This window comes from Carassius auratus, chromosome 41 (assembly GCF_003368295.1).
Source record: "Carassius auratus strain Wakin chromosome 41, ASM336829v1, whole genome shotgun sequence".
In the NCBI taxonomy this organism is placed as follows: domain Eukaryota; kingdom Metazoa; phylum Chordata; class Actinopteri; order Cypriniformes; family Cyprinidae; genus Carassius; species Carassius auratus.
The window spans coordinates 18,265,559-18,337,647 of record NC_039283.1 but is presented as its reverse complement, the minus strand read 5'-3'; the positions used below and the strand labels follow the sequence as shown (position 1 = coordinate 18,337,647).

At 36.6% G+C, this 72,089-nt stretch overlaps 3 protein-coding genes, 2 long non-coding RNA genes and 1 pseudogene across 8 annotated transcripts; 4 read left to right on the top strand and 2 right to left on the bottom strand.

Annotated features, from left to right (window-relative positions):
- The first annotated feature begins 36,217 nt into the window (after positions 1 to 36,217).
- On the top strand, positions 36,218 to 40,957 carry LOC113059586 (soluble guanylate cyclase gcy-31-like; annotated as a pseudogene).
- A 756-nt stretch (positions 40,958 to 41,713) lies between these two features.
- On the top strand, positions 41,714 to 44,066 carry LOC113059163 (uncharacterized). The gene is made up of 3 exons (XR_003278069.1): positions 41,714 to 41,855; positions 42,218 to 42,283; positions 43,156 to 44,066. It is a non-coding gene; the product is annotated as an uncharacterized LOC113059163 (long non-coding RNA).
- Positions 44,067 to 50,382: 6,316 nt separating this feature from the next.
- LOC113059160 (tumor necrosis factor, alpha-induced protein 8-like protein 2 B) lies at positions 50,383 to 56,774 on the top strand. Its single transcript, XM_026227447.1, has 3 exons — positions 50,383 to 50,595; positions 54,656 to 54,975; positions 55,545 to 56,774. The coding sequence occupies exons 2-3, from the start codon at positions 54,658 to 54,660 to the stop codon at positions 55,785 to 55,787; spliced, it is 561 nt and encodes a 186-aa protein (XP_026083232.1). The 5' UTR covers positions 50,383 to 50,595; positions 54,656 to 54,657; the 3' UTR covers positions 55,788 to 56,774.
- Positions 56,775 to 57,057: 283 nt separating this feature from the next.
- LOC113059159 (lysM and putative peptidoglycan-binding domain-containing protein 1-like) lies at positions 57,058 to 60,115 on the bottom strand. 3 transcript variants are annotated; one of them, XM_026227445.1, is made up of 4 exons: positions 60,044 to 60,115; positions 59,465 to 59,714; positions 59,045 to 59,349; positions 57,058 to 57,726 (listed from the first exon to the last, which is right to left on the bottom strand). In XM_026227445.1, exons 2-4 carry the CDS (start codon positions 59,642 to 59,644, stop codon positions 57,579 to 57,581), a joined length of 633 nt encoding a protein of 210 aa, XP_026083230.1. In that variant the 5' UTR covers positions 59,645 to 59,714; positions 60,044 to 60,115; the 3' UTR covers positions 57,058 to 57,578. The 3 variants fall into 3 exon arrangements, with proteins under 3 accessions (XP_026083230.1, XP_026083228.1, XP_026083231.1); XM_026227443.1 differs by lacking the exon at positions 60,044 to 60,115 and having other exon boundaries at positions 59,465 to 60,029; XM_026227446.1 differs by lacking the exons at positions 57,058 to 57,726; positions 60,044 to 60,115 and adding an exon at positions 57,739 to 58,215 and having other exon boundaries at positions 59,465 to 60,034.
- LOC113059161 (uncharacterized) lies at positions 59,480 to 61,746 on the top strand. Of its 2 annotated transcripts, XR_003278068.1 has the most exons (5): positions 59,480 to 59,605; positions 60,632 to 60,797; positions 60,882 to 60,971; positions 61,395 to 61,514; positions 61,614 to 61,746. It is a non-coding gene; the product is annotated as an uncharacterized LOC113059161 (long non-coding RNA). The 2 variants fall into 2 exon arrangements; XR_003278067.1 differs by lacking the exon at positions 59,480 to 59,605 and having other exon boundaries at positions 60,406 to 60,797.
- A 1,220-nt stretch (positions 61,747 to 62,966) lies between these two features.
- Positions 62,967 to 71,583, bottom strand: LOC113059158 (tropomodulin-4). The gene is made up of 10 exons (XM_026227442.1): positions 71,442 to 71,583; positions 67,851 to 68,013; positions 67,072 to 67,228; positions 66,653 to 66,775; positions 64,992 to 65,084; positions 64,717 to 64,847; positions 64,417 to 64,524; positions 63,699 to 63,842; positions 63,468 to 63,612; positions 62,967 to 63,340 (listed from the first exon to the last, which is right to left on the bottom strand). Exons 2-10 carry the CDS (start codon positions 67,956 to 67,958, stop codon positions 63,318 to 63,320), a joined length of 1,032 nt encoding a protein of 343 aa, XP_026083227.1. The 5' UTR covers positions 67,959 to 68,013; positions 71,442 to 71,583; the 3' UTR covers positions 62,967 to 63,317.
- Positions 71,584 to 72,089: the final 506 nt, after the last annotated feature.

Sequence of the window (72,089 nt, the reverse complement as noted above, 5' to 3'; positions counted from 1 at the left end):
GAATAATAATATTAGTTGATGCATAATGTGCCAACATCAAGGTTTTGAGATATAAATGCTTTGATGCAGTAGTTTATTACACATTTAAGGTTTATTACATCAAACTGATGAATTTATACAAAATGCCAATTATAATACACCCTAATTTAAATAACCAAAGCAGTGATGAAAGAAAGAAAGTGAGTGAGAGCGAGAACAAGAGAGAGTTATTTAGGATGAACTGGTTCACTAGAATTATTACATTATTTCAACGCTATGTATGAGAAAGTGTGAGAGTGAAAGCTATAGTGAGAGAAAGAGAGAGTGGGATAAACCGATTCACTAGAATCAGTAAGACAAAGACTTTCCAGTGCTACATACAGTATGAGTGAGAAATAATAATTTAGGATACACCTGAATAACTAGAAAGAACCAGTCTTTCTAATGCTGAATGAGAGAGAGAGAGAGAGTCATTTTGAATGAACTGAGTCACTACAATGAACAAGAATTTCAAATGCTGTGAGAGGGTCATTTAGGATGAATGCTTTACAAGAATGAATGCGACTTGCTACAAATGAGGGAGAAAAAGCTGTTTCGATGAACATTTCACTAGACTGATTTATCAGATTTAGTATCGCTATTAAACAACAACGAGCCAAATGTATTTACTGTACTAACCAAATATTTCATGATATAACTCCGGTCGCTCCAAGGAACAGTCAGCTTGAGGCATGAACTAGTTAAATTCTGAAGCAAAACCAACTGCTTTAATACTAGTTAACTGCCAGATACATACAATTAGGTGCTCTGCATAGGGTTAGCTGAGTTAGACTGTTCCAAAATAATGTTCTTAAACAGGACATTTTGCTTCCCTTGTGACCCCTAAAAGCAAATATAGAATAAATATTTGACGTCAGGACAGACAGCTATGAGTTTGTCTAAAAGTGAGACCAGCAGTAACAGCATCTCTAAATTTAAAAACTGCAACTTCTCAGCAACGAAACAAGCCTTAAAGCCGCTCCTTGAGCTTTTCATGCATTTTTAATACAGCTAAACAAAAACGGCTTAAATTACCTTCGAAAAAATGCAGTCCTCAATCCCAGCATGCCCTAGTCCATCTATTTGTAAACCTGCTGAGGGGTAAAACATTCAACGTATGGTTTATGTCAGGGCCTTAATATGGAACTGAAGTTCCTCAATTCCTCATTCCAGATTGACGACTTCATGTATAATGAACAAGGTATTGTGTGATCTTATAAATAACTCATAACCATAACGTTGACATTCACCCCAGTCCCGTGGGGAAGTATGGATCGGACGTTCAGCTTTGTGCAAATGTTGACTCACGGAGGTTCTTTATGGGGGTGGAAATGTTGCTTTGTTGATTTTGAATTCTGCTGGAAGAGTGCCTGGACTTTTTCTCTGTGGTGGCCTGCTTCCTCTCCTCCTTTCAGAAAGAGGCTGGCAGACAGGCATGCTCGACACTTCAGAGAAATTCTTTCATTTGGAGGCAGTTTGTAGCTGGCAGTTGGGCTGTCAGTTGGGGATCGGTGACCTTGCTGAACGGGTTTGTCCGGCGAGAAGGAGGGACAATGTATCCTGGCTTCTGCTGCGACCTGTCAGATTGTTATCAATGCAATTGAGCAATGGACTGCAGGGAAACGGGCCTGAATAACCCAGGAGGGGCCGAGATGGGCCTGTTGGGGGAGGGATGGGGTCTGCAGGTGATCATACCAGGCTGTGCACTGTTTTGTTGACTTTCTGGCTGTCAGCCACTGTAATGAAGTTAAATGAGCAAAACATGTCCACAGAGAAAGAGAGAGAGGGAAAGGATGATCACTAGGTCCGAACAAAAAGGAAGTGGACAACAGTGAGATGGAGGCGAATGCAGTCAATCAATACCCCTTGTACTCTCTCTCTCTCTGGCCTCTCTGTGCTCTTCTGCGTGTCATTTCTGTGAAAAGAAAAGTCACCTTTAGATGCTTAATGGGATATTTTAACAATAGTGATTTGCAGTGCAGACAAAGACTCATTTTGTTGTGCAGTTATGTGACTTCAACCAGAAAATGTAGTCAGCCATTATAAGAAAGGTTGTAGAAGCCATTAAAACAATTGCTCTCGACAATAACCTTAACATAAAGACCATATCATTTCGCTTTTTTAAGCTCGCAATTTTGAACGTTGAATAATTGGATACCTGCAGACTCCAACAACACTTTAAAAGCAGTGTGTGATGGGAAGAACTGTACAAATTATTCAAAATGGCATTAAATTATCATCTGTTTTAAGGTGTCATTATTTAGTGATTCAAGAGTGAACGTTTCGGAGCTGAAGAGTTTCAACCAAATGGATGTGAAGTGATCTTGAGAAGCTTTAATTGTGACATGTGGGTTGTGAATACAGAGTCATTTGTGGCAAAACTGAACAGAGAGCATTCAATTACTGTCCATCACCAGTCTACAGTTGGAGTGAATGAATCAGAGAAGGGCTTCAATGACTCATAACAGAAAACAACCTTAACTTTGTGACTGACACAAAAGTATCTCTTTGATCATTATGGTCCCAGAGGTTACTGGCCAATTATTGGACAGGACAAACAGCTTGCTGGCATTCGCCCATAACTACACCTTCATCCTCCGTCTCTTTCTTGGTGGTAAGTGAAATTGACAGCTGCAAGAAGGATGCGGCAGGAGGCTACAGGTTTTTGCGAACTGATTGGCATTATTCCTCCCTCTCTCTCGCTCTGTCTGCATCACACACACCTCAACTTTGCGCTTCCGTCAGTTCTGCCTTAGATCTATGAGACGTCTGGGATCAGCTCATTTAGTTTTGATGAATCAGGATTTCATGGTTCCTGGGGAAATACAAGACTTTTATTATGATTTCCTGAAGCCCTATGAAGTTCACATATCATAAATATAAAGAAACTGGCACCTGAAACTGAACCTGAAACACACAAAAAAATAAAAAAAAAGTTATTTATCTTGATAATGGAAGTCTCAGTCACAAAGTAAATACAGTTTTTCTCAGTCACTTTGGTACATTTCTCAGATCAGAATTGAAATTCTCAAAACTACCTGTTCAATTCTCACATCATTGTGTCACTTGTGCACATCAAAAAAGCAGTTTCTCATTTCTTTGAATAAGTTGCAAATGCTTTGGTACATCCATGCAAATGATTATGTACAATTCTCTGTTGTTTCCTACATTATCAGTTGCTAATGTCATGTTGCTCAAAATGTATTAAATAGTTTTCTGTGCAATAGTCTTACCCCCCAAAACATCGGGTCTTTAGTTCATCATATAAGTCATTTTTTTCACATTATTATTAGACTTTTTGTCAATTTGGCATGAATTGTGCAAGTGAATATTTACTGATGAACAGAATATAGATGATAAACCAATGATAAACCATTTCTCTGAAATAGCTCAAAGGTTCATCTCATGAATCTTCAGTTGGAAAGCTTATACTGTATAGACAGAGGACAACACAAGAGTTACACATTCTGACAATGGATTTATTTTCATCTTTGTGCCCATATTTCTTTTTCCTTTTTTATATCACAATGACACTGTAAATTGTAAAAAAAAAAAAAAAATTTTTTTTTTTTGGCCAGACCACTAGTAAAAGTGTAACTGGGAATTCAATCCAGTCTCTTTCAGTCAATACCCCACATACAGTAATGTGTAAATGTGTACTTTTGAAATGATTATATGGCATACATAAGCATATGGCATACTGTTCAATACAGTAACTGTCATCCAAAATGTTGCCATAGTTTACATCAGAATATCCCTCCAGAGTAAACTGTTATATTGACAACATGACTAAACAATTTATCCGTACACAATGACACAACGACTTGTCATTCTGATGGCACTGACATGTTCATTGACACAGATATTTACTTTTGAGAGATGAACTAAGGATTTTGAGTAAGAGAGTGGCTTTTGCAGGTTATCCATGGTGTTTTGCTATTTGTACGAGTTGTTTTGAGAAATGCACTTACTGTTTTGCAAATTGTGAGTTTGATTCGAGAAATGTACCAAAGCGACTAAGAAAAACTGTAATTGTAAATGCTTAATCAATTAAATATATTATAATGTTAAAGCATACATAACATGGATAAAAGGAAAAAAGAAAGAAGGAAAGAAAGAAAGAAAGAAAGAAGGAAAGAAAGAAAGAAAGAAAGAAAGAAAGAAAGAAAGAAGTCCCATTCACAAAGTTATTTGTTTTAAATAGAATAAAATATATTATAATTAAACAAAATTGCTGAATTAATAAATAAACAAGATAGATAGATAGATAGATAGATAGACAGATAGATAGATAGATAGATAGATAGATAGATCTCCATCTTTTGTTGATAGATAGATAGATAGATAGATAGATAGATAGATAGATAGATAGATAGATAGATAGATAGATAGATAGATAGATAGATAGATAGATAGATAGATAGATAGATAGATAGATAGATAGATAGATAGATAGATAGATAGACATCTTTTGTTGGCAGGAGTTAGTGTTCTCCTCATGGGTCTCTTTGATGCTGGACCCCTTTTGGCAGATGGATCTATCCCGCCTGGCACGATCGTTGCCGTATCTTATCCTTCTCTTTCCATCCAAGTATTTTTTTCAGATGAAAGGGTTTTTGGCGACAGAAGGGGTGAACAGCAGAGGGAAGTGTGAAGTAGCTTCACCCTCTCTTTAATGAGGCAGAGAAAAAAAACTGTGCTTCTCAAATCAGATTCGTTCCTCCTATGTGATGAGAATAAGGCCTGCCCCGGCTGATAACGAAACAAAAAATGAAGCTGCTGGCTGTGGAAGAGGAGCTATGAGCTCAGGTGGAGATGAAGAGTTCTGGAATAGCACAGGCTTGATTATGCACCTTAGAACAAATAACCCTCTCTCTGACTCTCGTCTGACTTCTCTTGCGCTGCACAAATTTTATCTGATCTCTTTTATCTTTCTTGTTAAATTTTAAAACATAGAAAGTAAGTTGTCAACTGAGCATTTTAATTTGCTAGATCCATTTGGTAGTCCACCCTAAATTCTGTCATCATTTACTCCCTCATGGCATAAAATATTTTTAACCAAACAGTTTCAGGTCCAGTATGGATGAAAAATACAATGAAAGTTACCAACATTCTTCAAAACATCTTATTTTGTCTTCTACAGAAGAAAGAAAGTCAGTTGAATAAGGACAAGCAAATGATAACGGAATTTTCAATTTGGGTGGAGTGTCAATTTAAGCAACATCAGATCCCCTTTTATGCAGGTCTATAAGTAGTATCAATTAATGTATGATTCGCACAAAATTTGCAAAAAAATAAATAAAGTTCCACAAAAGTCACAACATTAAATGGACAGTTCAACAAATACTTGAAATTTTGTCATCATTCACTGACACCGTGCTGTCCATTTAATGGTTAGTCAGTGGTAACCAAAACTGTTTGACTATAAAATCTCTTATTTTGTGTACTGCTGAGGGGGAAATGGAATGACATGACGTTGAGTAAATGATGACTGAATTTTAATTTGTGGTTGAGCTATCCCTTTAAACTTTATATTTCTGCTAGCAAAACACAGTATTTCCCACTCAAATGATTCTATAATTACTCCGCTACAGCTCCACTCATCTCTCCAACTACTTTTTTGCACCGTTCACATACTACAGTCTGTTATTATGTATGCTGATGCATCCGCAACACAGTATATTCTGCATGCATTGTATGCTATTAAAATGTTTACATAGTATAAATGCCTGGTGCAGTAAAATATACCTATATATGTATGTATATATATATATATATATATATATATATATATATATATATATATATATATATATATATATATATATATATACTAAATTAACCCTAAATTTAAGTCTATGAAATGTCTGAAAGCAACCAGTGCACAGAGAGGCAAACATTTCTAATAAAACACAGCACTCTGTCTGCACAATTGGGTTTCAATTTATAAAACATCAGAGTATTTTCTACGGGTGGTGAACATCTGTTCTCTCAGAGCAAAGGATTCAAAAGGTGCTTTGATGGGAATAATCTATGATTTACTGTCCATTCCCGGCAATTAGGCATCAGAGGGAATAAAGCGGCATTCTCATTAGCTTCATGAGCTGCAGCAGAAGCGATTAAAGGTTGTGTGGAGCTCTCTATAACCTCCTCGTTATTGAACAGTACGTGCTTTTCACTTCATCAGCCTTACTAGACGCTAAGTGAATATGTGAAGACAAAAGTGCAGTGCAAATCATGTCTAAAATGCTCAGTGCAGACCCTGCAAGATGTTTTGGTGCTACCGGTGGTTCAGAGCAAATACAGTGGTTGTTTGAACTGTGAGCTAAACATGCCTAAATATCCATGAGTGCTGTTTGCAAGAAAGCTCTTTGCCTCCTCTAATGAAATGCAAGCAAACACAGGTGTACAGGAGTAAACGGGGAGTCCTCGCAACATTAGCCCTGGGTCAAATACCATTGAATTTCAATGAATCATAAGTGTGTCTGAAGAAAAATGCAGACTGAAGCAGATAAAACCCTGACACAAAAACCATATATATATATATATATATATATATATATTTATTTATTTATAAAGCCCAAATATGCCATCAATTAGTGAAAGAGACAACAAGAAACAGAAAGCATGTATTGCAACACTGATCGTAGAGTATTTCACCTCTTGGCAACACCATAACAACAAGACTAACAAACTTGCACCCTAATTTAAATTTTCCCACAAAGAGAGATAATGCAGGTGTCAGACAGGCAGTGAAAAGGGCAAAGCCAATTATTATGTTGTCCTTGTAGTGTACCTAAGTAGCACATGCGATGCCAATAATAGATTTGGTTTAGGTTTGAGGTAAACCGTCTGATATGCTTGGCCGTTATCGCATTCCTGATCAGTGACACAGTTAAGTTGTGAACTCATGTTCAATTCATTCCCTGAAGTCACAAAAACCAATTCCAAGATAAATTTTCCAAGAAAAAAAGTTTTTTTATTCACTGTAAGTAAATTTAGGGTGAGATTGGGACTTCTTATAAAGAACTTCTAAACAATTCAAGCACAATAGAGGTAGAAAATAATAGTGCTACCATGCCAAATTTCAATTACTTTAAAAAGTGCCTGACATAAGTCGTGCTGAACACTGGGTGTTTTTCACTTCTCAAACGTGTGCTACCCATTATGCCCAAGACTCTGAATACTGGTGCTTACTTTTGACAAGTTCAGCTCACTAACAGTGTAAGGCTAAATCAAAGGGAAGATGTAGAATGGTCAATACACAATAATTTTAATTGGCTTATAAATTATCTAGAGGAGCCCTCACCAGAGACTAAAATCCCACTGGAAAGAGGTCTACAAAAGAACTATCTGTTAGCATTCACATTCACTTCAGACATGAGCTGAAAAGTAGGCCTAATCATAAAACTGACACTGAGTGAGGAGTAAATTACTGTGCTTTCTGTTACTGTGGAATGTAATGGTTATTTTTCTTATTTTCTTACATATACAAGCTATTATATACTATAATATGCAGTGCAAAGTATCCAAAATCCAAAAAAATATTTTGCCACCACATGTGCAGTATGTGTGTGGGGGGGGGGTGACATATCAGGACACAACTTTGTATGATGACATGGGTATGGCACAGGTATTACAAGGAGAGGGTGACTTATGAGGCCATAACCCATGTCCCCATTTTTCAACACGCTTATACACCATACAGAAATAGTTTTTTTTTTTTTTTTGAGAAAGTAAAAACGCACAAAATTTTATTGTGAGGGTTAGGGTTATGTGTAGGAATGGTGTAGGGTCATTGAATACAGTTTGTACAGTATAAAAACCATTACGCCTATGGGATGTCCCCCCTTCTCACAAAAACAAACATGTGTGTGTGTGTGTATGTGTGTGTGTGTATTATAAAAATTTGTCATGCTTAACCAAAAAGATTTTGCTCAAACCAGGCATATTCTGGCTTACGCAACATGAGAAATCATGACAGCGATGGATTCTGTCTGATGGAAGCTGGCTCTGTATTGATGGCAAGTCAACATTTCTGTTCTCAGGTGGTTACAGTTAGTGCTCCATATTGATCTCAGTTCATCTTTAAGATTCAGAGGAGCAGCTGGGCTAACAGCAGCATGGTGACAGGTGTGTAGCGAAAGGTCAGTGAGGAGTCTCCTACCTGAGGGAAGCTGGAAAGGTTGGTAATGCTTTGCTCCATCAAATATTAATCTCAGTATTGCTTTCCCATTGGATTCAACCCCATCAAACAAACAGAGCAGCTTTCGATTATGAATCCAATCATAATGGAGAAAAAAAAAAGAGAACTCCAGGATGGATTTAAGAGTCCTTTATGGCACTTTCGATTTGATGTTCAGCTGGGGCTTGAAGAGTCACAGCAAAATAAATTACAATTTCAAAGTAGTGTTTATCTCCAAAGTTACAAAATTAAAATGTTTGTTGATAAAGGTTTTATTTTATTATTTTGTCAATGACAACGTTCCTGAATTCTGCCTGTTGGACCATTCTTAAATAAAGCACTGTATTTGGATCCGAACATCTCTGACTCTCTATTCGTAACACATAAATGTATTATTTATGAGATATGACTTACATATACACAAACAACGAAGCAATAACAGCACAGGTGAACTTTTAAGTAATGTGCTCAGCACTGAATTGAAAACCTCAAGCAATCTTCCTATGAAAGAGTACATGTGTCCAAGTTACAGCTGAAGTGTTTTTCCATTTGTTGCCATTTGGGACAACGCGATTTGTTTGACACATAACACATCACGTAGCCTGAGCCACTGACCTCCTCATGCAAGACCCCCATCCCCCCACACCCCCCTTCATCCACTTTGCTGCTTGTTAAAGGTCAGAGTTATAAAGGCCCAGGCTTGGTGCCCTTACTATTCAGCAAGAGCAGAGGCACCTATCGTCTCAATAACTCACTTAGGACTCTTGGAAAGGTTACAACCAAACTCTAAGGAAGAAAAAGGAGGCAGACTCCACGCTCTCACTGAGAGAATCAAAGAATTGCTCACTGTAATGTCACTTGCCTTAATAACAAACCTTTGCTCCATTTGCCACATTCTCTAAATATATTCATTCCACACAAACCTGATTTATGTTGTTTACATGATAGAGAACGAGGCTTACTGTGTCAGCATTACTAACGGCTTTCTAACACCCCTTGTGTCAGAATTTGCTTACTTCCCTATGCAAAGTAGTGATGTTCACAGTGGAAATCTGTAATTTCTAATGAAAATGTTTTTTAACAATAATGAAAATGAAAAATTATAACGAAAGGGATAGTCCACTTGAAATTCTAGTTCTTTCATAACTTATTCACCCTTATGTTGCTCCAAACCTACAAAATATAGATATATTTTGTTTAATAAAGTAAGTTGTACAGGTTTGAAAAATATGAGGGTAAATTATGAAAGAATTTACTCCTCTCAATTAATATATAAAAAATGGCAATAATAGTTATATAATGCTTTATGATTAGAATTTAAATCAAATACAGTATTCTCATTTACAAAATATAATACTAAGAGTGGTAATATGGTCATGGAGGACAACTTATTTTCACGGTGAAAACATTTTTGCTTGTATAAAATCCCTCTCATCTGACATATGCTACACTTGCATATGAAGCTGACAGTGAACCTTTCAAAACCTATAATCATCAACCATATATTATAAAGCTATAACCAATAAATAGGAAATGTGCCACATAAGCATAAAAAAACCTACATATTGATGCTCTGCTGAAATGACGCTGCTCCAACAGCCATTAAAGCTGAAAGCTGAGCATCCCTGCCATATACAAGATTCAGAAATAGAGAATGATACAAATAAAACCCTACACTACAGTTTAATATGGCAATTTGCAGAGCTCTCTCAGCCAAAGTAAGCTGTGAGGAACCCGGGCTCGTTGTGTTTATAAAATATCATATAACAATATGCTGCTCAGAGTGGATATGGTACAGTCGGATTTCCACTCACACTTGAATTTTTCTCTTCTGGCTAAGCGGGGAAACAGCCAAGTACAACATGCTTAACAAATGTTGTTGTAAAATATCTAATTTCATCCTGGAAAAAGCTGCATAAACAAAAATGAGGACTAACATCCCTTTTATGGAACCTAAAGTGTATATTCCAGGTTAGAGACCCCAGTGGAATCAATGTATAGAAGAATAATGTAGGAACTAGACTTTCTTTAAACTATACTTTAAAATATGCTATTAAGGCTTCTGGAGTCATTTTTGTGAGAGAATTTTACTTCCACATCTGAAAACAAAGGAAGTGACAGGAGTGCGGTCCAAAGGAAAGCAATGGATCGAACGACAGTCCGGACAATGAGGAAATGTTCAGTGTTTATTTACAGTTATGACGGACCACAGATACAATCATGAGCCTGCTATGCGGCCAAGAGAGCAGGGACAGGCCAGGATTCGACAGAACAACGGTCAAAGGAGTCAAATTGATTTGTGTGAGGAGAACCAGGCAGGTGTCTTGGTGAGAGACCATTATTAGCTAACGATATGTAATCAGGCAATAGCAAAGCTAGTATTGGTTGTCTATGAGCACACGACTCCCTCTCGTGACACATTATGACGCAATGTTAGAGAACTGTCAAGGAAACCGTTACTTTTTCTTCTAAATTTTCATTTTTTTTTTACCTGCAGTATGCACTTTAAAGGACTTTTTCTCTGAAAAAAAAATCCCACTTATAGCCATCCTTGAACTAAGATGTCCGCCTGTCTCCTTCCCTCTCCTCTGCACACTGAAGACAGACAGCTGAACAATGCATATCCAGTCAAATATAACCTTAGAATAAATGCAACACCAATTCAGGACTTTCTTATAACATGAGCTGAGGGAACGGGAGAAGCCCTATTCCATCCCTTCACACTTTCTCCAGCACTAAATAATGGATTGTGGGTAGGTAAATGTTGGCAAATCCTACATTATTCCAGGAGACAGACAGAGAGGTCACTGCACATGCCCCTCGGGGTTTAAATTGGAGACCGAATTTTCGGGATGCGCTCTACCCTGTTCATCCACCTCACTCTCTTCCTCCTTTATGCCTGTGCAAACCAGGAGACATCAATATAATCAATATATGGATTTACAGATAATGCACTTCTGATGAGGATCATTTTGGTATTAAACGTTCAGTCCTGTATAGAAAACATGCAATCTGTCCAACATACAATGTGAGCAAGTATAAGAGCATTCATACGTAGAGGTCATGTGAAGGACATTCACAGTCTCTGTCTTAGACAGCACACCCAGAGACCTGTCTAATGCAAACTGCACACAATCCGACTGGCTGACTGCTACACACCTTTTCCAGTCAGGTTGTTGTCAGTTCACTGAGAAATAACAACTGACATACAAAAAAAAAAAAAAAGAGAGAGAGAGAGAGAGAGAGAAAGAAAGAAAGAAAGAAAGAAAGAAAGAAAGAAAGAAAGAAAGAAAGAAAGAAAGAAAGAAAGAAAGAAAGAAAAAGAAATAGAACAAAGAAAAGACAAATATTTGAAAGATACATACCCATCAATTTGCATGTCAATCAAATAGCCCATGAGAACAGTTCCTGGCAAGATTAAATTGCAATGTGCAACATATTTCTGCATTCTAAAAGAGGCTTTATAGTTTCAGGTTCAGGTCTTAATAAAATAGTTTCATTAGTCAACATTAAAATTAAAAGTAACATAATAATAAAAAAAAACACACAAACTAAAATACATTTTAACTTTTTTAATCACTCAAAAAAAAAAAAAAGTCAAATAAATAAATAAAAACAACGTCAAATTAATATTAGCTTAAATTAGAAAATACCAATAGATAGCAATAACACTACTATTCTGAGTAAATGTAACACTGTAAGTCTAACAGTGGTAGAATAAAAACTAATCTGAAAAGACACGCTGAAAATTAAATACTGCACAAAATAAAATAAAAAACTAGCAACTACAATAAGCTTGAACCATGGTAGGAATCGTGAGTTTGAATTTAAATTGAAATGTCCACTCCTCACAGGTAGTTGAACTGGATTTTGAATGAGAATGACAAGAAGGTTCATATACTGAACTATAATTCAAAGATATTCAAGACAGGAGAAGCATTCTTCAAAATAAAGCATTCTTCCGCACCAGTTAATAAAAGATTGTTAACAAGAAAATTAAAAGGACTTTGTCAGTTCAGTACTGAATGGCACACAGCCCTGTGTACTACAATGCATAGTCTAGGCCTAGGGAATGGGCTGTTTTCATATTTACAATATGCCTCATCAGCTAGGATATACAGCATTCAGAGATGGCCAATGAAAGTTAAACTAGGGGAGATAACTGCTCAAGGACGTCCAATGACAGAGCTTAAAAAGAAGGCTTTAATACACAAACACATGCTCAGAAACAAGCGTTTTCACATGATAAAGCCTATCTAAAAGAAGTCTATGTAGGAGCAAAGGGAAGGACTCTCAGGCAGACCCCTGAGATAATATGTGGGATGCAGACGGTCATTTGCAGCATGCTGGAGCTCAGATGGCAGAGCTTCTGAGCTCCCGCAGGAGACACACATGGTATATTAATGTAGCCTACCAGTTAAGACTGAAAAAAATTCACTGTGTTTACTACAGAATCAAAGTCTTTACAGTTTAACCTGGTGAGAGATGTGTGGTTACACTGAGGCGAGGAAATGATAGAATAAGAGCTACAGAAAAACAAACTGAAAGACCATTTATAATGCACTTATGTCTCTAGATACCAGTGTGAGTGAAAGATATGGAATGTGCATTAAAGGATTTTTCACCCAAAAATGAAAAGACTGTCATCATTCAGTCAAGCTCATTGTTCTTTTCTCCGTAGAATATAATATATTTTATGTTATTACACAACTATGTGGGCTATTTAATTCTGACTGGTCAGTCGTGACATTCTGAGGTTTGTTATCCCTCGATAACAAGCGGTAAAAGCTAATAACACAGGCTCATCCGGGTAACTGAAGTTGGAGCTATACTGCCAGGAACAGTTTTTTCTTGGTGGAAGCTTTGTGTTTGATAAACTATTCAAATATTAAAACTATTTAATTATGTCATTTAATTATTTACGCCATGTCCCTCTGACCTCTACTACTATGCTCTCTATTCCAGTTGGTCTCTGGAACTGCCAGTCTGCAGTTAACAAAGCAGACTTCATTTCTTCTATTGCTACTCATTCCGGTCTCAACCTCATGGCACTGACAGAGACTTGGATCAAACCTGAAGATACTGCCACCCCTGCAGCCCTCTCCACTAATTTCACTTGTTCCCACACTCCTCGCACCACTGGGAGGGGTGGAGGTACGGGTCTCCTTATATCCAAAGAATGGAAATTTGATCTTCAGCCATCACCTACAGGTACTGGTTCATTTGAATCACATGCCATTACTGTAACCCACCCTGTTAAAATCCACTTTGTGGTCATTTATCGTCCCCCAGGTCAACTGGGAAACTTCTTGGAGGAGTTGGATGTGCTGCTATCAAACTTTCCTGAAGATGGTACTTCTCTGGTACTGCTTGGTGACTTCAACATCCACCTAGATAAACCCCAGGCTGCTGACTTCAAAACTCTGCTCACCTCATTTGATCTCAAGCTAGTGTCTACTACAGCAACTCACAAATCAGGCAACCAACTGGACCTCATCTACACGCGCTGTTGCTCTGTGGACACCTCTTCAGTTGCTCCACTGCACACCTCTGATCACTTCCTCATTACTGCTAACCTAGCACTTACTCCTGAAGTGGCACACACTCCAACGCAGGTCACCTTTCGACGGAACCTACGCTCACTCTCTCCATCTCGCCTATCTGCTGTGGTTTCATCCTCTCTTCCACCACTCTCTCAGTTTTCTGCTCTGGACACGAACAGTGCTACGGACACTCTTTGCTCCACTTTAACATCTTGCTTGGACAACTTTTGCCCACTGTTGTCTAGACCAGCACGCACTGCCCCATCTGCCCCCTGGCTGTCTGAGGTTCTCCGTGAACATCGCTCTAAACTAAGGGCTGCAGAGAGGAAATGGCAGAAATCAAAAAACTCTACGGACCTCAGTGTGTATCAATCTCTCCTCTCTTCCTTCTCTGCAAATGTCTTCACAGCTAAAACATCCTACGACCACAACAAAATTAACAGCTGCAGTGATGCTCGGACACTCTTCAAGACTTTCTCTTCTCTTCTTAATCCGCCGCCTCCGCCTCCTCCATCGACTCTTACAGCGGACGACTTTGCAGCTTTCTTCACAAATAAGACAAGATCCATCAGTGACCGATTCTTCACACCGCAGACCGAGGACAACGTCACAATGAGGGATGCACACACTTTATCCTCCTTCTCCCCACTCTCAGAGATGGATGTCTCCAAAATTCTCCTGTCCAATCATCCTACTACTTGTTCACTTGATCCAATCCCCACTCACCTCCTTCAAGCGATCTCTTCTTCAGTCATACCTTCACTTACTCACATTATCAACTCCTCTCTTCACTCTGGAACATTTCCCTTAGCATTCAAGCAGGCTCGGGTAAGCCCACTGCTCAAGAAACCATCTCTAAATCCAGCGCTTCTTGAAAACTACAGACCGGTATCCCTTCTTCCATTCATTGCAAAGACACTTGAGCGAGCTGTGTTCAACCAGCTTTCTATGTTCCTTGGACAGAACAACCTCCTGGACAGCAACCAATCTGGCTTCAAAAGTGGCCACTCAACTGAGACTGCTCTGCTCTCGGTTACTGAAGCCCTGCGACTAGCAAGAGCAGCTTCAAAATCCTCGGTACTCATCTTGCTGGACCTGTCTGCTGCTTTTGACACTGTTAATCACCAGATTCTCTTGTCCACCCTCAGAAAGATGGGCATCTCTGGAACTGCTCTCCTGTGGGTTAAGTCCTACCTCTCTGACAGATCCTTCAGTGTGTCTTGGAGGGGTGATGTTTCAAAGTCACACCACCTTGCTACTGGGGTTCCTCAAGGCTCAGTACTTGGACCACTTCTCTTCTCCATCTACATGACATCTTTAGGATCTGTCATTCAGAAGCATGGCTTTTCTTATCACTGCTATGCTGATGACACCCAACTCTACTTCTCATTCCAGCCAGATGACCCGACGGTAGCTGCTCGCATTTCAGCCTGTCTGAGTGACATTTCTAGCTGGATGAATGACCATCACCTTCAGCTTAACCTTACAAAGACTGAACTCCTGGTGATTCCAGCTAACCCATTGATTCATCACAACTTCTCTATACAGCTGGGCTCGTCAACCATAACTCCTTCGAGGACAGCCAGAAACCTAGGTGTTGTGATGGATCATCAATTAAGCTTCACTGACCACATTGCTACAACGACCCGGTCCTGCAGGTTTGCCTTATACAACATTAGGAAGATTAGACCCTTCCTGTCAGAGCAAGCAACCCAACTTCTTGTCCAAGCTCTTGTTCTCTCCAGACTGGACTATTGTAATGCTCTCCTGGCGGGCCTTCCTACATGTACTGTCAAGCCTCTGCAAATGATCCAGAATGCAGCAGCGAGGGTTGTCTTCAATGAGCCAAAAAAAGCTCATGTTACTCCTCTCCTCATCAGGTTACACTGGCTACCAGTAGCCGCTCGCATCAAATTCAAGGTACTGATGCTTGCCTACAAGACGACCACTGGCACGGCACCAACTTACCTAAACTCACTGGTTAAATCCTATGTGCCCTCCAGAAGTTTGCGCTCTGCAAGTGAACAACGCCTTGTGGTGCCATCCCAAAGAAATTCAAAATCACTCTCACGGACCTTTTCCTGGACTGTGCCCAGCTGGTGGAATGACCTCCCAATCCCAATTCGTACAGCTGAGTCTTTACTAATTTTCAAGAAACGTCTGAAGACTCATCTTTTTCGCCTGCACTTAACCTACTAACACCAGTACTTTTCATTTTCTTGTCTTTGTTCATTTAATTAAAAAAAAAAAAAAAAAAAAAAAAAAAAATCCTGGCTATGCGTTCTATACTAGACTAACTGAGACTTGTCATGGCACTTGTATACTGTTGTTGTTCTGCTGTTGACCTGACTGCTTCTATTGTTCTCATTTGTAAGTCGCTTTGGATAAAAGCGTCTGCTAAATGATTAAATGTAAATGTAAATGTAAATCCTGGTGTCACAAACTCACTCTCTCGTTTCAAACAAACGCAGCTGCTGCCATTTTGCTAAGGTTGTGTTGTATGCTGTAATGGATTAGAAGATAACTAACAAACAGGTAACATTTTTGTCTTAAATCTTTTATAGCCATAATTATTTATGTGGTGAAATGTCGTATAACTGCACCATATGCCATATCTAGTTTGAACTTGCCACTTCCAACCTGCAACTGCTGTGTTCACTGAAGCTTTGCATTCAAACATTTCAACTCAAATCAATATTTCATGTCTAATTATTTACGTATGTGGCAAGTAGCCGTAATAAGCGTGATAATGTACATCCAGCCGGTTGTAATTGCTGGATAACCCCCTTCAGATACAATATCTCCCTGTCAGAGCGTTATTTTGCAATAACAACAGGCTGGATGTACATTTCCCCTTACTTATGCACTTTGGAAGTATTTTTCATTGTAAATTTATGTTAACTAATGTAGTTAACTAATATTAACAAATGGAACCTTATTGTAAAGCATTACCAAATGGATTTCTTACTTATTTTTAAATTCTTAAATAAAGATGGATTTAGATGCAAAATAACTTTTTATTTTTTAAAAAAACTCAAAATTAGAAGAGGTTAGAGGAATTATGGTTAAATCAAGAAAAAATATCATATACCTTTGCATCAGTATTTTGACCAAGCCCACAGAGCCATCATGAAATTTCCCTATCCAACACAACACAATGCTCACATGAGTGAAGTACATGATGACTGTATTTTAATTTGTTTGTATTTTTATCTTTCCCTATATAAAATGAGACCAATTGACACAGCTTCATTATCTCCACTGTTAAAACAGAAATGTAAGTGGATTTCACAGGAATTTGAATGAACAAAAAATAAAACAACTAAGCTTTTTTGGCTACTGGTTAGACCTGTGTGTCGCTGCAAGCATTGATATCTTTTTTTCTGAATTATTCAGAGCCTTGGAAATTTTATTTGTGTGGTCGAGGTGAACATTGTTTTTTCTTCATATTGTGTAAATAATGTTAGTGTCGAAAGGTTTTGTACATATCCAACATTCCCTGTGATTAAAATGCCATCAAGGGAAATGTTTTTTATGTGTGCTTATGTGTGTGTGTTTTGTTCTTTAAGATGGATCGGCCCCAAGCATTAAATAATGTCAAAACAGTCTTGTGTAATAAGCCCCATATCGGCAGATGAAATATTTAATATGTTTCCCCTTTGGGCAGCTCATCTTTAATAAAAGAACACGGTTTTGTATCTGTATTTACATAAAGACAAAGAGAGAATATCTAATCTGTATCAGAATAACAGTAAAGCAGTACTTAATTATTCCTCTCACATTGTAAGACTGCTTTTTGAACGATTACTAGCTATGATTACAATTCAATTGGAACTTATTACTGGTGAGTAATAATATTGAAATCTTGAGCAAAAACTTGATAGTGGAAAATGAGAAAAATATATTATGCCTGACATTTGTGATTCGTATATCTGCAATGGTATAGGAATTACAATGTATGATAATGCTGGCTGGCTCATTTAACTTCTCAGAAATGTTTCTTTCATTAAGCTGTGAATGAAATTGTGATTTAGAAGGTTGACATTTATGCACTATCAAAGCCTAATTATAATACAGAAACACACTCTAGTACATAGGCCTAAGTATTTATATAATATATAATTGTAAATGTATTTGTACACATACATTTACACTCATCTGCATTAAAAGCACCTGCCTCAAACTGTGTAGGTCCCTCTCGTTCTGCCAAAACAGCTCTGATGCATGGAGGCATGGGCTCAATATGGCACCAAGACATTAGCAGCAGATCCTTTAAGCCTCCGAGGATAGGATTTGTTGCTCCAACACATCCCATAGATGCTCAGTTAGATTGACATCTGGGGAATTTGGAGGCCAAGGAAACACCTTGAACTCTTTGTCATGTTCCTCAAAGCATTTGGATTATACCACTGAAAGAGGTCATTACCAAATCTGCCATGGGGGAACACCATTTCCATGAAGGGGTGTACTGTATAAAATAAAATAACTATATATAAAATAAATAAAACCATGCAAATAAAAAGCCATCAGACTTTTGATTTTCTTTCCCCTCGATCGTTATCCCTGAGGTGATTACCACGGATTAATGACATATTAGCAAAAATTTCAGTTGCAGCAGATCAATTTACAGCACGTTTAACGTGTGCGTAGGTAATTTTTTAGGTTTTAAGCTTAGGATATTGTTTTGGTTAATATTGACCTGGAATTGACCAGCAGAGGAGGCTAGAGAAGTACCACCATCAAAAAGCCCATCGACCTGTGCATAAAGAGGACATCCATAAGCAGTCAGATCAGCCGTACTCTAAGTGTCGAAAAGTATCAAGAGGAATTAATCCAGTATGGATTCACATGCATCACTGTCAACAACATCTTCAATGTGTAGTGTGCACTAAGGTGCTTGCACATGAAAGCCTTAAGCCTAAAGCCTGTATAAAATGCTACAACACTTGAAAACCAAGCACCCCTCTCTTGTTGCTAAACCAGTAAAAAAATAAATTCCAGCAAAAGGAGCGAGTTGCAAGGCCCAAAGAAAGTCCTTACTAAACAAAAACAATCCCCGGCAAAGCACAACAGGAATCATTTGAGATGGCATATTTAATGGCACAGGCAAAAAAGCCACACATGATCGGGGAAACCGTTATGAAACTTGCTGCCATAGCTATAAGTTGGGCTATGCATTGGGAAAAACTGGCCCGTGAGCTAGCATCACTGCTGCTGTCTAATGGGACTATTGTCTGATGCATCTCTGACATGGCCAAGGATATAAAGTGTCGGCTGGTGGACAGAGTGAACAAGGGAAATACGCTTTACAGTTAGATGAATCCACAGATGTATCAAACTCTGCCCAGCTGCTTGTATTCATCAGAAACACTTTTGATGGAAAACTTAAAAAAGACATTCTGTTTTGCACCCTGCTGGAGGGAATTTGGGACTTTTTCACAAAACTTGACAACAAACTAAAAGAACAGGGACTGTCTTGGGGCGAGTGCATCAGTGTGTGTAAAGATGGTGCTGGAGCGATGCTGGGAGAAAAGAAAGGTCTTAAAGCAAGAGTCTTACAAGTGGCAACTCACTTAAAATTCATGCAAAACACTTGACCCAGAACTTAATTGTGTTCTTGAGACTGCAATAAAAATGGTCAACTACATAAAAGCGCAACAGCTTAATATCAGGCAGTTTACCAGACTCTCTAAGGAACTGGTATCAGAGCATGAGCGCTTGTTGTTCCATACAGAAATCAGGTGATTTGATTTGATCTGATTTAGACAGAAAAGAAGAGAAATACACTTAATTTGTCAACGATAGCATAATAAAGTTTTAAATTTTGTTTCCGTTCTGGTCCTTGATGTTAAGCACAAACTTCACTCCTGGTAACAGGTACTGACATTGCTTTATAAATACAGAAATGATAATAAGATTCCATATTTACAAAATTTACAATCAGTGCGCTTATTTATGATGGAGCATGGGTCTCAGCTCACTGACCCACTCACTGATCCTGACTAGGTAACAAGAATCGCGTATTTGTTTTGTATATTTGAAAAAGTGAATGGACTTAATATGTCACTGCAAGGTGAAAACACAAAACGCATGTCACAAAATGATAAAATGATTGGTTTGTTTTCTGAGTTGGATGAATTCATGGAGGAAAATGAACTGAGTGTTAACATAGTGAAGAAGTCTATCACTACCCACCTTCAAGCCCTCCTGAAACATTTTAACAGTGGAAATATGTAACGAGGGCAAATCATCTGACATCCGACCAGGAGGATGCACTGATGAACTGTCAAGCAACAAACCTTAAAGACAGTATTTAATTCCAAGACCCTGGCTGAGTTTTGGGTTTCAGTTAAGAGGGAATACCCACAGCTATCCAAGGTCACTATGAATGTACTCATGCAGTTTTACACTACATACTTGTGAAAAAAGACTGCACTAACATACCACAAATAAAAAATAAGTACAGATGGAACTGAACATGGAAGACAGTCTCAGAGTGGCGGTCTCCAAAATGAAACCAAGAATGGACTTGCTGTGCTCCAAGCACTGTGCCCATCTCATTAGGTGATGATCATGTTTAAATGAATGTAAAGAGCAAATTATTATGAAATAATATTGTTATACTGTTTTGTTCTTTTGTGTTTTATGTCATGTATTTGGATAGGCCCATTAATGTGCGTGACCAGCCTGCTGAAACAACAAAAACATTTTAGGCTGGTCTAAGCATTTTGTTTCTAAAAAGCAATAAAAGTGTTTGGAAACTTTCTGGCTGTAAAGCGTTATTATTGAATCATGTTAATAGTTAATGTGATGAACTAGAGTGGTGACTTCTATGCTAGGAACCCTGTGTGAACATGAGGGAAACTGACAACATGCATTCACTAATCATTATATGAGCAACACACTGAAAGTTTAGAAAAAAATAAAAATTACTTTTTTTTTTAGAAAAATGGTCTTGCATCGTTTGTTTGCATAAGCCACATGCTTTATATTACGTTATCTAATGCAAATGTATTCAGACATTTTTCATGTGTAACATAAGCATTCAAATACATTTTGTGGCCACTGTATGATGTAAACTCCCTCACAGGCCATGCCGATGATTCAGAAAGAGCTGTAAATCTCCCTTTTAATGTTCACTTGCCTACATAGCCCAGCAGTATCATAAACTGATTGGTTTTCCTGCATATCCAGCTGAAGGGAATTAGATTTGATCCCTTTTTCCCGCTTTGAATGACTGAGTGTCTGGCCCAGAATAATGTGCCATAAAAGGACTCAGCAATGAAGAAAATGGTTTCCTTTCCTTTTCAACCACACAAACGTTAAACACCTTGACGGCATCCTACAGTAGAGAGAAATAGGCAGGAAAATGGGAGTGTGACAACCAGACAGATGGTGTCAGAGTCCTGGCACTATCAGGGGGAAGAGGGCCTATGGCCACATTTGGACTGGCGAAATTAGATCTACTGGCATAAACAAGCACAGTGGAACATGCAGCAGTCGAGCAGGATTTATCGCACCACCCAGTGTTTCAGCAGACAAAGAGCCCCAAATACCACAATCTGCATATGTGCGTCCTGTTTCCCTGACAGAGGAGATTTTGAGCTAGTCTTAATCCAAGTGTGACAGAATTATACAGATTTGTGCAGCTGTAACGAAGCGAACAGGACCTTTACAAAGCAAATGAGTGTCACTCTTGTCTTCTGAACGTCTGAGGAACAACTCTGCTGATTGCCAGGGATCATCACAAATAAACTTACGAGTGACTGAGATGCTGTGATCACATGGTTTGCAGTAGGATTCAGTCCCTAGATGCCTAACGCTGGGACACTTTCATCTTTATGGAGTGCAGAACAATGGTGCATTATACACAAAATGCAGACGACAGAAACTACATTCAGGAAAGTTGAGCGATTCAAAGAGATTACAAAAAGATGTGAAAGTTAAGGTAAATATACATGTATTCTCAGGAACAAGGTGTAAATCTTGTCAATTATAGTATTTACTATATCTAACAGTTCTGTCTGTCACATAAAACCAGTGGTGGATGAAATACCTGAAAGCCACACGTAAGTAAAATAAATATGTTATCAGAAAATGACTTGGTAGAAGTTAAAGTTACCATATATATATTGAACATACTTAAGTAGCCTATTGAAAGTAAAAGTACAAATAAATATAAAAATGTGTATTCAGTTTAAGCAGCAAGATGTGTTCAGTTTGAACTTTTTCTTCCTTTTGTATCTTTGGGTAATCATAAAATACTTCATCAGGTTAAGTCTCTTTCATTCCAACATAAGAAAACATTTCTGGAATCTCCATCTGAAGTGACATTTAGAGTTACACCATTTAATGTAGCTCAGAGGGGACATGGGTGTATTAAACCTGCAGTTACAAATGCATGAACAATTCTTTGTTTTACACATAAAATGTTGCATATTCAAATTTGAAATTATTTGAAACACACACACACACACACACACACACACACACACACACAACAAATGAAATGTGAAATCAAACCCACCAGTTGGCAGCCAACTGATTCATTTGAATAGCTGATCAAATCAGGAAGGTGTTAATGCTATGTGTTATGAGTGAGTCATTGAATCATTAATTCAACTGATTCATTCACAAAGTTAATTCATTCAATAAGGAAACGCCATCCTGTTGCTGCCAAGAGGAAAAACAGTGCTGTGATCTTTGTTTGGAACATTTTTTGTTGGCAAAATTAATCAAAAATAGTTAATATTGTGTTTAAAATGAAAGTCAGTGAATGCTAGCTTTATTAAACTTATATGTATAAAATCAATATTACATTTATTATGTAAGAAAATACGGCACTCTTCGTGTGATATAAATAAATTATATATATATATATAATTATATAAATATAAAAGAAATACAGATGCATTTAATTTTTATGATTCTAAATGCATTTTAATAGACCGAATCTTGAGGAGTGTGAGTGCACTTTGTGTTTTTGTGATATACTAGATAGGTCTAACACTATACTATATTTACAATGTAAAATATCCAGCCTCGAATTAATTGGAAAATGAAACCCGCGTTTGTGCAAGCACTTGTTTACACATTAGCAAATGCCTTTTTTTAAGAGTCTACATTTCAATTAGGAAAATGTAGTGGAGTAAAAGTGAAAGTTGACAGAAATATAAAAACTCAAGGAAAGTAGGCCTACAGATTCTCCCAAAAATACTTAGGCTATACTGTAACTAGTATTATTTTGTTACATACACAACTGCATAAAACAACCTTAAGTACAGGATGATTTAAAGTAGTTCAGAATTAGCGATTTGAGTAGAGAATTCTCTACCCATCATCTGCTCATTCAATTTTCATTTGAGTTTAGTTTTTGAAGACTCAATATCCACAAGAACATCAGGGTGCTTTCACACATAACTTCTTCCAGGAACATACTGTGATTTCTTCCCAAATATGCAAACAGAACAGTTTGATTCAGCACTATACACTGTGGTACAAATTACATAAAATGTTCATTCAAATCACACACATCATTCGACATCTAAATCAGACATTACAATAATCTTAGATTTTATAATCTTTTTTTTAATTAGCATCTGTCTAAAAAAAAAATCAAAGCATGATTTAATCCTTTAAAGACTTGAGAAGAAAATTTGCATAAGATATTAAGATTCATATCTTAAACTGTTTATTTGTCTTAACCATTTTTATTTCTTCTTTTAAGCACAAACTTTGCCAGATTCTTATACTTATTAGATTTAGGCTTAAAACAAGAAAAAATGGGGTAATTTATTTTTAGTTCTACAGTGAATACATCTTGTTCTAGGAATGTTTAGATATTTTGCAATAAAAAAAATTTTTCTTACTCTGAATTTTTGTCTTGTATTTCAGTACAAATATTCGTAATCAAGATAAATTTACTTACAAAGTGATATAAAAATTAACATAAGATATCAAAACTAAGCATTCCAAATACGCAGAACCCTTTACTCAGTTTATTAAAGGTAAGTGTGAAATTGTGAAAGAGCATCCACAATTATTTAAAGTGTAAAGTGCACGGCTCAGGTGCACTCAAGGAGTGTCAAAATCCACTTTTGCTATTATAACGATGGAAAAACGGTTGGTATACCCCCGGGCGCAGGGTCGAAACAGGTTGTTCCTATTCTCTTAATGTTTTTTTGGGGGGCGTAACATACAATAAACCAATCAGAGTCTAATATTCCATTCCCTTTAAAAACCAGTTGCACTCGAGCAATGACGGATTTGCTATTAACACGGCAGAATTTGGCAAACGCAAAGACAGAACTGAACACACCTCTTTTTTTTTTTAGACCAGCACGCCCATGGGCACAGAGATGAGTGCAAATGCATTTGCTAATTAAACGACGTGACGCTGGATGGAAAAATGCAAACGGCGCCGGACTGAAACTAGCCAACACACTTGCACTGCGCTTTGCGTCGCATTGCGCCGGGTGCATTATAAGGCCCAAAGGGTGAAGTGTAGGCCAGCTGTGAACAGGGAAATTAGAGGCCTCCACATCGCATTAATGCTCCTTGCCTGGAGGAGAGATCAGCTGAGAAGAGCCTCTCAAATGATGAGTGGGGTCCAGATTCCTCCAAGACCGCAGTAATGTGTGCCTGAATCCAGATTAGGAGCATCATTGACCCAGCGTGCTTGGCTTCAGACCAGAGCATTTACCACACAACCAAAATGCACTGACGAAGAGAGATCCAACTTTGACGACTCCCTTCAAATGTTCCGATTCCTTTATCTAGCTGCGTTTTATCTTTTTCTGTTGTCAACTTTGATCTTTATCTTTCTTCTTCTCGCTCTTTATCTTTCCACTTCATTATGTGTTTTCTCTGGCTTGCTTTCTTTGAGCAGGGGAATGAAGACAGGAGATCTATTGGGTGCCAAACTCACAGAAGAAGAAGAGGCAAATGGCTGCGGAAAGAGAGAGAGAGACATAGAGAGAGAGGTAGGCATTGTTGCAGGAAGAATACAAGCACATTAGTTCACAGCAGACAGCGTTTCACAGGCCCCCGCTCCTCTACACTACATCACACAGGCCTGCAGGCGAAGCAACGGTAGGAACTCGAACTACAGAAAGGAGGCGCAGGAGAATTCATCAGTCTGACTCTGGTTCCACCCTCCCTGGAGAATTGCAGGCTTCTGGGGAAAAAGCAGACATACGTGTCCAAACATTGATGATTTTTGTTGGCGGGCAGAAGACCAGAGATAAATCCCTTGAACCAAAGACTTTGACTTGTCACACTTGACCAGCCATAAATACCTAATGTCAGATTGAGCAATCCCATGAAGATGCAAATCGGCGAGAAGAAAAATATGAGTTTATAAAATAAATGTTTAATCATCCAAGTGGATGCTGCACACTGGTGGTGGTTGAGGAGTGACCACCCACGTGATTGTAAAGTGCTTTGGGTGTACAACAATATACAATAAAGCGCTATGTAAATGTATCATTCATTCATTTTACAACCCACTTCTTGTTGATACTTCTTGCAAATATTTAGCTTTTTCTACTTGGTTATTAATCTTTTAATAGCAGGTGGACCAATAAATACACCACTGTGTATTCAACAGGAAACATTGGTAATCATAGGGAAAGTTACTTGGTTACTTAATCACAAATTGAATTGCAGTTATTGCAGAGTTTCTTTACAGCAATAAACCTGAAGCTGTAGTATGACTGATTAATTCTGCAACATTAATACGAATGTTAATGTTCTTTTCTTGTTTATATCCATGAAGCTGCTTCAACAATCTTGTTACATAAAAAAATGTCTTGACTTGACGAGTCAGAAACAAACAGCTTTAAGCTTTTAAAACGGTTAAGCATAATCCAAAACAAAGAAATGAAACATTATTGTTTCACTAACAACAAAACTTAAAAAATAATAGGAGCCCTGCAGAGTTTAGATGCAACCCTAATTAAACACAGCTGATCCATCTAATCATCTCCTTCAGACTTTTTTTTTTGTTGAAAACTACATATTATGTGTTGGAGCAGGGTAGGAACTAAACTCTGCAGGACTCCGGCCCTCCATTAATTGAGTTTGACATCCATGGTCTAGTGCAGGGATAGGCAACTCCGGTCCTGGAGGGCCACTATCCTGCAGAGTTTAGCTCCAACCCTAATTAAACACACCTGAACAAGGCAATCAGTGTTTTCGGGATTACTAGATAGATACAGGCAGGTGAGTTTTTATGAGGGCTGAAGCTAAACTCTGCAGGATTTTCTAAGAAAAGGGATGAGTCAGAAGTTTAAATAATTATATTAATTTATAACAGGGTTATGTGGGTGGATTTTCGAATAGGTCTGAACAAAAACTGCAGACAGGCTAATTGAAAATAAGCTCATAAATTATACTTTATCAGATAAAATGAAAACACCATCATTTTTTTTCTGAAGACAGAATTTTTTTTTTTTACATATAAAAACTTGAATTAGTGAGAATGAAAAACTGTGGAAAAAATATTGCCTTTATTGTTGAGAAAAGTTCACTGGTGAGTTAAGGCTGTCTAATTCTAAATATTAAAATACATTTATTTTAAGTTATTTTAACTTCAAGTTTAAATAAAGCAATTATAAATAGGGGATTATTAATGAATCTATATATATATATATATATATATATATATATAGAGAGAGAGAGAGAGAGAGAGAGAGAGAGAGAGAGAGAGAGATAGATAGATAGATAGATAGATAGATAGATAGATAGATAGATATAGATATATGTGCCTAGGAAGGCATTATTTAGATTAATAACAACTATTTCATCTTCTTGTGGCAACAATTTGACAGATAAGTGAATATAACTTGAAAAGACACAGTGACAGTCCCAAAGCAACCCAGTCAGAGCTCTTTCTGCAAATTAAGACAGACATGATCATGATGACACAGGGCAGAATGTATGTAAATAAATTCACACATTCATGAGCGTAACCGCCTGCAAACTATTTTGCGAGATAGTGTGATGTTATTAATTTTCTATTTCACTGATGGCCATTCCGCCGATTAAAACACAGTTTCCAAGCTCTTGGAAAACAGAATAATAAACTAGTCTGGATAACTACAGCGGATTCTTTGATGTACACTAGACAAGTGTTGAAAGTTAAAATCTTTCACACTCACACTTGCAGTTTACATTTGTATTGCTGAAGCAGTTGCAGCTTAGCAGGGGACAATTCCTATACTCTCTCTATCTCTCCTGTCTGCACCTGAGGGGTAAAAGATGACAGCACAGCCCATTTATTTCTGTTACACTATAAAAGTCTACCTAAGCAAACACTCTTGGGAGCCCTTCATTTCCGAAGTAAGCAATCCCACACTCTTGCACACTGACACACACAGACACAAGTGAGCATTTCATCTCAGGGGTTCGGTGTCAAACTCAGCTTTTTATTGCAGAGCTAAATTTATACATTTATATAAAAAAAGATTAGGGTGCTCTAACCTATACAGATTTACGGGAGGTAAACTTGAATTCACAGTTTTTCTTTCTTAAGGTTCAAAAGAGCAGCTAACACTTAGCGCTGCCACTGCTAAAATCTCAAAAGCTTTAACTGCAGCTAATTAGCTGTTGATGAATTCCTCGCACGGCCATTCTGTAACAAATAGAAACAGAAGTAATGGCCAGTGTTTTGTATAACACTATATTTGGCTTACTGCTTTCTTTGTTGTGTTTAATGCAGTGTTAACTAGCTTTTACAAACACAATTTTACCATGTAACATGCACGTTTAAGCAACATAGTGACATTTCTCACAACTGTCAAGCGCTTCATTGAAGGAATATTCTGTGTTCAATACAAGTTCGCTCAGTCCATAGCAAGTGTGGGACAATGATTGATTAGTTTAAAAAATAATCCTGACTGGTTGCCTCATTTTAAAAAAAAAACAGTAAAAGGTTATGGTATTACAATGTAAGTCACTGGGGTCAGTTTTGAAGAGTTAAAAAGCAGGAATGCTTATAATTGAATTAAAGCACTTACATGAATTATCATGAATTTCATGAATTTTAGAGTTTATGGTATTATTTAGTCATTGAAAAACCTGGTTATCCTGTATTGTTGTATACCCAAAGCACTTTACAATCATGTTGGGGGTCTCTCTTCTAAGCTAAGCTAACCCACAAGCCCCTTTTGAGGGTATCAGGTGTCTTTCATGCTTAATGCAGACAGCATCTCAAGAGAATCTTACTACTCAGACCTTTTATACTGTTTGGGTAATTTCAATTACATATCAATGACTGTGACTCATGACGGATGTCCTTCCTCTGTTGCTTACGTTGCTATCTGCGTCTAGCACTCTTTTCTTCATGGTACTCTTCGTCTTGTTTACCTCCGCTTGATGTTGAAACTTGGTCTCTTCACCCCTGCATACCCTCTTGTTAACCTTTGTGGTTGATTACATAGCTTCAAACTCATAGGCCTAATTTCGAGATGGTCCAAGATCCAGGGGGCGTGGTTGGATCCAGATCCAACTCCTCCTACCTTACATATACCTAAACCACCCATCTCCACCCCCCAATCTCTAAACCTCTAAATTCATCCCTGTTTGGATCCTAAGGAATGAATGGTGCTAAGCTAAATGCTAGCATAGTGGTGCCGTGCGCTACACTGATTGAGTGCACGCTCTGAGACGGTAGAGGTAGCCCTACGTATCAACTCGTCTAAGTTAAGGTAAGAACATAAGGGAATATTGAAAAACTGTGGCATTTTCCTTTAAAGACAGATGTGCTGGTATTGGCATATTTATTAAGCCCACCTTGCTCATCCAGTCCGCAACAGCTGCGGCCAAATGAACTTCACTAATGCAATTACAGAGCAGCTGTTGTATCCAGATAACACGAAGTTGCATACGAGCAACCGAGACTGTGTGTGAGTTTGTGTGTGTGTTTGTGTATGTATCTGAAAAGGCATCAGTATACATAACGTAGCAAGCTGTGGCCCCAGCAGGGCTGAAATTGGATTAGTGTCAGCCTAGAAAAGCCGAAGGACAGTAAAGGGAAGAGTGAGAAATTGAAGAAAAGAGCATTGGCTGTAGTAATTTAATTTCCAGATCAGGTGGCTGAAGTTATAAAGGTACGGCTATGGTGCTCCAGTGCAGTAAATGGAATATTCATGCACTGATTGCTTCCCCTTCTCTCTCCTTCTGTCTGTCTTTGTCTGTATTTCTTTCTTTGCTCTTCTTAATCTTATTGTGTTCCTGCCTATGGCTCAAAGCTGTGAGATCTGCTGTATAGCAGGCCCAAAGGGAGGTGCTAGCCAACACTGTAGTGGTGGCTTTTGGTTAGGCTGAGGACGCACAGGTTTCTGTGTGAGGGAAAGGCCCAGAAACTATCTTGGGTCACACATACACATTCACAGTCATCATCACACCTTACAAACTAAAAAACTCATATACTCAGTAGCCCAATCATACAGCCTCATTGTGTTTATAGTCATGCTCTTGCAAACTACTTTGGCCCATACTTTTAGAGAATGTTGTCATAAGTTGTCAAAAGCTTTATGGTTGGTTAAATAGCTTTTGTTAAAGTGAAAATGTGAAAGTGATGTGACGCAGTTGGGGGTTCAGTGCCTTGCTCAAGGGTCTCACCTCAGTCATATTGAGGGTGGAATAGAGCGCTGTTCATTCACTCCCCTCAACAACAATCCCTGCCGTTACCAAGACTCAAACCCACAACCTCTCTAGAGCCGGAATATAATAGTGTTCAATTATGAAGATTATCCTGATGCTCAAAGCATGTAAGCAACATAAACTTTTGTTGGTCAGTTTTCTGCAATTATCCATAAGCCAATGAAAAAATCCTACTGGCTTTTTGTCAATGGAATCAAATTGACGATACTCCTGGTTTGGCTGATGAAAATGGGTCTAATGCATTGCAGTTATATTGAAGAGGGATTAAGCTATATTATTTTAATATTAATAATTATTCATGAGAATTATATTAAACAAATGTACATTATATTTGTATATTTATCCAATGTCCCACAAGCAAGAGATGATGTTTTTTCCAAATAAGCACAGTTGTGTTTTGACCATACAATATCAGAACTATTACTATTTTTCCCCCGCCAACAGAAAAGATTTCCACAAAATCTCTAAGCAACAGATAGTAGGAGTATTTCTTAAATGATTGTGATCATGTGGACTTGTGAACAAATTGGTTGAGTTAATGATTCAATGATTCAATCTCTATTAGTCTGTCATAAATTGTACTAATTCATTCAATACACTAATTTATGCTGGAAAAATGAATCAGTGTATATATATATATATATATATATATATATATATATATATATATATATATATATATATATACATATATATGTGCTGAATTATGTTGTATGTTGATTCATTCAACATACAAATGGTTGAGTGAATCATTCAATGATTCTATTCAATGATTCTAAGTCGCCACCCACTGATTTATCCCTTTAACTTACAAAAAAAATTCACTGAAAAAAATCATTACTAATGTTCTGCACCTTACAATCAGACCTACAGAATGTATTTTTTGCAAAGATAGCACTTGCAAAGATATACAAACCAATCATTTGTTTTTAATGTGAAAATGCTGACAAAGCATGAGACCCTCTCTCCTGAAAATCTATATCTCTCAAATAATTATTATGGAAAGCCGATTATGTGGATTTATGAAAGCCTTTTCCTGTGAAGCATTCTTTAGTTTGGAGGGAGAGATAGAGGGCAAATGACTTCAGTGTATCAAAGATTCATCACTCTGCTCACAGCTGATTGGCCCAGCCTCTGTTTGAGATCAGTGATCAAAAAAAATATAACCTACCCAAAAAAGCTGGTAATGAACCCTGGTAAAAATGTATCCATCTTCATAGTAATGAAAATCATTGGTTGAACTTGGTAGACTAAACTCAAATATACCCGACTGGCAACCAATACAGTGAAATTGATTAATGTGACTAGTTAGATCTAATATTCATTTTGTCAAAAACTTCTTTCATCAAATCTGATTTCACTGAGAGTTTTGTTTCCTAAACTACATGTTCTAAAAGTCTGTGATGATCTTTGATCTTTAGTTTGAGAAATACCAGTAAAGCAACTGAAGTTAGAGCTTGTACATTGTACATTCATTCAGTTTTAGGGGGCCTAACACCCTGAACGCAAACTAAAGAATGCTATGTTCCAGTACAACTGTAATAGATTTCCCAAAGTATTTAACAATCTTTGTTGTAAAGAAAACTGTGATCCATTTAACTAAGCATAAAAAATCTACAGATTTCCACCGTTAATCCCACAGGTATAAGCAAAACTTCATTGAATAAGTCATTGCAGAATATTAACTTACATTTTTTAAGCAGGTCTAAAATGATGCTATTTACTTATGTGCCTTTCATATGCTTTAATTTTAAAATAATCCAAAAAAATAAAAATCACAAAACTGATCTTTAAATATTATTCTTTTAATATAGGAGTTTTCGCTCCTATACAATTGAAAGTTCAACTGAAAGCACAGAACATATTGAATATGAGTGTTTTTTAAACTGCCTCCTACAAGTCTGTGTCATCAATCTGTTATCCACCACCCTAATAAAAAAAAAAACTGACCTGATGTGTTATGGCGATATAAATCAAAACAATGTCTGGTTCAAATCCTTCTAAAAGCCTGCCAAGCAAATGTCAAGGTCACACCAACCTCTCCGAAATCAATATTGTTATCAATAATTTCATTAAAAGCACAAAATGAAACGTCTGTGCTTCCCTGGGGCTCTGCAGTTGTCGTCCTCAAATGGTAAAAATGCTCACTGGAAGATCACCGCATGAATATGAAACAGGCATTTGGCTTTTGAGCTAAAAGTGAAGTGATCATAGAAGTTTGAACTGCTTGTGTGGTTAGACATGAACCCTTGCGGCCGTAGATAAAATTATGACATCGATAGACAAGAACGTTAAGGTCTCAGTGAGAATTGCGAATTGAGAGGGGGAAGAAAGAAAGAGGAGAAATAGGAAACAGATGCAGATGGGTATTCAGGATTCATCTATGGGGCATAATGGCTTCAGGCTTGTCTGCCAAGAAATTTCCATTTTCACAACGTGTGAATTATCCACATTGCCTTTGTATGGTCACGTTCCTATTAAATAAGCTGCAGACTCAATCCTATCTACAGGGACCACACAAATGATTTGCCAAATAGTGAGTTCATATTTGAAAATGTGGCAATATTTCCATGGAGTCATTCTAGTGGTAAATACGCACACTCATTGAATTAACATTTATGAGTGAATACATATTAGATATAATGGGGGTATTTGCATTCTTGCCTCTGACTACTGGTCCTGAAAGCGTCTGGCCTTATTATGCATGAAATCCATCAGTGAAATCCATCAGTGTCAGACCACAGGATGTGCAGCCATGTACGTGCATTAGTCATATTTTTTATGTGATGTAAACACGATTCATCCATCACTGAGCCGTGAAGTAGCAACACACATGCAGGCCGACAAACATAAAATCGTGTCATTACACAAGCACACAAGTTCACAGTGCCAGCTGAGTGCTGGAGAGATGTACTGTAGGTCTCAAAATTATTCCAACTTTCTTACTTCATTACATACAAAACAACAAATCAATAACATGTTTTATGTAATTCCTTAACCCGCCATAAGAATAAAACATAAATTCTGCAGAGGTTTGCAGAGCATTGGCTTTGCAACCATAAGCATGCTGTCCTCCCACACATTCATACACACACATTCACATATGCTGCATTCAACTTCCACACACACACACACACACACACACACGGCTTCATAGCTCCTCTGAGAGCTCCTGATTTGCCTCACAGATAGACTGACATGGGATTTTCGAAAGATTTCACAAAGCTGAAATGCTAATGCAAACAAATGATCGAGGTATTCGTTATGCATAATCCTCAGAGGCAAGAGTAAAAGTATCTCGCTGGATGAAAACATGAGAAGGTTCTGGAGACAATGTCTCAAAGAAATCATTTGAATATAAGTTGGAGATTGGCGCTAGTTGTCACATACTTAACTGAATATTTATAACAGGAAGGTTTATGGTTGAAAGTTAATTTCTCATATTCTCATGGATACAATAACAAAATACTAAAACTAACTTGTTATTATTAAAATAGCTCATTATTATTATACAATCAAATAGAATTGAAGAGTACATACGTTTGAACAATTTAAAATTGAGATTAAACATGTATTTGCAAACAATATCTAAAAACACAAATTAAATGTGCAATATAAAATATGCCACTGTTTAATTTGTAAAATGTTTTACCTTTTATCATATTCCCACATGTCTGTGTAAAACAAGAAAACATAAGTTTCCTTGGGAGGGGGGGGGGGGCTTGGGGGGGGGATACAATTTATTGTTAAAAATTAAACCCTAATGTTCATCACTGACATTATGACCTACTGTAACTTATACTGTACAGTTATGCAGAGAAATAAAGAAATTAACAAAAATTAGAAAGACAAGTAGTACCTGGTGGACTTGTATATGACCCTTTTTTATTATTCAAATAAATCATAGAGAGAGAGGTGCTGAAAAGGTTTCCTTGGGTGACTGGAAACAAAGACATGCTAATTATTGGCTCGTGAGGAAGCTACAGGAACATAATTCTCGCTTCTCCGGTCCGTTCTACACACACCACTAATTGCACTGTCAAGCTAGAGATGCGCGTATATGTCACACGCTCGCGAGTACTGACACGCACGCACGCGCGCGCACACACACGCACGCACCCACCCACGCACGCACGCACGCACGCACGCACACACACACACACACACACACACACACACACACACACACACACATATATATATATATATATATATATATATATACAGGATAAATATGATGCAAGTTATTTATTTGTCATCAACAAATCATCGATAATAAGTCGTTTGATAGTCAAGAGCAACAGCCTAGACGTTTTGCTGCTTGAGTCGTTGAGCGTTGAGTCAATAAAGGCGATGCGTCAACAGTGGCCCCTAGCGGATAATTAAAGTAATACACAAAGGGACAACAGAAGAATCTGCTTTCATTGACCATTTTACAATTCGAGGAGAGGGAGGGGGAAGTGAATAATTCATACGTTTTTGATTAGATCTTTTGTTTACTTTAAAATGATTTAAAACAACTGGAATATTATTATTTATCTATTCAAATGTTGACATATATGTGCAATTTTCAATACGTTAAAATCCTACATAAATACAGAATGTATGCATGAATTTCCTGTACTTATATTAGGTTAGTACAGTTTTTATATTCATTGCATAATAGGTTTCATTCATAATACTCTTTTTATTAATCTCTTTCTAATTCTCTTATCCAATATGTTTTAAAGACGGAAATGCATAATATTAATTATATTTTAATCCTCGGCTATCGCAATGAATGACAGTAGATTCATCAACATAATAAAACATGCCTTAATGACAATATTAATGATTCCACAATGGATAGGAGATATACTGAAGTCAATAATAAGTAATTTGTGTGTGTGCGTGTGTGTTTGTGTGTTTGAAAGCAGGTTCATTATAGGAAAAAAAAAATCTCACATAAAAAGTGGATAACTTCAGAATTATAGTTCATTTACAGAAACAAATTTTAATGATAAGGAGAAAGGTGATCATGCATGACGCCTGTACTGTAAATGCTTAAGTACTGATTAGCACCTGCCACAAACACACACCTGCTGTCCTGTTTTCGCCTGTGTGGCCATTGTCCTGACAGAAAGGAGTATGAAGTGCTTCAGGTGTCAAAAACAGGAGTTTAAAGAGAGAGAGAGACTAAGAGAGGGAAAGAGGGAGAGAGAAGGTTCTGCTTTAGCCAAATTCTGACTTAATACAGAGGACTGAGGGTCTGCAGGTAAGCCACATACATATTCTTACTCCTCTGTCATCTATTGAGCTATTAGTTTAATCAAATTGGGTGTTCATTTGTATTATAGACTGTTTTATCTGTTTATATATATATATATATATATATATATATATATATATATATATATATATATATATTTTTTTTTTTTTTTTTTTTTTTTTTTTTTTTTACATTAATATAGGGGTTATAGAGGATGTTGGGTTTTAAATAGCCTGTCACAGGGGAGATGGTTTATAACAGCACAGAATATTATATAGAACTCATCGATCAAACAAAACAGCATTTTACACAAATAGACAACAACAAAAAAAGAGCATGAATAAGCAACACAGACGCTCTCACACAAAATTGTCTGCAAAAATATGAAAACTAAAATATTTAAAACTGGACAGTTTCATCATATCAGAGATGAATTATATGTTTACATCTTCAAGTCCTCTATAAATCTCAGCTTGTTTATGCACCTTGTCTATTTGGGCATTATATTGATTTTTCCCATCTAAAAGCTTAACTAAAAGCCTCTTGATGTCACTGAAGCGTCTCAGATCCAGATATTGTGCTCTCTGCAGGCTCATCAGATTTCTGGAGCAGTGTAGTGGATGTTCCAAGCCCCCTGAAGATGTACGGCCTGTATTTGGAAGCAGTGAATGACTACATTAATGAATCATATGGAGAGGACATATGGAGGCTAATCGAGGCCAGAGCGGAGATCCCGCACCTCAAATTTGTTTGACACCAGATGTACAAGTAAGTCCCAAGAGTCGCATATCTGATAAATGAAGTGCCATAGATTGCATCTGGATCACTTAACAATGCTGGTGTTTGCTATTCCAGTGATAATCTGATTTTAAGATTGGCAAAGGCAGCGGGAGAGGTTTTGGGAAAGACTCATGATGAGCTGATGTACGCTTTCGGGGTCTACATGGTCAAGAGGATAGGAAACTATAGCTATGACAGGATCATTTTGTCCTGAAAAAAATAAGGTCAGGGTTTTTTGTTGGGTCTTTGTTCCTCCACCAATGCAAATGTTTAAAAATTGGCCAAAGCTAAATTAACCACTGAGCATCTCAGAGAAACATGTAGTGATGTTTGGCACTGAATGATTCAACTGAATGAATGGTTCATTGATTCACATAGCATTCACATAGCAAGCAAATCACTTGCTTCATTCCTGAATGAATCAATGTTTTGAACAAATCAGTGGAATGAATGATTCAGTAATTCAATGATTCCGTTAAATTGATTTAAATCAATGTCATTTATAAAGATAGTTGCCACCTAATGGTATAACAAAGTAACCTACTGAAATGTTCATTGGAAAAATTGCCACCACTAATGTAAATTCAAGGGCAGAAATCTGTTTAATAATATTTATTACGGGTCAAGTACTAAGATTTCCGGCTGATTTCACCCAACCCAAACTAATATAATTTACATTCCAAAAACTGTACAATAGTTTTCTACTTTTCAGCAATTATTCTTTGAACAGTTACCATATGAGCTTAATGGTGACATCTGTACGTGTTCTTTCTGAAAATGGATATTAATATCTTGAGAGATGTGGAAGGTAAAATAATAATCTGAAAGTAAAGCTTAGATTTGATTAGATCTTACACAATGAAAACTGGTCAGTCCACAGTGTCTGTAGCGCCAGTGTGTTTAAATTTCCAATATAGCAGACATTGAGGTGGAGATTCTGTCAAAAGAGGAAACAGAGAAAATGACATATGTGGTAGGAGTCCAAACATTTACCTTTCTCTGTGCTCTGTTATTCTTTATTTCTCACAATTCTGATCTTCTCACTCTCTTTCTGAAGGTGTACAAGATGAATTTTGACAATGCTGCGTTTAAGCACCGTATGCCCCAGCAGAAAACAGCTCCAGGCTATGAGAAACTGCCCATGAAGCGAGGAATCTTTTTTGCCATGTTCCCCTTCAGCGTGATATTCCCCAGAGACATGACCATGTATCGGATCGGAGATGGTTGGAAAGAGATGTTTTCTGATCTGTAGGGCAAAAAGGTCAATGAGGAGTTTACTCTGGTGCGACCCATGCTGGAATTCAGCTGGGATAATGTGAGTAAACGGGAGGGGAACAGATCCAAAGACAACGCAGCTTGAAAGTATCTAAAAATATGTTTATGCTTTCTTTTCTTAATCTGGGCTTTTATGTCCTGAAAAAGCGTTGTGCTGGTGTGTGCTCTTTCAGATCTACACTCATCTCAACAATGTGTTTGAATTGCTGTCTAAGGCTGTGGTGGAGAGTAAACAGAAGGCCAACATCCCTAAACTCAGCAAAGAAGAACCAGAGGAGAAAGATGAGAGTGAAAAACCCAAAAAGGCAGAGAGAGGTACAGTAAATCAGTAATTGTGAAGCCAAAACTGAATGTTTTTACAATTTTTAAGCAGTTTTTTGGGGAGTAAATCTGTGGAATTTTGGTCAAATATGTCAGTAAACTCTTATTGGCAGCTGAAAACTAAATATCCATAGTAGTTTGTTTCTTTTAAGTGAGTGATGTGACGTTAAATAATTTATCTATGTATTTCCAATAATTTATCAAAAATACCATTTTTTTTACCTTTAAAAATACACTACCATTCAATCTATTTATTTATTTATTGGGGGAAAAGTACTTTTATTTAGCAAAGAACCATTAAATTACTGTAATACAAATTTTGGAATAAAGACATTTATAATATTACAAAAGTTTTAATATTAAATAATTTATTTATAATATAAAAAAATATAAATTAAATCTATTCATCAAAGAATCCTAAAAATATTTTTTATCATGTTTCCACAAAAATATTGAGCAGCACAACTATTTTTTTTTTTTACTGTAATAAAGAGAAATGTTTCTTCAGCACCAAAACAGCATATTAGAATGCTTTCTGAAGCATGTGACACTGAAGCCAGCAGTAATGGCTGCTGAGAATTAAAATTGTAATAATATTTCACAATATTATTGTATTTTTTATCAAATAAAAGCAACTTAGCATAAGAGACATCTTTCAGAAACATAAAAAAACTGCCCCCAAATGGTTGATAATGTTTGTTTGTTTACAATGGTTACACCATATGACATTTTAGATACATTAAATGTAAACTTTTTATGAAAATGGAGATTTTTCAAAGCCATATACTGTACAGTATGACACTAACCAATGTGTAAATAAATCTTTGTGAAAGATGACGTGAAACCACACTGACCAATCAGAACCTTAGACATCTAAAATCAGATATGTGACAGTTCACACCCAAACGTCTTGCCTCTGATTAAAGCAGATAATATCCTAAAACATCTCATGCTGACTTGTGTCACTGTGCCTCTGCTGTTCTCTCAGATATTGAAGTGATGGAGGAAATGAAGTGGACGGATCAGAAATACAGCAGCTCTCTGACTCAGTACAACAGCTCAAATAATTGTGGAGGAGAGGACATCGAGCTGCTGGCTTTTCAGACTGTCACCGGTTAGAAGTGATTCTCTGAATAAGCTAAACTGGCATGAAAACAACAAGAAATTGTATCAAGTCTATGAAATAGCAATCATTATTCCGTTTTGAAAACTAAACTTGACTCAGTGAAACCATATTTGAAGACATGCGGGAGCCCCCTGAAGTATGTCCCTCAGTGGGACTCCCTCATCTTTCTAGGAACTCCCATGTAAGCTCTCATGATCTCACGTGTTTACAACATTGCCCCCTAAGCTAATGGAAAACAGCAGTTTAGTTATGGCCACATAAAACTGACAATCAAGGCTTCTCTGCCAAGTCATTTCATAGGTATCAAATCCTGCACTCTTAAACCATTTAGTTTAATCCTGAGGTCTGTTTATAATATATAAATTTCCCTAATGCCGGAAATGTCCTTATTTAGTTTTAAAAGACCTCTGAGACTAGTTTTGTTTTACAATGGACATAGTTCAATACTGCAGAAAAAAAATTTCAGTGTTCAAGAGCAAACAAATATGTCCTTAAAATCAACAATAAATAAAAGAAATAATAATAACAAATAGATATGGCACCTTTAAAATGTGTAATTATGAGTTTACAATTGTCAGATCTGTAGATACTGAGATACAGTTTAACCACAGGATGTAAGATTATAAGATTATAACAGATGTAAGATTATAGCTAAAATGTTTAAGTCTGTGTTAAAACGTATACTCCTTTGTACAGTATTGAGACAGTGGAGGACATGATAAAAATGGGTGTTTACGTCAATGATTTAAATCTGCACGACTCCAGCAGAGAGCTCATCCTGGCAGGAACATCAATCAGCCGAGCTGCAACTGGCACTTGACCAGGTATGATTGCCACGCTGATGCCACCGAGCTCAAAATCTAGATTTACAAATATCGTAATCCATAACCAAAGAGACACATTTTATTTCAGTTTATATAAAAGGAGTTATGTAGCAGAATTTCTGCCATGGACTGACTCAAGTAGCTGTGTCTCTAGCTATTAAGTCTCTAGCTGTGTCTATGCACCTAGAAATAATATGCAAATGACAGGCTGAACTCTCACTGTGCCACCTACAGGAGCAGCAGAAGTATGCACAGCTGCAGGAGATCATTAAAAAGCTGGATGAGGAGAAGAAGAGAGGAGACTCCCTGCTGTTCGCCATGATCCCCAAAGCAGTAGCGGACAGTCTCCGCAAGGGAATAACAGCTCTGGAGACATGTCAGGTACACACTTTCACACTAACCCACCCATTAAACACACAATTCACATGAATTTCCCTAAATATTGACTGACTGGAAAAATGGTTGGCTTTAGTACACTTTTTTTTTTTTTTTAACACAGACCATTGTGATTTAAACACGATCAAGATCTCAAGAGAGATAACAAAATACAATGAAAAGCAGTTTTTTTTCTGCAATGCTGTCCGGCTGTTTATAAGTGGCGTTCTTGATCTGCTATCTCCCTCCAGGTGTACCCAGACGTCACCATCCTGTTCACTGATGTGGTGAAGTTTAATGAGATGTGGATCCACATCACCCCCATGAAGGTGGTGGACATGCTAAATGAGATCTACATTGTTTTTGACACACTCAGCGAGAAACACAATGTTTATAAGGTAACATAACTCGAACGAAAGCAACTTGACACAACAGAATAGATTCTAATGCATGTTCTTTGACCTTAAAGACCTTCAAGAGAGTCCTCTGCTTTTTCTTTACAAGGAAGTCACAATATATCAGCACAATATATCATTTTTCTGCCTATATTAGATTTTTTTTTTTTTACAAGTATACATATCAGTTGATGTTGGAAATATGAATGTTAAAAAGATTTTTTTTTAAATGCTTTTGAAAGAAGTCTCTTCTGCTAACTAAGACTGGATTTATTTGCTAAAAAATGGACCGTCAGATATCATATGCTAATTTGGTTCTGAAGAAACAATCATATTAGTATTATCAACACAATAGTTGTGCTGCTTAATATTTTTGTGGAAACCATGATATATATTTTCATGGTTTTTGATGAATAGTACTGTAAGTTGAACAGCATGAATATACATTTATTATACATTATGTATCATTAAATGTCTTTAAAGGTTTTATTATTAACCATGACATAAAAAAATATTTTATATATATATTTCGGATGAGAAACCAGTGCATTTTGAATATAAAAACTCGAAAAAATCAGCTTAGTGGTATCTGCTAGAATCTTTATATCAGTACGTCCCTATTTTTTACTACTAAATATTTCTTTAAATTAAAATCTTTTAATCTTTACCATCATTCTTTCAAAATTGAGTGAAATGGCAACAAATGTTCTTTCCCCCTCAGGTGGAGACCATTAGGGATGCCTACATGGTTGTGGCATGTGTGCCCAATAAGACCACATTCCATGCCCACCACATCTGAGACATGGCTCTAGACATGTTGAGCTCTATTAATCAACGAAAAAGACCCCTCCACCGGGGACAAAATCCAGATCCATGTCGGTTGGTACACCCAGACTCACACAGCATCACATACTAGCAACTGCAACCCTTTAATCTTATGCAGTACAGAGAAAAATGAACAGCCTCTAATAACTAAACTAAATGGTCTCATTTTGCAATAAAAATATTAATGAGTAATTTTAAATTCATTTTAAAGAAAATGCAGTTAATTAAAAAGCTATATATAATCCCTTGCTTTCTGTGCAGCTAGGGCATGCAAATCCACTTCAGTCAGACCACCAAAGACCATCTGGAGCAAGAAACATACATCATCGAAGAACGAGGAAAGATTTTTGTTAAGGTACTGTACCACAGTACATAATGAACCTAATCATCTTCTTCACTTCCAATATCAACAGTATTAAGCACATTAAAACTATGTACATCATTCAAAATGTGTACACCATATATATATATATATATATATATATATATATATATATATATTTTACCAAGGCTGTGGTATAACAAAAATATAGCGAAATGTTATAAAAATATATTTTAAAATGTACTTTATTCATGCAATGTCAAAGCAGAATTTACAGCAGCATTTCTAGTCTTCAGTGTCACATGTTCCTTCTGAAATCATTCTAAAAAGGCCAAGAAACATTTCTTTTTATTATCAATGTCTAAAATAATTGTGCTGCTTAATATTGTTGTGGAACCCATGACACTTTTTTTTTTTTTACTAAAGTAGTTGATGTCAATTTAATGTATGCTTGCTTAATAAAAGTGTTAAATCCTTTGCCAAAAAAATCTTACTGACCCCAAACCCCAAACGGTAGTGTATATATTTGGTTCTTGGGCCATGTCCACACTGAGGCTTTGCTCACTGAGGCAGACTGCTCTCACTGCGAGAGCATGAGTCTCACGCAGCACTTGAGGATCAGTGCCCCTTGTGTACAAGCAGTTTGATCTTTTTAGGAAGATCATAGGAGAATGCTGTCACTTATGATTCTATAGCCGCGTCCGAAATCGCATACTTCCATACTATATAGTAGGCGAAAAACAGTATGCGAAGCAAGTAGTATGTCCGAATTCTCAGTATTTGAAAAACAGTAGGCGAGATGTACCCGGATGGCCTACTACTTCCGGCCGAATTCCGTAGTATGCATAGGATGGACACTTCTCTAACCCATGAGGCACCGGGAGAGGGCTCGTCATACTCATATTCGAAAATAACGGAAAATCGGAGGATCGTGACGCCGCTGTTTTGAAGTGTAAGTACCTTATGGATAAACGCTGTTCATTGTGGTTAAAGTGTACTTGTTTAACATAATCCAAGTAAACGACTGATTTGTTAAAGCTTTACACATTGTAAACTGATGAGACTATTTTGTAAATTGAGTTAAAAAATATGTTTAATAATCATTATCGATCAGAGGCTGTGCCTCAGCTTGTTAAGGCTGCTTTCTACAGACGGCTCGTTAAGTAATTTAATGATATAAAATTACAAAATTGTAAGTAATTGAAACGAGTTAATTTACATTTTACTAGTGTTGATATTTTGATAAAAAAAATGTTGGTTAACTTACAAGGCATAAATCATCAGTAATGTGTAAATCCTGTTCTGATGTTACAGAGACTGATGAACACACTCTTGTTCTCATCCACTGATGAAACCCTATTCACTGGAAAGCATAATTCAGTAAGTATATAAATTAAAATTAATCTTAACTACACACACTCTTTACATGTATTTATTTTAGGATCATCACTGAATTATGCTGTTTTTTTATATTATAATATGAATTTCCAGGTATTTCCAGTTGCTATTTTGTCAGTTGCAAAGTACTTAATAGCAAATAACTTTTGAAGCAGTTGTGTGCACTGATTTTGTAGCAGTTTCCAGTTGTTGTTTTTTTTAACATCTGAAGAATGTTGTCTTGAGAATGGGTGCCACACTTTAGAGAAATACCCATACAAATTATTCTCTTTATGTATTTATTTATTTATTTTTCATTTCTACATGGATAAGAGCACAAAGCTTCAGACAAAACCATATTAACATTTTCATAAAGTAGTATAATAGAGCTTAAAGCAACAGCAAAAGGGAATTTCTTAAGACGTTTCTATAATAATGTCAGGAAAATAAACTTCAGCAGCTTCATTTCAGTAACTGTAGATGAGGACTTTAAATTTGGGTATTCAATTTGGAATTCAAAAATATAACCCAGGGATAAAGTAATACATATTTTAAAATTAAACTTGTTGTAAATATGTTGGTATGATATGTTATGTGATATGTTTCTAGATTTTCAAGTTATGAGTTCCCAGTTATGAGTGTAATATATTTATGTGTATATATAAATACACACACGTTTAAATTTAAATACTTACATGTGTATTTATACATATTCATGTGATTTTATAGTATTTATATTTCTTAAATAACTAATATATGTATATCTTGATTTGACAGTCTTAAAATGACCTTCACAACTTACACAAGCTTAAACAACAGCACTATGAGAACATGAACTGATTTGCAGAGTCTTAACCTGTTCGACTGTCCTACAGGTAATCTGCTCTTGAAGAGCTGCACACGGTCGTCTGCTGTGACACAGCTGTGGTCCGTTTGTCCCGCACATGCTCTTCTGTGCTGACTTCTGTGTTTTGGGGTTCCAGTGTATCATCGTCATGATCCTCCACAACTTCTGGATCAGCAATGTCCGCATTCAGAAGACGGAGGTTGTGGAGCACTGCACAGCATGCAACAACATCTGCACAAAGGCAGAACTCACTTCCAGGGCCTTGAAGAAGAAGATGGAGCACAGCTGGTCTTCATCATCTGAAGGCTCTCTCAACAATGTTCTGTGCACGAGCATCATTGGTGTTGAATCAAAGCTGTGCAGGATTGTGTTCAGACTCTCTGTCTGCTGTGATGAGGCAGATGAACACTCACACAAGGACACACACACCATCTCCCAGATGTGTTTTCCTGCAGGTGGATAGGCCTCCAGTGTTCTTCAGCACCCTGGCATCATACACAGACCCGGGATACTCAACAAAGATATCAAGGTACTTACCATGGTGGTGACCTGCAGCTGAACAGAATGAAACCACTTCCTGTTGAAATAACATTGGGCTTCACTTGCTGGAGGTTCAGTTTGTATGTGACAGCCATCTATTGTTCCAGCTACCAGAAGAAAAGCTGCTTCCACTGCCTCCAGGTCATCTGTGGTGAAGAAGGCAATCAGCCTCCTCAAAATCCCCATGACAGACCTGCTCATTCTGTGCACAATGTTATGCAGCTCTTGGATGTCAAAGGCCAGGGACAGCAGTCTGTATGATGCTGTTCACAGTCTGTAAATATGTAGTTTTTGTTTTTTAGAATAAAATTTCAATAGGTTACACATTTTTTTGCTGATATATCTATATCTAACTATATATATTTATATATGTGTGTATATTGTCTATAATGTATATATTATGTATGTATTTATGTATATATTGTGATGTGTGTATTTATGTGTATATATGTGTGTGTGTGTGTGTGTGTATTTGCCTAAGCATTCATTCAAGTTTATTAATTTATGTTCGTTTTGTGTAATTTTATTTGTATTTATTAATTACAATAAATTACTTTATATCCTTACATAAAATCAGTCTGTCATTCTGTTCACAGCTGTAGCTGCTGTTATTCTGAGGTAGAAAACTAAAAGCTAAATTTATATTTAGTAAAGGATTTACAAGCTTTCAACGAAGGCATGATCTGCGAACAGCTGACCGACGCCTGCTTTGAATTGTTAATTCAAACGACATAAAAACGCAGACGAAAGCGGTAAGAAAAACGAAAAACATCACCGATGTTCGCTCAGTAGATTGGGCTCTTTAAATTTACGCGCTGTTGTGACGACGTATGTCACGTGACAATGTCAACATGGCGGATGTAGTAAATCCGAATTCCATTCATACTACCCACATTCATACTATATAGAACGTACTTTTCTAACGGTCGAGTAGTACGTTCAAATTCAAATGTAGTATCCAGTACGCAGTATTCGATTTCGGACGCAGCTTATATCACTGACAGCTTCAGATTTGGAAGACTGGGCATTCTCCGGAGAGGATCCTGACACCCTTCTCCCAAATGGATTATTATGAGCTGACAAAGAGCAAACTGATTCACATTCTCACCAGGCTGTGGAGAATCTCAGCACAGAATGGTTGGCTCTGGAAGAGCCTGCCTGCACCATTTAGACAAATGATGCACACTGGGCTGTCGTCAACGAATCTTCTGCTACAGACCGGTGCCATTTTACCCAGAAGTTCACAATGAATTTACCAAAATGTGGCACGCCCCTATTGGTGTGTGTACACTTTTCTAATCCTGCCAACCTCTGACGGCATTGGAATAAGACGATATGGCAAACTCCTCTTCGAGAAGAGGCATACGCTGCACACCTCCACTCGCCTCCATCTGCCTGACAGATTTGCAAAATGCTTCATGCAGCATATAAGTTGTCACAGTTTATGCGCCACTTCCTGCTTAAGTGCTTCAGCCCCATAGATTGAGGATACTTGTTCGCTCGCAGGCCACCTCACTGCGGAGGCATTATTCAAAATTCATTAAGGACAATAGTGCTCATGTTCTCCGTTCTGAAGTGCAAAATCTGCTTGCAGAAGGAACCATGGAATCGTTTCCTCTAGCGAACAGCGATTCCGATTTTACAGCCGCTACTTCCACGTTCCCAAGAAAAATGGCGCGCCAAGGCATCTAAACCTTGCGCCCCTTCCATGTTCAAAGTATATGTGGAAGCCATCACGGCAAATCGCGATCTCATGGCTGGCCTGTCAGGCGACAGAAAGGACCTAGTCGCTAAGTTTCTGAGGGGAAGTCGGAGATTGAATACGCCTCTTGCTCATGTTGTGCCTACTTGGGACTTGTGTATAGTCCTCAAGGCCCTGCAACATCCTCCTTTTGAGCCGCTCCAATCAGCCGACTTGCGGACATTGTCGCTTAAAATCACCCTCCTTCTGGTTTTAGCATCGCTCAAGCGAGTGGGAAACCTGCAAGACCTGTCAGTCAGTGCTTCCTGTCTTGAGTTTGGACATAATGACTGCAGAGTCATCCTCAAACTGAGACACGGCTATGTGCTAAAAGTTCTCTCCACTCTGTTCAGGGCACAAGTTATCCCCCTCTTAGTGCTTCTCAATTCAAAGGGTGAGCAAGGCCTTAATCCACTCTGTCCAGTTCAAGATCTTAGAGTAGGGTTCCTCAAATCTTGCCCTGGAGGTCCAATGCGCGGCAGAATTTAGCTCCTACATTAATCAAAGTCATCTGCCTGTGATTTTCTAATGATCCCAAAGACATTGATTGGCACTGATTAGCATGCTCATGTGTGTCTGATTAGAGTTAGAGTTAAAACTACACAAGTTGTGCTCTGAGGTAGGCTTGCTATTTATTTTTATGGCTGAAGAGTAACAAAGATCTCTCATTTAAGACTCCAGCAGAGCTCCGATAGCAATGAGCAGAAAGATTAGAAGACAGAAGTTCAGTGAGTTTGGAGAAACACAACTCAAATGCAACACTATGTGATCCACCCTGCTGAAGATTCTAACAGGTGGGAAAAAACAACTGGTAAAACTGGTTGACAAGCTTAATAGTTGACTAAGGAACTTTTGCTAGTCCGTAAGGCCTAGTGGGAACACTAGCATACCAACAAATACAAAACACAACATGTGCAGGTCTTCTTAGCAAGCATTTAATATATGAGGGCCTAACATAAATGCACATTTGAAATTTTCGTCAGTTTAAAATACTCTTTTGATTCCTGAAACATGATAATACCTTATATTTTTTTAATCCATGTTTTTCATATTTTCCAGAAATCCTTACAAATAGTCTTAACACTTGTGCTTCTGTCTTCTTCCATCTTCAATGCCTTTTCTCCTTAGTTCCACGTGCACCAACAGTAAACATTCCCCATCAAACATGAACACCCACAATGAGGAGCAGGCTGAGGGCAAACCCACTCCCACTGACGTGCCCCCTGACACTCTGCCAGCACTAGAGGGCGCTACAGACCCAAAGACTTTCACCAATGAGTCCCAGGATAAAGAAAATGTTAAAAAGACACAGAATAACAAAGGAGAGAAGGCAGAGAACGCTTCTGTTAATGCGCAGGAAAGCACTCCCCCTGCTGGCAGCCAGGAGAATGCAGCTCCAAAGCTTAACAGCAAAACGCACAGTTTCAGAAATCAATACTCGAGATTACCAGCTAACCTCCTTATGCGAAGCACAGCCTGCAATCTGCTGTAAATAGCCAGGAGAGATTGATAAAATAGGGAATGGTCCAATAGCTGCATTTGAGGTAGCAAATTCTGGGATTAAATCTGGTGAATAAATGTGAATGAACAATCTGGCTGTGGAAAATAAATCATGTTTTTCATGCTTCATACTTTATTTAGATAAATAAAGGAAACACAGGAAACCAAAATCTATTGAAAATAAAAGAGGTCATCCAAAGCCTGGGTATCTAACAGAAAGTGCAGTTTGCTACAGTAATTCCTCATTATTTGAATAGCTGTATTTGAATGTTTTATTAATATTAACACACATGATTTGTATCTGTCTGTAATGCGTATATTAGTACAGTTACAACATTTATGTTAAACGTTAGAGATATTTATTATGATAGTGCTGAATCCCTCTATTCATTCGGTTACTGTAACAACAAAGAGTTTGTTGTACCTCTTATATGTTAAATGTGATTGTTTACATTTGACTTTATAATTTGATGAGTGCTGTAATATGGCTGTGAAACACATACTTTGCTCAAGTAAGAGCGAACACATCAGATAAAACCAAGTGACCTAAATATAGCATGTGAACACACGCACACCCAAAGACATACACCTACATTTAGACAGGCATACACATACACACACACACACATGTAAACACAGAGATACAAGATAAACAAACACTAACATGACATACTTGCCATTTAACAAACTATTTCAGTCTGCTAAGCCACAAATACAATTTGCCAATATTACATCAAACTCTGCCTAAAGACAAAAAAAAAATGAGGAACATGATATAATAAGAAAATATAACAGAAATCTGAAAATGTAAGGCTTTTTTTTTTTTTACCTGATTAAGGCAGTCATAACATTTACATGATCACAAATATCCCAAAACACATTACATTCATTAAACTGTAGCTAACTGGGTATTTATTGCTTTATCTCTGAAATAGATTACACACATGCACACACACACAACATGTCAGATATCATTCAGTGATAAAGAGGAATCCATCAGGAAACCACTTAAGCGACACTTCCTGTCTGTTGTCTTGGAGACAAGCTTAATTCTTACTTTGCCTGAACGCTCTTAGCTTTGCGGAAAAACACAAATGTCATGCTTTCAATTCTAGTCTCATACAAATGTGTATTACTACTACTATAGCTTGAGAATTCAGCTGAGGTGATGGATCTAAGCAATATTACAGACTGTAAACAAAACTTTCACAAATCAAGCCAGATGCATCAATTCCTTTTGTAGTCTTTATGCATTAGAGCTTAAGTCCAGATGGTTTCCATTCAGATAGCAGAGAGATAAGCAGCCTTTAGTATAGACATTACTAATGTACAGACATGAGGGTGACTTTCTATTGCACAAGACCAGTTCATTGTACAGCAGTTTCTAATGTTAGTGACTAAACAATGAAGTTTACAAAAGAAAAGGGCAAATAAAGTGCTTGTTTGACCCAGCTTTCCAATGGCAGACTTCACTTCTCTATTTGTGTTACAATCTGTGTTTGCATAGTGTTTAAAATGGAATATATAATATAACTGGCTGCCTAAGAAAATAATACATTCAGTTATCAAAGGATGTTTGTGTAGAAGGATGTTTCCTTAATTTTTTAGCCTTTTGGAAATAAACTTTATCATGCATATTTTACACTTTTAATTTAACAATATTTTAAGGTTCATACATCACTGGAGAATTTTAAGAATACAAAGTTCTAACATATCTATCTATCTATCTATCTATCTATCTATCTATCTATCTATCTATCTACCTATCTATATCTTTATATCTATATATATATCTATATATATATATATATATATATATATATATATATATATATATATATATATATATATATAAAAGGACGAAAACATCCCCTAATGCCTCCAGTAAACAAACCAAAGGCATTTTTAGGGAGCATTTACATAAGTGAAAATTGTCAAACAATTACAACTTTAAAGTAATTTGATGAAAGCATTGCAATAAGATAAAATAAATGGCGACACCACTGAAAAAGGTTTATTTTTAAAATAATTTTAAAAATATTTATTTGTCTGTGCCAAACCTTTCAATGAGGAGGGATACAGATGGCCATTTCAGCTAATTCTAAGTGAAAAGGTTTCAAATGAATTAATTAGCTTGACTTTAGATTGCCTCTCTGATGTTTTGTTAAGAAGTTGGAAGTCATAATCAAATTAATGTAAATTTGCTCATCTCATCTTGACAGGTATAAATGAGCTCAGTATGGGCCTCAAAAAATCCATTAGCACAACGATTTATAATTTTAATTTTATTAATAAATATTAATATTTTATAATAATTTTATTTAATTGTATTAATGTATTTTAATCAAATATTAAAATGATAAATTATTTATTGTAATTCTTAATATATTTTACTCTATTAAATAGTGTTTTATAAAGTTTTCTTATTTAAAAAATAAATAATATTATATATTATATTTGAGATTTGAGAAAACTTAATAGAGATTTAATTGTTAAGAAAACTTAATAGAAAACCCACAAAAATATTATCAAGCCCAGCATAAGCCTGATTTAATCAGACGTTTAAGAACAGATGTTTTAAGAAACCATATTCCAAACAAATGTTATATTTATTTTCTATAAAAAATAAACTTGCATCTAAATAGCCACATATAGTGAAACATTTAACACCAGATCAGTTTTGCTCTGTTTAGATTCATAAAGGAGAAGCTGTGTTAAACCTTAGGATTATGTTGCTTTCGCAGTTTAACAGAAGTGTACAACATGCAGATTTGTTCAAATGAGTATTAATATAGTTGTTTTGATGTTCCATGTCACAGAATGTAATGACTGTACTAATGTACTTAAACTGCATTAAAATGTAATCAGGTTGGTTCATTTTAAAAGCTGATAGCAGCACTGAGTTTATAGTTTATAATAACTTCATAATATAAAGAAAAAGAGCTGAATCTTGCTAAAAGTAAAAATCGTAAACACATATCAAACTAAAAATCTGTGAACTATGCAGTTGTAAGCAAAGCAATTCAGTAATCCAATTTGCATAAAATCAATAAAATGTCTGTATGTTTTTGATGGGTAAACAAATAGCTGTCCTAGCCATGCAAAGTGAGAATATTATTGAACTGAAAATGAATGCATGGTTTTGTAAGCAGGAAGAGATGGAAACACTGATCAGAAAGCAGCAGCAGCAGCAACAACAACACTATATATATAGTGATAAGTATTTTTTTACATTTTTTTATAAAAAACACAGTTAAGTGAGAAACATAGCAGTGTCAAGGATGACAGTGGCTGCATACAAGATCACAAAGAGACTAAAACCTCCTTTTTCACTGTGCCACATCCAGGATTACTGCTGAATTCTTTATAAGGGTTGCACTTGTTTGGGCAAGCAGACACACCATGTCAGCAACTAACACACTGACAGGGTGGAGAGAGAGATAGATGAGAGAGGGGGGGCACTCAGGGGTGTGTCTTATACATTTAGTCCCTCAAGGAAGTACAAGACAAATTATCTTGTTACAGTGGTGTGAGCACAAGACCGAGTTTGTGGAGTAGTTTTCTTTGATTTCACCTGTCTGAGGAGATTTTTTCATCACTCTCACGCTGGATTTCAACCTGATCTGAGCGCAGAGGGAGGACAGAGCGACTGAACAGAAGCGGGAGAGTGAACAAGAGAAAAGCCAGGTGAGTTTGTCTTGGTCTTGACTTCTGCCCTCTCCTCCATCATCTCAGAGAGCGCTGTGATCATGTACACATGCGATGATGTTACTTTAGTGGATTAAAGCAAACTAAATAATTAAACAAATATGCCAGCATTCTGATTTAATAACAAGTGAAAGTTTAATTTTATGGATTTGTTTTGTTTATTAGTGTATGCTTAAGAAATATGGAGGTTTGTAGGCAATAATGTCAAGTATAATTAAACTTGTTTTCTGTTCAACCACTCCCATGTTAAACATCTAAAACAGACTGGGATAGTTTCTGTTCCATCCGGTGGACCTTTTCTAAACAAAACAGTGTCCAGTCTTCCTTTATAAGCCAGCAATATGAAGAAAACACACCTTCTACTGAAATAAAGAGTGTGATGTCTCATAACCATGTCCTAAACTCTGTAAACTCAGGCTTTGGATAGTTAATGTAAACCTTTTTGTAGCAGCGTGTGTCAGAAGAAATTAGCTGTCGGGGGTTTAACCGAAAACGGGGGAAAGCTGTGCCTAACAGCCCAGAGTTTCACTTCCTTTATAGTCAGGTTTAAACATTGTTTGGTCATATTAAAAAAACAACTTCTCCGGCTGAGTGAGAGTCAAACACATGCATACGAGTCACACACATGCTAATTTTACAAAGAAAACAACACTGTACTTTTACCACATGAAAAGAATGAAAATGGCAGTAAATAAGCAGTGATAAAACAGGCAGTATTGAGTAATAAGGAGAGTTTTGCACAATACGTGACATCATCGCATACTCAGACCTAACTATTCAGGTGCTGCGGGGAGATAGTGATGAGGAAACACATGGTACACTGAGAACGAGCACCAAACACACGTTTTTACACACGTTTGTGTAGATGAGCATAGGAATGATTTAAACTTTGGGCAGACACATTAAGGCATGATTCTTTAATGATTTTCTTTTAGCAATGATGATTAAAGCCTGTTATTAGAGAAAGCCAGATTGAAAAGCCCAGCATGCGTTGTGTTTTGTATGCTGGTCTATGTGGTCTAATGTCCTATCAGGCTTCTAAACTAGCTTAACCTGGCACACTTCAGTCAACAAGCTTAAATAAAAGATTTGGGTTTTTTTTTTTTTTGGAAATACATGGCTGTCTAAAGATAGTCTAGGATGTGTTCTCGCTGCTGAAAACTTGATCATAACTGGTTTGCCAGACTAGTTTTAGATGGGGTTTGGACACTAAGAGACCAGCTGACACTTCGTATCTTAGTCTTAGTCTATGACTTTAATTTAGAGCCATTCAGAAAAAAAATTGCTCCCACTCACACACTTCAAATTCTTTCACTCTCATTTTATATACATTTATCATAAAAGTCACGTTTGACCATTCTGAATTAAAAAGAAAAAAAACAGTGGGCTGGCAAATCCTGTGCAACAGGTTTTGACCTGTCTCTTCTGTGCCGTCAGACGGGTTTGTGCTGTGAGTTGCTGCTTTGTAATGACAGGGTGACTACAGTGGTCTTTAGGATGGAGAAACAACATGATTCTTCATATCCTGTAAATCCTCTGGGATTTACACACACATAGAGCCTCAGGCTTTTGCTGAAGTCATCTGAGGAATGCTAAATATTTATTTGTCTGTGACAAACCTTTCAATGAGGAGGGATACAGATGGCCATTTCAGCTAATTCTATGTGAAAAGGTTTAAAATTAATTAATTAGCTTGACTTTAGATTGCCTCGGATGTTTTTTTAAGAAGTTAGAAGTCATAATCAAATGAATGTAAATTTGCTCATCTCGTCTTGACAGGTATGAATGAAATCAGTATGGCCCTGAAGAAATCCATGAGCACAACGATTTGTATTAAAATAATTTAATTTATAATTTTACTAATAAATAATAATTTAATTGTATTAATGTATTTTAATCAAATATTAAAATGCTAAATTATTTATTGTAATTAATATATTTTACTCTATTAAATAGTGTTTTATAAACAGTTTTCTTATTTAAAAAATAAATAATATTATATATTATATTAGAGTTTGTTTTGAGAAAACTTAATAGAAATTTAATTGTTAAGAAAACAAGAAACAGCCCAGCATAAGCCTGATTTAATCAGATGTTTAAGAACAGATGTTTTAAGAAACCATATTCCAAACAAATTTTATATTTATTTTCTATAAAAAATAAACTTGCATCTAAATAGCCACATATAGTGAAACATTTAACAACAGAACAGTTTTGCTCTGTTTAGATTCATAAAGGAGAAGCTGTGTTAAACCTTAGGATTATGTTGCTTTCGCAGTTTAACAGAAGTGTACAACATGCAGATTTGTTCAAATGAGTATTAGTATAGTTGTTTTGATGTTCCATGTCACAGAATGTAATGACTGTACTAATGTACTTAAACTGCATTAAAATGTAATCAGGTTGGTTCATTTAAAAAGCTGATAGCAGCACTGAGATATGACATCACTTTTGGTTTGTCTTGATTCATTTTAAAAAACACAGTGCAGGTCATTTGGACATTAATATACTTTGCAGTTATTGCATTAGTTATAGAGTACAGGATTTTTAATAAATGCAGCACAAAAAGATCACCACTAATGACAAGAATATCTGATGAAGGAGATATGCAAGACCTCAAAAATTGCACCAATACACTGAAGAAATGTCTAAGCACACAGATGCCTGTATCATGATTCAATCTTCAGATTCATGTGGGGACTTGTAAGTACTATGCAGTGAATTTCTTTTTTTCATACATGTCTTTGCACGTTCTCCTGACTATACGCTCTGTTAAGCAATGCTAAACTATGCTGTGTTGAGCATCAGAGACTACAACCTAAATGTATACAGGATGTGCATGCAAATCATATTTCAACTAGTATTGCATTTAATTATTCTACAAAAAAAAAAGGTTTAAGTCTTGTGAAGTTGAAAGGAATTTGCATGAACATACTTTTTTAAATTCAAACCATTGCTTTCAGCTAAAATACAAGTCCTTTATCCATAGTATTGGTTTCTCCAGTAAAATTATGTATTGTCTGAATCAGGAAATACATTTCTCGGTTGATTTTTTTGGTGAGCAGACAAGGTTTTTTGTTGGACTGATGGACTGGAGCCATGTGGATTACTTAACGATTATTATTTTAGCTATTTCTTTTAGCTAATTCTGACTGCACCCATTCACTGCAGAGCATCCACTGATGAGCAAGTGATGTAATGCTAAATTTCCCCATATCTGTTCTGATGGAGAAACAACCCTGCTGAAAAAAAAACAGCATTAGCTCAGGTATCAGGTCAGTGGTTATGTTTTGAAGCAAGGCTGCTGGTTTGAGCTGGTCCTGAGCAGGAGTTAGTTGCTTAGGTCCAGCATATGACCAGCTCATAACCAGCTAAGGACCAGATCAAACCAGCAGCCATGCTTCAAAACATACCTAACCACCATATGCTGTTTAATTCAATGGGAAAATTTCCACACAAAAAAAAAAAGAAAAAAAAAAAAGGAAAAAATTCTACATCTTAGATATCCTGAGGGTGATTACATCAGAAGTTAAAATTCTATTTTTGGGTGAACTATTCCTTTAAACTAGGTAAAATACTGAATGTTATATAGACACACTGATCACAGATGTTTGGATGTCACTGAGCAGCACTGAGAAGGGTGGATATGATGACACATCATCTTGACAACAATTAGTGTTGTTTATGAGATGTGTGGGCAATGATGAGGTCCTAAATGGCATGAGCTTTCCCTGATGTACAACTGGTTAAAGTAAGACTGTAAGGGGACTTCCCCAGCTCTGACAATCCACAACCAGAATTAAAATACAAGGGAAAATGCACAATTAGTCATAAGGATATTTCATAAACAATACCAAAAACATGTCATAGATCATATGCATATGCCATTTTAAATGACATATCTTTAGTATATATATTTTTTTATATACTTTTAAGTTACTGAGGGGTTATGCTAACTTAAAACACACTGTATTACTAACGAAAAATAAATACAAATATTCAGCATCTTGAATTACTATTGATCTTTCCCCTTTCTAAGACATGGAGGCGTTCAGCTCCAAGGACATGGTGCTCAAGGCCCAGAAAAAGATGCTGAGCCAAATGGCCAACAAGACTACAGTGCAGATGTTCATCGATGAAACCAGCAGCGAGATTCTAGATGAGCTTTACCGTGTGTCAAAGGAGTACACTGGGAACCGCTCAGAGGCCCAGAAAGTGGTGAAAGACCTCATTAAAGTGGTGGTGAAGATAGCTGTCCTTTTCAAGCACAATCGATTCAATGATGAGGAGCTAAAGATGGCCCAGGATTTCCAAAAGAAACTGCACCAGGGAGCCATGACGGCCATCAGCTTCAACGAGGTACACAATACATGCTTCTCACACCTTTAAGCAGTATTTGCTGAGTTTATGTTCTATAACGTAAAAAAAGCATACAGTATAATTCACATACTTTGAACACTGACAGCATCCAGGAAATTACTAAAATAAAAGAAGTTATAAAATAAAATACATATTGCACAAAAGCATTTTTCAGTCACATTTGACAATTTCAGAATATAAAAAACATAAAATACTAAAAAATACAATGACAAAAAAATATATAATGGAAAATATAATATTAATAAATAATATATTTGCCATTTTTAGTCATATTATGTAAAACATTCCTTTCAGTGGTTTCACTTATATAACTTTTAATTATTTTGTTATTGTATCAATGAATGTAAACTAAGTATTTTTTGAAGCATTCATGTTAGCATTTCTTTGACACTTCCGATACTTTTTCCTTTACAAAATCGCAATCGATTTATTTGTTAATTATTTGTCAACTGATCATTAAGAGGCTTTTAGCTTTCTACAAAGCAGGCGGTGTGGTTCTGAACACAGTCTTATTTGTACGCAAACCTGTCTCTTCTTTCCCTTTCCAGGTAGATTTCACCTTTGACAAAGCGGTTATGTCAGAGATCCTGAAAGAAAGTAGAGACATGCTTCTGAAGCTTGTAAACACTCACCTCACAGCAAAATCCCACGGACGCATCAACCACGTCTTCAACCATTACGCTGACCCTGAGCTCCTCACCGAGCTTTACAACCCATCCGGGCCTCTCAAACCCCACCTCACCAAAATCTGCAACGGGCTTAACAAACTGCTGGAGGACGGGACGTTATGAGGACGGCAAAGCATTGAAAGACTTTTACAGGATTGGCAACCACCCGTTATCTCAGACTGCGTACAATGCAACCAAAGAAGCAAAAAAGTGACTGACTGATGGTGTCACACTTCAGTCCAACCCCTGAAATAGTGTTGCTGTGCTATTAATGAATATTAGATCAGTCATTGGCCTGATAGTGTTAACACAGCCACTGTTACTACCTAAGTGAGCTCAGATCAAATGTACCATCTGAACAATTTTTTAAAGCTCTGAGACTCCAGCTGCGTTGGATAGAGGTTTTCAAGACTACTTTTTTTTTAATGACGTCTAAACCACTGGGGTTCAGCTACTCTGCTGTAAACTAAAGCAGAAAATTGTATTGTTCAAAACTGTTAATATTTTGGAGCTGATTATGTACCTCCCAGGACAACAAAATAACAAAAACCAGAACACAAACACATTTAGAAAGACATTATATTCACGCTGCCATCTACTGTAGTGTTACCCTTATGGCTAAGATACAGTACAAATCAAAGCTTGGCACTACACAGTCAACAATTATATTTTGACATGAACAGCCCTGAGGGGGATCGGCTGTGTTCTAAAAGGGAACAACCACCAAAACAATTTCTCTAAAACAAAAGCCCTCGCTTTTGCTAAAGTAATTTGCATACTGTGTTGCAAGTTGAAACACACTAATGTTTAAAATTTTGAGATCAGTAAGATTAGTTTCTTAAAACTTTCAGTAGGGATGCGTTAAATTGACAAAAAATTGATACAAACGTTTATTTCTAATAAATGCTGTTCTGTTAATCTTTGTGTTGAAAAATGTATTCTGGTTTCCACAAAAACAAAGCAGCACAGATATTTACAAAGCAGCGCAGATAGTATTACATTTGTAATTTTACATAATATTACCGATTTTACTGTAAGCCATCTATTTGCACTGAGCTAATCTTACATAACATTTTATGTCTATAAAGAATTTTTACTGATGACAAGAAACTAAATGCTTATATTTTGTTGTCTGGAGAACTTTTACACTCATAATACACACCCTAATGCCTTGTTTAAACATGCAATTAATTAATTCCAGGTTAGAAATGCATATGGTAGAAGGAATACTGGTGCATTTCGATTGTGACGTTTTGTGTAATGTTATAACAAGATTTCAAAGTTAAAAGACTAATATCTGTATTAATCGGAGCGTTTCATACTGCATTATTTTATCGTGGAGTGTTGATCATTTAGAGTTCACAAATGCAACACCAAAAACCAGTCCAGGAAATGAACAAAGTTTTTATCATGTTTTGGTAACCACAAAGGGCATTAGACACTTTAGCACCATGTAAATTGAACAGAAAAAAAAAAAAACAGCAAACCAAGCATGTGACTGCAGTGCAAAACTATTGCATCTGAAAGATGTCCAGTGGCACATTCCCAAAGCATTTGTCTGGGAGTATTAAATTCAGTATCAATTAGCAAGTGCATTCTTTTTTTCAAGCTAGAAATGCGGTCATCTATTTCACACACAAAACTGTCCATTATTAATATGTTACGCTCATAAAAAAAAAAATACAGCAGAATTATATTTCACATTATTACTTTTAGGCATCAAACTACAGTGCTTTTACTGTGCTAATATGTGTGCATGTCTAAAGCTGGTAGTAGTTTTATGAAAAACACTATTGCAAATCACTCCAGCAATCTCTGGAAAAGGCATGAAACCCAAACAGGGAGCCTTCTAAAACCATCAATTTGTACAAATAACACAGAAAACAGTCAGAAGAGTCCTAATAAATGCCTACATCAGAGCTGGAAGATCTCATCCTCCCTATCCCTCAGATTCCTGGTCCGTCTGGTGATTGTAATGGGAACAGCTCCCAAAACGGCATGCTGGGAGGATGCTCTGTCAGATGTCGGATTGCTGTGATGGAGCTGCTCCATAGATGAAAACCTTTAAATGTAAAAAGTGATTTCATTGCAGGAAATGTTCTGCTATAGTATGAAAATAGCTTTTGTAATTAATTCCTTATAGGTGGATAATGGATTTCCACATAGGTTTGTACACCGTAATTTTTTTTTTAAGTTGTGAATAAAACAAAGATTAATGGAGGGTTTTTTTAAAAAGAAAATACGACATCAGTTCTTCTACTTCAAAATGTAATGTTTAATTAAATGTGTTACTTGCCATTTCTTAGTAAATATTTGTAAGATTCATTAGCAATTTCTGATTATGAATGGTTTCTAGCTAAACTGGCATCCACACCAAGAATGATAACTATAAAGCAGGGCTTTCCATTACACACATACAGGGCATATTCAGTATACAGGGCTCCTGACCAACATTTGAGACTAGTGGCAACAGCAATATTAATAAGATTACATGTTTTGTCTCTTGGACAGTAGCTTAAGTTGAGTTGAGAATGCAGATTTTTTTTCAGATCTGTAAAAAAAAAAAAAAAAAAAAAAAAAAAAAGTAAAACGTAATTTTTAAACGATAAAATGTGAATATTCTTACTGAGCTAGTAAGTTATACATTGCACCACCATGGTAAAAATGAACAGTTGCTAAGGTATTTAGAATAGTTTTAAGGCATTTAGTTATTTCCGCATCAGTGTTGTTGAGAATGCCAAAGTGGTTTCATCTGGCTTTAAACTAGTTTAACTTATCATGAAATTTGTGGTTTGTATCACTGACCTCTGCGCCAAACTCGAATGTTTCTCACAGCACTGTTTAATAGTCATGTGATCAGTCAGCGGATGTAAAAAGTATAATGCCATTGATCCACAGGCTGCAACTGGCCCACAGGCTGTAGTTCTGACACCCTGCTATAAAGATAACTATAACAATAGCTATATTAGCGTCCACTAGCACATAACAACATTCTATTTATTACAAGGACACAGTGCAGTTATGTTACGTTATGGCCTTTTAAATGCTCAACCTCTTTAAAGCAGGATGGATTCTGAAGTTTTTATTGTTCATCAGTTGGGAAAAAATATCGTTCCTCTCTGCTGTTATCGTTATGGTTGAGGTGAGGACTCTCAGTTTAGGACTATGTCTTAATCGTTGTAGTATCGTCCTTGGTGTGAATGTGCCTTAAATTGGACTTTTTTCTCTCTCTCTATCGGTGTAATGATGTGTCATCTCATGTTCATTGGAACCCCAAGTCATATGATTCTTCCATTGAGCTCATACTTGCTGAACGACTCAGCTGACAGCAAACAAAAACGATATGGAATTAGTGAACTCTGTCTCTTCTGACAACTTACTGTTTCTCTCCCTCGTGGCAGGTCTTCACAGCTGCTTGTTTGGACTGATTGATCAAGCCGTCTATCTTTTTCAGGTACTCCACTGGTGACAGATCAGCATTCGCTTCACATCTAGAGTCTGTTTGGCTTTTGGGGATCTCATTAGAAATCTCTGTGTGTATCTGTGCTGGACTTGTCTCATCTTCGGTCAACTCCACTCCATTTGTGAATGACACAGACTCCGTCAGGACGGGGATGAAGAGGGACTCCTTCAGGAATATTGAATCATTTGTGTACAGTCTGTTTGCCCTTTTTATTTGCTCCATCTGTAAAGACAGAAAAATACGTTTAAAGTACATTCATGTTGAAAACTATGTAAATGCACCCAACTAAAAATTTTAAAGGGCAAATTCCTAAAATGCATGCTTTCTGTTTACTTACAGACACGCCATATTTCAATGACAGTCCTTGCAAAGTATCACCGGGCTGGACTTTATGTTTAATTCGCCTTTGTCTAACGGGTGATAATGAAGAGGACACGAGGCTACCGTAGGACCGGGTGCGCTGGCCGCGGAGGAGGCCGTGAGTACCGGCCAGTGACGCGGAGTGATCGGAGGACATGACCCGAGCTCCAGCGTTTGTTTATTTTAATAATGACTTATGATGAACTGCAGCTGACCATCTGAGGCTACTGAATGCAAGACAGCAGGACTGAACATAACATGCACTTATGCCATCAGTCAATTTAAATGAAGAAATGGTCTGCAGCAATAAACAACCTATCTCTGATTTAATTGTTAGAATTGACTGGTTACGACATAACGAACCGACATAAAGCTTTTTAACGCCACTTAACCAGTAACGTAAATACAACTAACGTTACTAATAATAATTCGGTCCTACACAGACGTTTTATTTTTAACTTAACGTAAATCACTTAAATAACAGTGGCGTCCCAAAAAACGAACATTTCAGACATTAACTAATACATCAACCACAAAAATAATAGAAATATATTACCGGTAGCCTTTACATTTTAAGTTCAGACAGTCTTAACGTTATTTGTCCCAAGACCTTAACATATTAGCTTAGCCTCTGTTGCCATGGCGTCAACTAAATAAGTTCCTCCATGTCCCAGTCCCACTCCAGCGAATCGACTCTTTTGGACAATGAATTGGTAAAAAATAAAATAAAATAATAATAATAACTGCACCTATTTCTTGAGGTTTTACATGCCTTAAACTCGAATACAACTTATTTCGAGACGGATAGTCATTCATTACAAAGAGAATGGTTTAGCTTGAAGGGATCAGTCCTATTTGCGAAAGAATCATTCACGAACTGACTCGATAAGTTCATGAATCAGAGACCACTACCCATAATTCCAGAGACAAAAACAGGAAGCGAAATAAGAAATGGTTGCCTTGGAAGAATAGGACTGAAAATATGTGTTTCATAAGGGAGGGTGATGCTCAAAGTTAACTTAATGTACTCAAGGTCTAGCAAAAATAGGAAGTAGACAGATAACGTAATGTTTTGACGTACTTGTGATGCAACAGTCCCTTTCCCCCTTTTCTCACTGTTTTCTGTCTCTCGTCGTCTTACAAGAAACGACCCGTTGCAGATCTTCTGTCTAACTTCATCCCAGATGATGAAGCTACTCTGTGTTATCCCCCACTGTAGACACGGCTGCCTTGTGTGTGTTCTCACAGTCCTGTGTTTGACACTGTTGATATGCTCATGGTGCACAGGGAGGGAAAGAGACACCTCGAAGGTGAAATTCTACCTCTGGATTTACTCAGTTTCTGTATAAACTAGCTTTCAGGATTCAAGTCCTCTTTGGTCTCTTTGTTTATAGGAATGAAATGGTTTTATGGCAAAAAAAGAATCACCACATGAAATGGATAAGAGATGACATCAAGACGATGTTAAATCAGATGATCAAAAGGTAACTGAATTAATTTTCTTCAACCAGTTTATGAACCAGTAGAATTCAAAAATCCATCCAAATTTTATCATCAATGAACGTGATAAGTTTACACAAATTTCAAATTGTCTTTAAATCGTCATTTATTTGAAAAGTGCAACATCTTAGATTTCTTCTTCATTTGATATCATAATATTTCTTTATTTGAACTTTGTTCAAATATATATATATATATATATATATATATATATATATATATATATATATATATATATATATATATATATATAAGGATTTATTTTAGATTTTTAGTGTGTTCTCAGATTTTAATACACATATAACATTAATTTTTATAGTCCTCTCTAGGCTGTTTTTTGTCTTTTTGTTTAATTGATTATAAAAAATTTTGCTCATATATTGTATTTGTTTTCTACATACATGAAGTGAAGGATTGGAATTGTCAGGATGTGGCCTAGAAGACAGAAAAGATCAAATCAACAATATCAACTCATACGTCCGTTAGGACAGGAAGTATTGACTCCATAGCAACAACTAGTACAACAGGTACTACAAATATTTATTTGAAGGCTGTAGACATTTTGTTCTTTTATCTTTTTCCATTTTCCTTATGCATTATGTTCAATGTCATTCGTAATGCATCAGGGACAGACTAAAGAAAAAGGAGAGACAAAGAAGAGGAAGAACGGATCCAGCACTGAATGTGAGCCTCAAACAGATTAGAGATGCAATACATTTAAACTGAACTGCGTGCGAGTTGACGATATTGTCTCTAGTCACAGCTCCCATATATCATCTCTGTGACCTACTTTACATACAATAAGGTCAAAACTTTAAGACATTCTTTCTGGAAAAGAGTTTTTGCTGTTGAATTTTGCAAACTGTCTTAGTACTATGTACTTGCCATCTCGTTTAAACAATTTCTGAACCAACAGAGGTTGTTTTATAAAAAAATGTATTCCAAATTGAGAACAGAATGTGGAACGCCATCTTCGTTCTGTGGATCCTTTGCAGATCAGATTGTGGCATAGGCCTGACGTAGGCCTGTGGAGTTTAGACAGCCACCAAAATTTCAAAACCCATATTAACCTACATGCTTGAAGTCAAATGATCCATGTATATATTAGTCTTTAAAAATGGCAATAATGATAGTTAAGAGGTGACACTTGAAATTCTTTAGCATCTGTTCCAAAGGGGAGTATAAATCTCCTTGAGGAAGGTGGTATATTTGGAGCTTTGTAACTTAAACCCATGAGACTGGGTTTCATGACAGGGTGCTTCGTGTGTAAAAATAGGTTAGTAGAGGGGGAGCAGGAAGCCCTGCCATGGGATATTGAATAGTTTCATTTGTTTCGTGCCTCAGGATTTAAGTCATCATATAATCAAAGTTATTACATGAGTCAAGCATTATTTTATCTTAGTCCTCCATTAATTCAATTATGCATCACCTAAATCTAATCTAAATCGTTAAAAGTCCAGATGTAACAATGATAATGAAGCTGTTTTGTACAAGAAGTCTACTGAGAGCATCTGCTCTGAGAATACATTCAAATATTTACACTAACGTTAAAAATATGGGGTCAGTCAGAATTTTAAAATGTTTTGAAAAGATAGAGTAGAATAAAGTAAAATGGTAATATTGTGAAATTGCAACTTAATTATTTTGTATTTTAATGTATTTTAAAATAATAATTTATTCATGTAACGGCAGAGCTGAATTTTCAGCAATATGCAGATTTGGTTTTTAGGAAATCATTTCCTGTTATCAACAGTTGTACTGCTTACTATTTTGTGGAAACTGTGACACTGTGAAATTTAACTGTGAATGGAAAGTTCAAAAAAGCAGAATGTATTTGCAATAGACGTTTTCTGTAAAAAAAAAAAAAATATATATATATATATATACTGACTCTTGAACATAAGTGCACGTCAGTGTTTTGACAGAACAAACCGAGATTAAATGTTGGTTTTGTAATTTAATAAAACTTGGACGTCTGATTAGACAATATAGAATGTAATGTTTTATTTCAAATATTTACAAAAAACCTTTCCGGGAACACCATATTACCAGAAAAAAAAAATGAAAAGTCTTTTTTTAAGTTTGCAAACTGAGGTATTAAGGAGCAGGTCAATTTTATTAGATCAGAACTTTTGATTTGATGAAATCCACAAAAAGCAATGAAGTCTTAACAGGTTGGCGATAATGATATCCACAATGGCAGATGGCGAATGGTAGAAGCATATCGGGGTCATCTGTAGGGGTTTCCTAGCTGTTACTGGAGTATAAGACTCCAAGGGTGCACATGAGAACTGTGATATCTCTTAAATGAACTAAACTCCATCCTCTTTTCATCTTACTCTCTGCTGACGAACTAGAGATGGGATAAACACAAAAAAAGATCAAATTCAGTGTTACACCAAAAAACCAATGAATGAAAAAATATTCCTGTTTAGGCTACAGACAAGAACAATCTAAACAATAATATGAAAGACACTCACGGATATCATTGTTTCTGGTGATGGCTATCGCGGCTCTTGCACGCGGGCCCTGCTGAGTGAAGTGATAACCAATCTTTATGATGCTGGGGTTGTTCTCCAACATGGATGCAATCTCCATCTCAACTGAGTCGCCTAGTTTCTGTCTCTGTGAAAATGCACATGAACAATTTGGCTTTCAGATTTAAGCACAAGCCATCAGATGTTTTTGGAAGGAGTGTTTTAGTCTCTTACTTGGTTGTCGATCTTGATCTCAGTCAGGGTGGAGTTTTCCTCCAGTGCCTTGATGATGGCCATCATGCCTTGTGCAGTAATGAAGTTGGACTCAATGTTGAGGCTCTGCAGGGTAGTGTTGGACTGTAACATCTCAGCTATAGCCTGACTCACGGCAAAAGAGCAGAAGAAACAACTGACATCAGCTCTCCATAATTTCAAAAGAGTTGAAAACTTGATTTTATGATGAATATTAAAAATAACTATTGATTAATATTTGGGGTCAGTAAGATTTTTTTTTTTTCACACCAAGACTACATTCAAAAATAGAATACAATTTTAAAATAAATGTTGTCTATTTTCATTTATTTTAAAAATATATTTGTGTGATGGAAGAGCTGAATTTTTAGCAGCCATTACTGCAGTTTTCAGTGTCACATGATCCTTCTAATATCCTGATTTGCTGCTCAAGAAACATTTCTTCTTACAGCATCCTTACTGAAAAACATTTTTTTTATCATACTGACTCAAAACATTTGAACTTTTGTGTATATAACTAAACTGAATACTTTTGATCAAATCTAACAAAAAACAAACTCTACCATTTGAGTCTATAAAATATATATTGTACTATTATTGACAGCATTTTTTAACTACTCAAATTCACATATGCTAAGACTTTCGATTGAAGCAAATGAATGAATGAAATAACATTAAAAACACAGGCTCCAGGACTTACATGGGCCACAGGGTCATTACTGCGTGTCCCAGCGATGCTGAGGCTAAGCACATGTGTGTTTTTCTTCATAGCCTCAAAAATCGCTTTCAGGGTTGGGATGGGAATGTCCTACAGCAACACAAACAGTCGTCACTATTTCTTTCTGCTCATGCAGAGAACTGCATCAGTTGTTATGATTAATTATCTAATTAAGTGAAAGTGTAACTGAAAGTGTAATTAGGCAGTCTGTTTATAATATAAATGTTATGCCCAGTCTGTAATGTGATCATAATGAGGCAGGAGTATAGTTAGCATATTTACCGGGATATTGTTAAGGTTGACCTCCTCCACTCTGCTGTCGTTTTTTTGGATGCAGCGCAGAGTTTCCTCTACGTCTGTGTCATTAGGAGGCTCTTCAGGATAGACCTTATACACATCTGGTTTCACCACACCTAAAAGAGTATTGACCAGCTTCTAAAGAACTATTGTGTATACTGAAGTGAAAAATCCAACAAAAATGAAAAAAAAAAAACACATAGAAAACTTTTGTTTGACATTAAAAGGTTCAGTGTGAAATGTGCTGTATGCAGACATACTGTTGATGCCTTCAGTGTTAGCAATCTTGCCGGTGGTGTTCAGGGCATCATAATATTGCTTGTTGCTCATGAGTGTGTACATTCCCAGGATGGCTGTGAGGATACAAGAATCCCATTAGATAATGACATACACATATATATATATATATATATATATATATATATATATATATATATATATATATATATATATATATATATATATATATATATACACTTTAGATAATATATTAAATATAATTTAATAATTAATATTTTAATAGTTTCATATAAAAATATAATGATTATTATAATAATATGTTGATAAATTTATAATTAATACGTTTTTATAATGATAAATTTATATTATAATATAATTCATTTATAATTTTAAATTATTTAAATATTACATATTTTGATTAATATTATTACAAATTATAAAATAAATAATGTTATACATATAAATATAATGTTTTTAATTAATCTTTTTTTAAATCAGTTAATATTTTATAGAATACATTTCGACCAATACTTGCACAAATCATTTAAGCTGCACTGCAGAACTGACTAGATATGCATCAGATAAACTGTAAAATTTCATATGACCGCCAGGTGGCGCTGACTAACCAGTAAATCCACTATAAACTCCCACTCCAGGTTTCGATTAGCGGCGATTGGACTTACAAAAAAAGTTACAGTAGGGCAACAGGAGATAAAATTGGGATTGGGATAGACCAGACCTTCCCTTTGTACTATAGCTTGAATTACATATTCAGATACAATAACCACATTAAAACCACCAGCACTATTTAGAAATCAGCAAAAGCAGACTCATCCATTAAATCACCCTATTGACAGTTAAATCCTACACTGGACGTGTTCCAGAGTTAAAACTGTGTTCTGAATGAGGGCTCTGGAAAACTGCGGCCAGTGACACACTCCAAAACTCCACAGCTTTAAATGTCCTTGATGGCAAAGGTTTGTTATTAAGTGCTCACAGAAGCTAGATGAAAATTAGACTGTTGACTGGTTTCCATCACTTTAGTATGTTAAATTAAGAATAGTGTGAATTATTTGTGTCTCAAGTTGCAGTTTTAATAGAAGCAGTAAGCTAAGTGATATTTATGCTGCCTACACACAATCATAGAGTGTTTCTAGCTTACAGAGGACTTGTAGCCAACCCAACACAGAAGTGCAAACATTTTCACTCCATCTCTGCTCATGTTGACTGGTTGGCTGTTGCTCATTTTATTTTGGTGAGCTGCTGAGCTTGGGGAAACAGATACTGTGTGGTATAATTCTGTGCATGACCTACACACCATTCATAGTTCCACTTATAAGTCAGCTAGGCTGCTTCTTTTATATACATACATACATATATATATATATTGTCATACATTGATTGTACAACACAAATAGAGCAGATTAAATTAGAAGGGGTTTGATTGACAAATGTCATGCACGGGGTATTGTGATCAGCTGTTTACAACAGCAAATAGAGGATCAGTCCTTAGTCAAGGATCAAAATTTGGATTACAGTCAGAGCTGTTACAGGACATTACAGGTTTAAAGTGAGGATTAGTTTTAGAAGAGTTTTAATGCCTATCCGGACCGGAAATCATAAGTTGTTTTATATCATGTGAAAAGAATCAACAGGAACTGAGTAGAAATGGGATGCCCACCTGCAATGTCACACATTTCAGCATCTGTTGCATTCTTCAGTGCTTCCTCCAGCTCAGGTTCCAGAGTGATCTGTTCCTCCACAGGGATTTGTCCTGTTCCTGGTTTAGGGACAAAGGCTTTACCTACAGACAGCAGAGAGAAAGAGAAATGTTCACTTCACTCACAGCTAAAATGAAAGCACATGAAAGAAATAACCAACCAAATAATACAACTATACTTAGAAAATGATAAATAATTATTTATTCCTTTTAATTCTATTAAAGCTCAGAATTTTATTTTTAAATATGCATCAGATGATGAGTAATAAATGGCAAATATACCTTCAGTAGAATATTTCAAAGCACATTTGTTTACTAAGGGTTTTCAGATGTTAGATATTGGAAATGTCATGTTACTATCAATCCAGTGGTGGTGGTACCTCTCTTCTCCCCTGTAAAGGGCACCAGGTCGTCTCTGTCCTTATGGTCCATGGCCTCCTTCTCCAGGTAATCCATCAGGGCGAAGCGATCAAAGGGGCCTGTGGGACTTTTCTTGGTATGGTCGCGCTGACGGAACCCGGCTGGAAGCATGGCATTCTGAAAGATCAAAAAAAATATTGTTTAAAATGATTTTTGCTTTCAGAACTCACCCATTAACTTTTGCACATTTGACTGCTTCATCCTTCCAAAATCAAGTTAAAAAAAATCTGTACTAGAAGGAATTATCATAAACAAACTTTGTTCTGAGCACAGCCAAGTTCAACAGCAATTATGATTAATCATAACACAGCTCTCCAGAATACTTGATTCTGATTGGTCAAACAAAGCATTCAGTAGTCATATATTTTTGAATATACCTTAAACAACTGATGATCACACACTATCAGACTTTGAAGCTGTTCTGAACACAAGAAACTCACACATAAACATGCGCCTCATTTCTGGGAGATGTATGAAAACTGTGTTTGAAAGTCTGTGACCATTATACACTACACTATTTCCTGTGAAATCTGTGAACTCAAATCTGCAGCCTGATTTTAAGCAACTTCCAGACTAAAAATCGGAGTGAAATTCTTGGTAAAAGTTGTGTGGTGTATTTCAGCCTTAAGTTGTAATCTACAACTGGTGTCTACAAATGTGCATGTGGCAAAACATTTCAAATTCTACTCAAATGTCACCTAGCCATGCTTTAGTTTCCAACAGTTGTTCAGCATAGTACCTCAGGGTCCATCTCCTGTAGTTCATACTCCAGCTGATCCAGCTCTTCGGCGCTGAGGCCCCTGAGGATGGCATCCTCGTCAATGTCTCGGGGATCGCTCTTAGACATGCTTGCTGCTTGATGGTACTCTCAATTCACAAAGCTCGCCCAAAGACAGCAGGCCCTGAGAGAGAGAAAGAAAGAAAGTTTAAGCCAGAAACTTGCACAAAAAATCATGTTTTACAGTATTTGGCTTGCAAATAAGGCACAATAATGGCTGCTTGCTTTATTCAGTCCCTCAATGCTTTCTGTAGAAGTAAAAAAAAAAAAAAAAAAAAAGGAAAAACATGTTTTCCAGTCCAAGTCACTTTCAGCCTGGCCAAAAGAGCCAGCCGCTGAAAGGGCATGATAGGGAACTGCTTACATTGTTAAATGCCACAAAGCCCAGCTGAATTAAAAAGAACAAGGCTAGTATTTGTGTACAGGAAGGGCTTTTGGGGTCTGAGGGTACAGTGTACTTGGGAACAGAGTTAGGCCTTTCTGACAACATGATCGTATTACAGTAGACGCGCCGATCATATGGGACATGAGGAAAGTACTCACTGCTTCTTTCATTCCAAGGCAGAGAGACAGAGAGAATCTTGACTATTTTTAGTCCCTGAACAGTAACACTTTGGTTTTGGGTTACAGTTAGGAGGAGAAGGTTAGAACTGTGAGGAGTTATCACTGGCTCACACTCGTGAAGGTGGCCTGAGTTGCCGCCCGTCCGCCTCGTGAAGACTGATAGAGTCATGGGCTATTTACCAGTTTCAGGCCACCACACCCAAACTAGATCTGCAACACAAACTACAGACAATACAGGTTGTGTAACTGACCTAAACTCATCCGTCTGTAACTACATGTTGGAACATGTTACAATATGGTCTTGTGTAATTATTAGAGTGAAACATTTTATATTATGCATAACCTCACAGCACTGTATTAGATTTATACATAAGAAAAAAAAACTTACATAAGGATGTTTTCTCTGAAAAAAGGCCTCAATTTATCATGTGATTCTACTTTTCAAGTAAACTGATCCAAGGTTTTTTTAAGAATGCTTAGATATTTTTACTGAAAGATTTTTGCATGTTTGCACATATGACTTTAAAGATGCTTTTGTTGTGTAAATATTTCTAATCAAATTACTTTTAGACTGTTAGTCAAACTGTGTTTACAATCATGTGGTAAAACCATTTGGACACCAGTGAGGTAATGGGTTATAAATATATGCTAATGAATATTACAGCTAAATATCACACAATGAATCACAAGGGTCTGTTATGTTCTGCATTCTTCATACACTTCTAATTCTTGATAAACAAAATAAAATAAAATGTGCCGATTATTAGAGTTAGTGATGGCTGATTTTACATTATGGAAGAAAAAAAATCAGAAAGACAAATGGGTGTTCGAGTTTGTTTTGGGTGTGTATTTGGGGTTGTCTGTCTATCCTAGGTGTTAGACCGGAGTAGTGTGGCACTAATTTGTAAAGCCAGTGACACAAACACAGGATCAGAGAGCTAAGAACAGAAAATGAAAACGAATGATTGTAGACATCATTCAGCCCACCAAAAGTTTACTTACTCTAGAAACAGCATTACCATCACCAAACTCAGCCCTCAACTCATTTAAAGAATAATTATGAATCGTTTGCAGAAAATTATGTTGTTTATTGAGATTCAATTTCTTAGGAACGGTAAAGCTAGAAATTTGCTTGACATGGCTAAAATAGAACAATTGTTATATATCTAACTAATCTTAATCTCCGTTCTGAACAAATTCAAATTACACTATCTTTTGTGAGCGTCTAAATGACCTTGCCCTCAGAAATGGATAATGCATCTGACACCATTCTTTCAGGAACCTGTCAGTCAAGACTGATGGCTCGAGGATTATAAATAGCCTATAACTACTTTGTCTCTTTAGTCTTACAATAAACATACAGGCCAAAAGCAGGCCTTCTGCCGACCAGGTGTCATCTTTTTGTGTTGTGCACATATCCCAGGAAAGATCGGCTGTCTGCCTGTTCCTAACACCTGTTCTCACAGCTCCCAAGTGACACCAACTCAAGCCTTTAAAGTATTAGCTAAGTTTTACCTGTTCAGGCTCTCTAGTTGTGAAAAGGTTTTTTTTGTTTTGTTTTGTTTTTTTAATTAGTCCTTCAACGTGGAATCTTTGTTATTTAACTGTTACAAGCCACTGTCACAACCATTTGTCAAATGGAAAGGTTCCATGGATGTTCTTCATGGAACCAAAGATAGCAATAAAGAACCTTCATGTTTAAGACTGTAATGGCATCTATGGGTCCATGAAAAACCTTTAACATGCATGGAAACTTTACATTGCAAAAAGTTATAGCGTATAAAGGTTCTTCAGACTTCCTTCTTCACACTAAGCAAAATAACTGTTCACTAAAAGGTGAACCCAACAAGGTTTTCTATCTATGGCATGGCTGCAAAAAAAAACATGCTTTTTATTTTTGCATTTTTCTTGAAAAACATGGCAATTTCAAACTGCAAACTGACTAAACACCCCCAAAATCAATCTGACTCTTCAGACTGCTTTCCTTCTAGAGGCCATAAAGTTATTATTGTCCATATGACAAAATTTTGGTTGGGTCTCAGAAACCCAATTCCCCCTCTGGTACTTCAGAAGGACACAGAACAAATTTCGCTCACTGACACTTCAGATACCCTATCACCCACCAGAAACACTAAAAGGGATTTTGCCAAGTGTCCACAGCTCTGATGAGCCTAAAAAGAACCTTATTCAGATCCATATTTCAGTTATGGATTTTGATCATTCAGCATTTTCCAGCTGACACACAGCTCATAAGACCTCACACTATTTGTAGGTTGACTTCACCAAGCCTAACCACCCAAGTGTAAAATTCCAAATCAACCCTCAGATTAATTTTAGCTTCACAAGTCAGCTACTTCCAGCTGCGTAAATCCTCTCCGCTTGCAAAGCTGCAGTGTGCAGCAATACTTCTGCAAGCAAGGCTGGCTGGGAAAGTAAGAGCTGTTAAAAAATTCTAAGAACATTATGGCACCAAAGAAAGGATGACAATCAGCTGGTATTTAAAACTGGCATTTGAAATAAAATAAAGATTGTTTTAATGATTGTTAGGATTGTTGTTTTGACATGCACTCACATCAACAGGTGCATCTACAAGAAAACACTGTTCTGCATAAAGCCTTAACCAGAAAATTATCCAAATAATCCTACAAGATCTAAAATCTCTAACTATATATTAACTGGAACTTTAACTTTTGCTATACACTTTATACTACAAACCACCCACAGGGGACTCTGTCCATGAACTACACTATACTAAACTAATTTCTTCAACAAAATCACCAGAACAATAATTCATGCAGTTAACAGCTGACTGCAACAATTACAGCATTTTACATTTGAAACAAATAAAACAGTCAGTAAAAAAAAGGTAAATCCTGCTTACTGTATATAACTATATGCAGTGTCCAAAAAACTTATATTGATGTTATCCTGGTGCTAAAAGAGACGCACAGACACAGATGATAGAAAGACAGTTAATGTGCTACCTACCCTCACTAGGACTCAGAGCTGCTGGGATCTTCTTTACAGCAACTCTATGTCTGAAATCAGAGAATAGCCCTCCGTCGCCCCCCTCCCCGGTAGCCGTTCCCCCCTTAAGCCCTCCCTTCTTCGCTCGCCTGCTATCTGGGTTGAGCTGAGACAGGGATACGAGCAACTCTTCATGAGGTCAGCATTTCATCATTTGGGCTTTGAGAGATTAGTGACTATGAAACAGAGGGACAGAGAGAGACTCCATGTAGTCATCTGTTTGATTAACTCAGGTTTACTCGTTAAACGGGTAACATTTTAGTAGAGAGGAGTGACCTCTAGGGTAAAGAGGCGGTATTGCAAGTCAGAGAGACCCCGGTTTGAAGTTCTGCTGCTGTCTGTTTCGAGTTGAATGTCGAAGTTTATATATTGGCTACATTTAATAGTACTAGTAAGTGGGATCTTTCCAACATGAGCACATTTTATAGATGGACATTTTTCTTAATTATTATAAAAAGTAATGACATCTAAAAGGCTGCATGTCAGCAATATTAAATGCTGTTTTTAATAATATGAACACATAATAAATACCTATAACTACATAATAAATTACATTAAACAGTGCATTTAATAAATAAAGCATAAAGCAGACATTTAATTGAGCACTTA

Excerpts from the sequence above, each read along its gene's own strand:
- LOC113059159 (XM_026227445.1), bottom strand. The coding sequence starts at position 59,644 with ATGTCCTCCGATCACTCCGCGTCACTGGCCGGTACTCACGGCCTCCTC. Across the intron at positions 59,350-59,464 it reads CATTGAAATATGGCGTGTCT|ATGGAGCAAATAAAAAGGGC; the intron begins GTAAGTAAACAG and ends CTGTCTTTACAG. Across the intron at positions 57,727-59,044 it reads TGCCACGAGGGAGAGAAACA|GTTTTCATCTATGGAGCAGC; the intron begins GTAAGTTGTCAG and ends TTACATTTAAAG.
- LOC113059158 (XM_026227442.1), bottom strand. The coding sequence starts at position 67,958 with ATGTCTAAGAGCGATCCCCGAGACATTGACGAGGATGCCATCCTCAGG. Across the intron at positions 67,229-67,850 it reads TACAGGAGATGGACCCTGAG|AATGCCATGCTTCCAGCCGG; the intron begins GTACTATGCTGA and ends TTGATCTTTCAG. Across the intron at positions 64,525-64,716 it reads TCAACCTTAACAATATCCCG|GACATTCCCATCCCAACCCT; the intron begins GTAAATATGCTA and ends GTGTTGCTGTAG.
- LOC113059160 (XM_026227447.1), top strand. The coding sequence starts at position 54,658 with ATGGAGGCGTTCAGCTCCAAGGACATGGTGCTCAAGGCCCAGAAAAAG. Across the intron at positions 54,976-55,544 it reads CGGCCATCAGCTTCAACGAG|GTAGATTTCACCTTTGACAA; the intron begins GTACACAATACA and ends TTCCCTTTCCAG.